The sequence below is a fragment of the Schistocerca serialis genome, chromosome 8, assembly GCF_023864345.2.
Source record: "Schistocerca serialis cubense isolate TAMUIC-IGC-003099 chromosome 8, iqSchSeri2.2, whole genome shotgun sequence".
Lineage (NCBI taxonomy): Eukaryota > Metazoa > Arthropoda > Insecta > Orthoptera > Acrididae > Schistocerca > Schistocerca serialis.
In genome coordinates, this window is record NC_064645.1 from 399,142,794 (window position 1) to 399,214,882 (window position 72,089).

A 72,089-nucleotide genomic window follows, 5' to 3' on the forward strand; every position below is an offset into this window, starting at 1 on the left:
AATGGTAAGACAGAGATTTAGGAACCAGGTTTTAAATTGTAAGACATTTCCAGGGGCAGATGTGGAATCTGACCACAATCTATTGGTTATGACCTGTAGATTAAAACTGAAGAAACTGCAAAAAGGTGGGAATTTAAGGAGATGGGACCTGGATAAACTAAAAGAACCAGAGGTTGTACAGAGATTCAGGGAGAGCATAAGGGAGCAATTGACAGGAATGGGGGAAATAAATAAAGTAGAAGAAGAATGGGTAGCTTTGAGGTATGAAGTAGTGAAGGCAGCAGAGGATCAAGTAGGTAAAAAGATGAGGGCTAGTAGAAATCCTTGGGTAGCAGAAGAAATATTGAATTTAATTGATGAAAGGAGAAAATATAAAAATGCAGTAAGTGAAACAGGCAAAAAGGAATACAAACGTCTCAAAAATGATATCGACAGGAAGTGCAAAATGGCTAAGCAGGGATGGATAGAGGACAAATGTAAGGATGTAGAGGCCTATCTCACTAGGGGTAAGATAGATACCGCCTACAGGAAAATTAAAGAGACCTTTGGAGATAAGAGAACGACTTGTACGAATATCAAGAGCTCAGATGGAAACCCAGTTCTAAGCAAAGAAGGGAAAGCAGAAAGGTGGAAGGAGTATATAGAGGGTCTATACAAGGGCGATGTGCTTGAGGACAATATTATGGAAATGGAAGGGGATGTAGATGAAGATGAAATGGGAGATACGATAGTGCGTGAAGAGTTTGACAGAGCACTGAAAGACCTAAGTCGAAACAAGGCCCCCGGAGTAGACAGTATTCCATTGGAACTACTGACGGCCGTGGGAGAGCCAGTCCTGACAAAACTCTACCATCTGGTGAGCAAGATGTATGAAACAGGCGAAATACCCTCAGACTTCAAGAAGAATATAATAATTCCAATCCCAAAGAAAGCAGGTGTTGACAGATGTGAAAATTACCGAACTATCAGCTTAATAAGTCACAGCTGCAAAATACTAACACGAATTCTTTACGGACGAATGGAAAAACTAGTAGAAGCCACCCTCGGGGAAGATCAGTTTGGATTCCGTAGAAACACTGGAACACGTGAGGCAATACTGACCTTACGACTTATCTTAGAAGAAAGATTAAGGAAAGGCAAACCTACGTTTCTAGCATTTGTAGACTTAGAGAAAGCTTTTGACAATGTTGACTGGAATACTCTCTTTCAAATTCTAAAGGTGGCAGGGGTAAAATACAGGGAGCGAAAGGCTATTTACAATTTGTACAGAAACCAGATGGCAATTATAAGAGTCGAGGGACATGAAAGGGAAGCAGTGGTTGGGAAGGGAGTAAGACAGGGTTGTAGCCTGTCCCCGATGTTGTTCAATCTGTATATTGAGCAAGCAGTAAAGGAAACAAAAGAAAAATTCGGAGTGGGTATTAAAATTCATGGAGAAGAAATAAAAACTTTGAGGTTCGCCGATGACATTGTAATTCTGTCAGAGACAGCAAAGGACTTGGAAGAGCAGTTGAATGGAATGGACAGTGTCTTGAAAGGAGGATATAAGATGAACATCAACAAAAGCAAAACAAGGATAATGGAATGTAGTCTAATTAAGTCGGGTGATGCTGAGGGAATTAGATTAGGAAATGAGGCACTTAAAGTAGTAAAGGAGTTTTGCTATTTGGGGAGCAAAATAACTGATGATGGTCGAAGTAGAGAGGATATAAAATGTAGGCTGGCAATGGCGAGGAAAGCGTTTCTGAAGAAGAGAAATTTGTTAACATCGAGTATAGATTTAAGTGTCAGGAAGTTATTTCTGAAAGTATTCGTATGGAGTGTAGCCATGTATGGAAGTGAAACATGGACGATGAATAGTTTGGACAAGAAGAGAATAGAAGCTTTCGAAATGTGGTGCTACAGAAGAATGCTAAAGATTAGATGGGTAGATCACATAACTAATGAGGAAGTATTGAATAGGATTGGGGAGAAGAGAAGTTTGTGGCACAACTTGACCAGAAGTAGGGATCGGTTGGTAGGACATGTTCTGAGGCATCAAGGGATCACCAATTTAGTATTGGAGGGCAGCGTGGAGGGTAAAAATCGTAGGGGGAGACCAAGAGATGAATACACTAAGCAGATTCAGAAGGATGTAGGTTGCAGTGGGTACTGGGAGATGAAGAGGCTTGCACAGGATAGAGTAGCATGGAGAGCTGCATCAAACCAGTCTCAGGACTGAAGACCACAACAACAACAGTTTATTATGAGAAAAAAGGCATAACATACTCCATGACCACCTCGCTCGGCTGATCGGTCTCCACTGACCATCAGCTGCATGACTAAATTTACTGCTTATCGTTGTAACTGTCTAGTGCATTATAGCCCAAACTCCTGAGCCCATCTCCCTACAAGCATTTTTATGTTTGATTTCTTACGCTGTAAATCAAGCAAAGCTGTGCTCAACTTGAATGATGGTTTCAACACTGCAGTGCTTTGCTAGGGTTGGTGGTGTGGCCGTGACTTCCTACAATCTCTGAACAGATACAGCCTGTTAGATGGGGATGTACATTTCAACACTGGCTCCGAATTATGGTGCGACTTGATTTGGTGTTATTGTCATTGTTATAGGTAAAAGAAGCGATGAGAACAAAGAAAATCGTAGGACGAACCGGAGAACGAACCCTGTGTCTTAGTTTTGCAGTCTAGAGCTTAAGCCACAGAGCCACAAATGCCATTTCAGGAGATACCATTAATGAGTTATTTACAAAACTGAAACTGCACTGAACCAAGGGAACAAATACTAGTACGCAAAAGAACTTGCCCCCCTTCTAACAGCCGTGTACCGCAAGTCTCTAGAGGAACGGAAGGTTCCAAATGATTGGAAAAGAGCACAGGTAGTCCCAGTCTTCAAGAAGGGTCGTCGAGCAGATGTGCAAAACTATAGACCTATATCTCTGACGTCGATCTGTTGTAGAATTTTAGAACATGTTTTTGCTCGAGTATCATGTCGCTTTTGGAAACCCAGAATCTACTATGTAGGAATCAACATGGATTCCTGAAACAGCGATCGTGTGGGACCCAACACGCTTTATTTGTTCATGAGACCTAGAAAATACTAGATACAGGCTCCCAGGTAGATGCTATTTTTCTTGACTTCCGGAAGGCGTTCGATACAGTTCCGCACTGTCGCCTGATAAACAAAGTAAGAGCCTACGGAATATCAGACCAGCTGTGTGGCTGGATTGAAGAGTTTTTAGCAAACAGAACACAGCATGTTGTTATCAATGGAGAGACGTCTACAGACGTTAAAGTAAACTCTGGCGTGCCACAGGGGAGTGTTATGGGACCATTGCTTTTCACAATATATATAAATGACCTAGTAGATAGTGTCGGAAGTCCCATGCGGCTTTTCGCGGATGATGCTGTAGTATACAGAGAAGTTGCAGCATTAGAAAATTGTAGCGAAATGCAGGAAGATCTGCAGCGGATAGGCACTTGGTGCAGGGAGTGGCAACTGACCCTTAACATAGACAAATGTAATGTATTGCGAATACATAGAAATAAGGATCCTTTATTGTATGATTATATGATAGCGGAACAAACACTGGTAGCAGTTACTTCTGTAAAATATCTGGCAGTATGCGTGCGGAACGATTTGAAGTGGAATGATCATATAAAATTAATTGTTGGTAAGGCGGGTACCAGGTTGAGATTCATTGAGAGAGTCCTTGGAAAATGTAGTACATCAACAAAGGAGGTGGCTTACAAAACACTCGTTCGACCTATACTTGAGTATTGCTCATCAGTGTGGGATCCGTACCAGATCGGGTTGACGGAGGAGATAGAGAAGATCCAAAGAAGAGCGGCGTGTTTCGTCAAAGGGTTATTTGGTAACCGTGATAGCGTTACGGAGATGTTTAACGAACTCAAGTGGCAGACTCTGCAAGAGAGGCGCCCTGCATCGCGGTGTAGCTTGCTCGCCAGGTTTCGAGAGGGTGCGTTTCTGGATGAGGTATCGAATATATTGCTTCCCCCTACTTATACCTCCCGAGGTGATCACGAATGTAAAATTAGAGAGATTAGAGCGCGCACGGAGGCTTTCAGGCAGTCGTTCTTCCCGCGAACCATACGCGACTGTAACAGGAAAGGGATGTAATGACAGTGGCACAAAAGTGCCGTCCGCCACACACCGTTGGGTGGCTTGCGGAGTATAAATGTAGATGTAGATGTAGATGTAGTTCTGTAGAAATAAAAAATGAAGATACAGTGCCATTATATGTTATTGGTTATTTAATTTACAGATATTTTATTACAGAATAAATTTGTTTGAATGACCTACTTATTGGAATAATTATCCAGATGGAAATCTGTTCGAGCAATGCCCATATCATTTCACCAAACTCCTTGTGCTTTCTTTTTTATTAGTTAATTATAAATAAAGTTGACTATTAGAATCTGCCCCGACACTCTCAATGTAAGTCTTTTTAATTTGTTCTGTGCAAAGTATGTATAAATGTCGGTACGATTTGGCAGCCGACTCAAAGCGAGCACTAATTCATCAGCTATTATTTCACAGTAATATACAGTTCCACAATTGAAGGAATGACCTTCCATAACATTCATTATGCGGTAATAAATTTAATTTTCCTTATCCTCTGGTAACACTTGATGGATCTGAGGTATACAGCACAGACCTTCTCCAAAGGAAACATGAAAAATTCTAATTCTAAATGCCTCTGAACTCTACGTTGTGTCGAAGCTGTGTAGGTAGAGTTTATGTTTCCTTACGCTCGTGGCAAGGCCCTGCCACTGTTAGCCGTCACTCCGTGAGTGAACGCCGCGTGATGACGATTGTGTGAACTGCCAGCCGCGTGCTTCTGCGTGCACGTGCTTATCGAGTGATGTAGACGAGCGTTACTCACACAGATGTTGTAGGATGATGGTGATGAGAGAAGGTGACACCCGGTGCCGCGCTGGCTCATAGCCTGCTCCTCGCGAAATGCACCAAGAGGGCCGGCAAGCTTAACGTCCCCATCTGATGGATAGGTCGCCGTCAACAGTGTCACATTCCCTGACTTCATGAGAAGGTGACAACCTGACCTTGACTACGAAAGCATGTCACTTGTTGTGAATTAAACTGTCCAGGCCTTTTTTAAAATTTCGTTGTTTATTGCGACGTTTCGGCTACTGCCAACTTCAGACATCTGTAATTATGATGAAAGTAACATGCAGAGACACAGGTGTTTCCTATAACCAGTTAGTTACTTATACGTTTCATAGATCATTTGAATGATTTTTTTATCGAAATGTAGAATGAGTCAGTTTACAGGATATGTTTACATGATTATTATTAACATTAGTGAACACATTATCATTATACTCTTACTCACGCAACTACACCTAAAAACCATGATTTTTAGTTATAAAAGTACATATCGTCTTTAAAACATAAACCTTGAAAGATAAATTATAAAACACGATATAGACGAGAATAATTCCATACTCGTCAAATTAATGATTCACATGGTGTGAATTAGACCATGTGCAGCTCTCCAAACTAACAACAAGTATTTGTCTAATCCGATACGCAGTGATATCTGCTTAACTTGCATCTTCGTAAAAATTTTTACCCACACTGCTAATTGGCGCTCTGATTAAGCGTAGCTTTTTGGCGAAGGTAACTTACAAATATTTTTAACCTATTACGGTATTATATTGATCTTAGCTTGTTGTTGTATGAGAAATGCTTGTCTCTCTCTATGTTCCTTTCACCTTAAGTATAGATATACGTTGATGGGAGTAGCCAAAACGTCGTGATAACTAAAGAAACTTTTAATAGACTATCTAAACTATGCTCTGTACCTCTACTGATGTTTAGCACTCATTTGCATAATTATAAAATAATTCAGGCACGAAACGCCTCGTGTTCTTTAGTCATTTTCTTACGTCTTTCATCATGGAAGCACGCAATATATCTTGCTATCACTAATATTGGAATAATAATAATGTTATTTAAACTGAACTGTGTTTAATTTCTTAGAAAAGGTGCCAACTTTCAGTAACGTTGGGAAGCGACTGGTTTGGTAACCGGTCGATTACTCACCATCCGCGCGCCACTATGTGCACACTTAAGTTTTTTATAAGTCGAACCTTACAATCTAATTTTGACAACATGAAGTCGGATTAATGCAACATTCCGTTGCATTGTACATCATATTATGATAGTCCAATATCGCCAAGCTTTTCCGCTCTCCAATGAAGACACTGCATCTGACTCCTAGGAGAAATCATAATAGCAGGTTATGGAGGCGTTTTGGTCAAATAGAAGGTTTGATAATTATGAATATTGATATTCTAATGACACAATGGCCTCATGGCAATCAACGTGTTAAACACTGTTCGAGAACCTATACGCCGATATCGACAGTCAGTACAGAGCGACTGTTTCGGTGTGGAGATACGGCCAAAAAGCTCTTCGTTATTCTGTGCGATGTCTGAAAGGGGAACCTCGACTTACTGGTTTGGCTGAATCCCCGCAAGTTAATTAGTTAGAGCCCCCTTCTAAGGAATCTATAATAAAACCGGAATTTTATCTGCGTAGCATCCTACTGAGTAAAGAATTAGAGAGAAGCTCAGATTCAAAAGCCTAAAAATAATGCGTGTATACGTTTATTTTACTGTACACTGCTTTGATTCAGTACAACTCACATTTAAAAAAAATTTCAATCTCCAGAATGAGATTTTCAGCTATGCAGCGGAGTGTGCGCTGATATGAATCTCCGTGGCAGATTAAAACTGTGTGCCGGACCGACACTCGAACTCGGGACATTTGCCTTTCGCGGGCAAGTTTGGAAGGTAGGAGACGAGGTACTGGCAGAAGTAAATATGTGAGGACGGGGCGTTAGTCGTGCTTGGGTAGCTCAGTTGGTACCGGCACGGTAGCTCAGCGTGTTCGGTCAGAGGGTTAGCTGCCCTCTGTAATAAAAAAAACTGAGTTAATCGATCAACAACGGACTTAAAACGGATGTCTTACGACGTCCGCCTCGAGCAGATGCAACGAATGAAACCGAACAAAATAACATTACAAAAAAAAAGAAGTTAGTAGAGAAGGTGCCCTCGAAAGGCAAAGGTCCCGAGTTCGAGTCTCGGTCCGGCACACAGTTTTAATCTTCCAGGAAGTTTCAAAATTCTATCTCCTTTGGTTATCAGGCTATAAAGGTGAAATGCAGCACCGTATCACCGTCTTAACTAAATATTACGGTGTAGTACATAAAATTAATCAAAACAGGTTGACTTGACGTCTTGGAACATTTCTTTAACCTTCCTTTGACAACCATAAAGAATGGTACGAATCACTTCAAACTTGGGGGATGTGTAGAACAGTAAACTCATAGTAAGTGAATTGAATTCTAGAGACACGACATGTACTTAAGCCCAGCAGAGTCCTCCTTTGTGTACCACAAAAGATCATTGTTAAACGAGACTCGGTCGCAGCAGAGCCGTCAGACCCAGTGGAAACGTGCAAGCCAGTGACTCATTGGCGTCAAGGGCGCAATACCAGCTTCTGAGAGAGTGCGAATGGCCTCCGGGAAACGGATTTGTCGTACATTGACGCTACGCCTCGTACAGCGCACGCTACTATGGCAGTGTTCATCTACATCTACATTTATACTCCGCAAGCCACCCAACGGTGTGTGGCGGAGAGCACTTTAGGTGCCACTGTCATTACCTACTTTTCCTGTTCCAGTCGCGTATGGTTCGCGGGAAGAACAACTGCCGGAAAGCCTCCGTGCGCGCTCGAATCTCTCTAATTTTACATTCGTGATCTCCTCGGGAGATATAAGTAGGGGGAAGCAATATATTCGATACCTCATCCAGAAACGCACCCTCTCGATACCTGGACAGCAAGCTACACCGCGATGCAGAGCGCCTCTGTTGCAGAGTCTGGCACTTGAGTTTGCTAAACATCTCCGTAACGCTATCACGCTTATCAAATACCCCTGTGACGAAATGCGCCGATCGTCTTTGGATCTTCTCTATCTCCTCCGTCAACCCGACCGGGTACGGATCCCACACTGATGAGCAACACACAAGTACAGGTCGAACTAATGTTTTGTAAGCCACCTCCTTTGTTGATGGACTACATTTTCAAGGGCTCTCCCAATGAATCTCAACCTGGCACACGCCTTACCAACAATTAATTTTATATGATCATTCCACTTCAAATCGTTCCGTACGCATACTCCCAGATATTTTACAGAAGTAACTGCTACCAGTGTTTGTTCCGCTATCATATAATCATACAATAAAGGATCCTTCTTTCTATGTATTCGCTATACATTACACTTGTCTATGTTAAGGGTCAGTTGCCACTCCCTGCACCTAGTGCCTATCCGCTGCAGATCTTCCTGCATTTCGCTACAATTTTCTAATGCTGCAACTTCTCTGTATACTACAGCATCATCCGCAAAAATCCGCATGGAACTTCCGGCACTATCTACTAGGTCATTTATATATATTGTGAAAATCAATGGTCCCATAACACTCCCCTGTGGCACGCCAGAGGTTACTTTAACGTCTGTACACGTCTCTCCATTGAGAACAACATGCTCTGTTCTGTTTGCTAAAAACTCTGTATCGAACGCCTCCCGGAAGTCGAGGAAAATGGCATCTACCTGGGAGACTGTAACTAATATTTTGTGGGTCTCATGAACAAATAAAGCGAGTTGGGTCTCACACCATCGCTGTTTCCGGAATCCATGTTGATTCCTACAGAGTAGATTCTGGGTTTCCAGAAATGACATGATAAGCGAGCAAAAAACATGTTCTAAGATTCAACTACAGATCGACGTCAGAGATATAGGCCTACAGTTTTGCACATGTGCTCGACGACCCTTCTTGAAGACTGGGACTACCTGTGCTCTTTTCCAATCATGTTGAACCTTCTGTTCCTCTAGAGACTTGCGGTACACGGCTGTTAGTGGGGGCGGGGGGGGGGGGGGGGGGGTGTAGTGTGTGCGTAAACGAGAGCCGTAATCTAATCAAAGCGCTTGGTGACCAACACCTTGCCCACGTGGCCGTAACCGATAGAGCAGCCTCGTACATGGCGTTGGAGCTCTGGAACGGGTGTACAGATGACTGCATCGACGACTTGGCTCCATGTGCTGACGACTGAACTGGTGAATCGCTTGCTATTGCGAGGGCTTCCAGTGACCAGAAACCGTCCAAACACCTATGGTCAAGTTCGCTTTCGTGCTGAGTGGCAAAATTTAGTGTTTTCAGACGATTTCCACTTACACCTATCTGACGACAAAGATAGCAGCGTAGCTGTTAGGCGCTACCGTGGTGACATCTTATCGGGCAGACTGCACTGTTCAACGACATAACTGGCAAATCCTATGTCGTCGGTGGCGCCACTGGATACACAAAGCGATTTCACCTTCTACAGGCTGAGGGCAATCTGAACAGCTACCGTTGCATTAAGCATGTCTTCTAGCCTGAGGCAATATCTTTGCTGCAGGCGGCTCCACATGCCATACTGCACGCAGCTACACGTAGCGAGAAATGAGGTAGCCTTTGAAAGAATGACGACTGCCATTGCTCCTCTGGACTGCTCGATCGCCTGACATATCACTCATGGATCATATCTTGGATATGATTGGTCGGCAGTTTGTTCGTTCTGGTCCTCCAGCAACCACTGCCGGTGTTTCATGCACGGACAGTGTATTCCCCAGCGGAATATCCAAGCCGTCTTTGATTCCATTCCAGAACATGTGGAGCCTCTTATTGCAGTACGTGGCGGTTTCGCACTGCACTGCATTCTCAGCGTCAAGTGCATGTAAGGTACTGTAATTCGAATTATTTGTATCGGTCATATACATAATCTTTAGAATAAATTTCCTTGTAATCGTATGCCTGCGTAATAGAGTTGCCAGTTTGAAAAAAAGTAGGGTGCTCGTGCTTTGAAGAATTTTCTTGACTGAAAACGCTTGTTGATAAATATCTAGACTTTCGTGATGACGGTGAGGGAAAGAAAGGGACACAGTGGCAGTGTAAAATGGTTGACAGTGAGAGGACTGTGTTAGGAAAAGTGTGGAGACAGTGCCAGAGGCAGATAAATAAAGAGAAAGAGAAAGTGATAATGAGAAACAGAGTCTATGACAATGACAACGAGGAAGAGAGAAATAATGACAGTGAGAGAGAGGTAGCAGATTTATGAAAGATATATACAAGGGGTAAAATTTTGTAAGAAAATTTTATATTGAATCAGAAATCGTCAAATACAGTATCGGCTGTGTAGAGCGTCGCTACACAACAGCAATCGCTGGTTCACGGTGTTATGGGTACTGTGTTAGACTAACTTTGGCTAGAAAGATGTATAGACTGACTTCAGATAGAGAGACGTATGGAGGACTCTCAAGTGTAAAGATGTGTTCTATGTGATGTGTGCTATACTTACTCGCTACGGGCAGTAATTATTGTTTTTCTGAAAGAAACCACACTGGAAATTATTAATACAAAATTGTTTTGTTACGAATGCAATGCGCGTACCCGCAATTGCTGATTCATCATCCACATCTACATCTACGTGATAACTCTGCTGTTCACAACAAAATGCATGGCAGAGGGTTCAGTGAACTACCTTCAAGCTGTTTCTCTCTCGTTCCACTCTCGAACGACGCGCTGGAAAACGAGCACTTAAACTTTTCTGTGCGAGTCCTGATTTATTTTATCGTGATGATCATTTCTTCCTATGTAGGTGGGTGCCACCAGAATCTTCTCGCAGTCGGAGGAGCAAACTAGTGATTGAAATTTCATGAGAAGATCCCGTCGCAATGAAAAACGCCTTTGTTTTAATGATTGACACTCCAATTCACGTATAATGTCTGTGGCACTGCCTCCCCTATTTCGCGATAATACAAAACGAGCTGCCGTTCCCTGAACTTTTTCTCTGTCATCCGTCAGTCCCACTGATGCGGATCCCACACCACACAGCAATACTCCAGAATAGGACAGACAAGCTTAATGTAAGCAGTCTCTTTAGTACGCCTGTTGCACCTTCTAAGTGCTCTGCCAATGAATCGCAGTCTTGGGTTTGCTCTACCCATATTATTATCTATGTGATCGTTCCAGTTTACGTAATTTGTAATTGTAATCCCTAAGTATTTAGTTGGATTTACAGCCCTCAGATTTGCGTGACTTATCGTGTAATCAAAATTTAGCTGATTTCTTTTAGTACTCATTGAATAACTTCGCACTTTTCTTTATTCAGGGTCAATTGCCACTTTTCGCACCATACAGATGTCTCACCTAAATGATTTTGCAATGCTTTTTGGTCATCTGACGACTTTAGAAGACGCTAAATGACAGCATCATCTGCAAACACGGCCCTTAAATAGTTTCCTGAGTCGTTAATATAGATCAAGAACAATAGAGGCAATGTGTAGCATCAAATCGAATGATTTTTCAAAGTTAATTGTTAATGTATAATCAATTTATTCTGTGTTAATTGTGAGCATTACTGATTTTCAAAGCCTCAAAAGTTTTATAGTTAGTGCCATGTTGTTACTTACCCCAAGTCAATACCAGTTCCCAGATCCATGTCGTTTTTGATTAACTACTTTGGTCAAGAAGCTATTTTCTCTGTCATATTCGATTCAATTAAAATGTATACAAAGAAACAGCCTTGTACAGTAGCTGCACGCTAATTTCAAATCAATAGTGTACCATCAGATGCAGTTTTTGTGTTATGTAAATTCATGCTGTTTTAATTTGTTTTGAAGTTATTGACAGTTTACATTCACGCAGTCAGAAAATTTCAGTACAGGGCAAAGCGCTTAAGCAACGATATAAAATACACGTTCACATGCCATTCTCATTCTAACAAATGTGCACTGTTAAATGTACATGTTTCGAAGTATTAGGTCAATGCAGACAACGGTGCTTGGTGGCTCTCCTATGGTGATATGTTGATTTTATTTGTTGCGTGCCACTCTCCAGGTGGGTGGGGTCACCCCACTCCATCCCACATGGCATTACAGGGTTTATCTACTGTGGACAACAGGAGTGTCCGAGCTCGGAGGCTGGAAGGAAACCCGCTGCGTTCCTTTCAGCATTTACCGTAAGTGATTTACCGAAACTACAGGAACCTCAGTCTCGATGAGTGGACATGGATTTGAACTGCCGATGTCTCGACTGAGAATCCAGTAGAAATATGATTCAAACTGGGACGGGATGATTTAGTTATCCATTGATGAAGTGGGCCTTTGTCAAAAATCATACACCCATCTTTGATGGGGTGTAGAAATCGAATTTATTTTGTAGTGATACTTCTTCCTCACTTTAAAACTCAGTACAAAACACTAACTCGAAAGTTTGATTGTAGTATAATTCCTTTTAAATAAAGTATCAATAATTAAACTTTTATTTTTATTTTCAGTTGTTGAGAGTAGATTTCAGGCCTGTTTTTCCAATATGTATTCTGTGATGATGTCACTACAACAAGCAAAATAAAGCAATTCGCTTGATCCACAAGTATGGAACACACATCTTCACACAGTTGTTGCTTCCCCATCGATGGAAACTGCATGATGTTGTATGCAATGACTACTTCTACTCTACGACCACGAAGTAAAACTCATCAAATGACATGTGAAACCGATATGGGGCTCCGTATCGCCCGAAGATGTGGTGATCAGATAGCTCTTTAGTTGTGATACTCACATTTTGTTATACTGTATTTCATCTATTGTGTTTGTTTTCTCTTTGACGAAGAGACTGTGTGTTACGGTGTAACAGCGTCGTCACGTCGACCTGAACGATACAGTAGAGAAGGCTATGAGACGACGTCAGCCAATAGAACTCTGACTAGGACGACACCATGATAGGAGCGGTACCTATACGAAGACAGTATAAGCGCCTTCCAGCTAGTTTCGGCCGCACTAGAAGACCGGCAGTAGAAGAACGGCATTAGAAGACGAGCTGTGATACACACTCTATAGGGTGAATCACTAACTATTGCTACCTAGGATAACACCGGAAGTATGATGGTAGCTGAAACGTTTGTGGCATAAATGCTGCATGTGACACCTGGTGCCATAATATGACATTGGTTTTTTGTTGTTAGGTGGGGTCGCGTCAGAGATATGAAAGTCAACTTTGTATTTTTAAATGGGATGCTATAGTTTGGCACTTATTTTCTGATAGCGACTATCGAGACGAGTCCAATGATGTGTAACAGTAAGGTCTTTGAACGTCAACAAAGGTCAAAAACGTGGCATGAACGTCCATTTACAGAAGGTGTTCGAAGCAATGACCAGTGGTATCAATGTAGTGCTGCAATCTTCTTATCATGCATTGAGTGGTATTCCTTATCACATCGGCATTTATCGAAGCACGTGCTCTGACAATTCTCTCTCTTATATCGTGCAAATAGTAAACATGCGCCGAATACGGCGTATCAATTTAACATGTCATTGGCATGTAATCATCATTCGACCGTTTTGCATAACAACACTAATAGGAACGGCAAGGCTAGTTTCGTCGAATCAAGCGAATGTGACTGATATAATCCTTCGAAGAACAAGTCAATATGCTTTTCATTTATGGAGAATGACAACGAAATTCTGTGAGAGCTTAAAGATATCCTCAACGTACTCACCCTACATGTCGTACATTTAAATATGTGTATGATAAACTGAGAACAATTGGATCTTTAACGCATTGGAAACGTAGCCGGCAAAGGAAAGTTTCTAACGAGGAAACGGAAATTGGTACTCTTGCCACTGTGCTTCTAGGACCTTCTGTTACTTCTCTTCAAAAGGCAAGGGAATGTGGCATGAGCCAGAGTAGTATTGTTCGTGTTCAGCATCGCCATAAATATCATCCTTACCATATCAGCCAACACCAGGAATTAACTGGTACGGATTGTATGCATCGCATTGAATTTTGCCGATGGGCTCATCTTCAGATTCAGAGGGATGACACATTTATTAATTTGATTTTATTTACTGACAAGGCTACATTCACGAACCATGGAAATGTTAATTTGCATAACATGCATTATTGGGCAACTGAAAATCTATGTTGGCTGTGGCAAGTAGCACACCAAATACCGTGGTCTCTGTATGTATGGTGTGGGATTCTGGTGGACAGAATTATAGGCCCCTATTTCATCTAAGGATATCTTAATAGTAGGAAGTACACCACATTCCTGCAAGAAAGATTAGGTCAGTTATTGGAAGAAATACCTTTAGGAACAATGAACAGGATGTGGTATCAACACGATGGGTGTCCACTACATTTTTCACTGATGGCTAGAAATGAGTTGCAAAGACAATTCATAAATCGTTGGACTGGACGCAGAGGTTATGTGTCGTGACCGGCTCGTTCGCCATACTTGCCGTCTCTGCATTTTTCTTATGGGGATTCGTAAAAGACATTTTTCACATAGACGTTCCTACTACACGTGAAAATATGCGACAGAGAACTGTCAGAGCCTTTGCTTCGATAAATACCGATGTGATAAGGAATACCGCTCAATCCATGGTAAGAAGATTGCAGCACAGCATTGATACCAATGGTTATCACTTCGAACACCTTTTGTAAATGAACGTTCATGCCACCTTTGTGACCTTCGTTGACCTTCAAAGACCTTACTGTTACACATCGTTGGATTCGTCTGGATAGTTGCTATTAGAAAATAGGTACCAAACTATAGCATCCCATTAAAAAAAAAAAGTTGACCTTCACCTCTCTGACGCGCCCCTACCTAGGCATGGAAGTGCATCTGCCGTGACAGTCTGGCTGCCGAAATCCTGGAGGTAACTGACAGCCTCTAATAAAGGCAGACAGGACGCATTCCTGAAATGTGTTTGCAGTGTCGGCGGAATGCGGTCTCGCAGACTAATTTAGCGAGTCTAAGAGCCAAAGCAGGTAGTATCGCGCTGCCGTTCCGAACCCGTCGCTCACTGCGGTGTGGTGATTACCACAGCGTCCCCTTCAAACACCCACCTTACGCCTACTCCGTTCCTAATTTACATATATAATCAGTAGTGAGAAATACATAATTTAGGAGGTGAGCAGACGTGCGAGTACACCTCTTTGCCACGTATAAGATGCCGATGTCACTTAATATTTGTAAAATTGTATTTCCAGACAGTTAATATTCACTGTAAAAGTTTTTTCCAGACTTCGCCACCCGTTCTCCAAGGGGTGGGCAATCTAGTATTTCCATACGTCCTGGAGTCCATCAGAAAAGTATGTTGGTCAAATTCCATCCACACAACTGAATATTTATCTCAAATAACTAAATTTAATTTTCTGTACACTCATAATTAAGTAGTCTAGCACAGTTTGCACCATTACCAACCTAGTACACTTCATGTCTCTCCATGTATTACCTACCATCCATATCAATATTCCTCGGTGAGGAAATATCAGTTTTTCTTTAATGTTTGTTTTAAAATTTCTGTCTTACTGTCTTTTGTGAAAACTGCCAGCATATGCAGCTGTAAACATACCTTTTCAGGCTCATTAAAATATAGGATGGAAACCCAATGAAGTTTCCCACTCTTCTGTACGTTTCATTGGTTTCCCAATCAGTCGTAGACTTCAGCAATACTTAATTGGTATTAATCCTTTCGACGTCTCCATTATAGATTATATTTCCGTTACTGCGGTAAATTTTCGGTTCTCCAGTCAAACTTGCGCCATGTTCTTCCATTTATTGTTGAGTTACATCTGCACGTCCATATCTAAAAGTCAGACTAACTTTCGGAAAACCTAAAAGTGCAGCTGTCAAATTTAAGACAGCAAAATATTTCCGTTCTTAAAAGCAAAGGACAGATGGGTATGTGAAGAGAGTCCATTGGGCGCCTGTGGGAGGAGGAGGATGAACAGTTTGATATGTACATCTCCATACATATTCTGCAAATCACTTTGAAGTGCATGGTGGAGAGCAGTTTCCATTACACAAGTTATTAGGGCTTACTCCCGTCCAATGACGTATGGAGTACGGTAAGAATAACTGTATAAACGCCTCTGTCCTTGCTACAATTAGTCTAACCCTGCACTAGCGATCATAATTAGAGAATAAATGGGTATTTGTAGGACCTAGGGAATTCAGTATTTGAGGCAGAGTTGGACAGAGACGTGGATGGCTGAACGGATAAGTAAAATAGCTAAGAATTTATAACATTATCGACTGCGAGAATCAAATGATTATTCAATTTAGTATGCAACGTCTGTGAGATTGGAAACACACCATCATACTTGTGGAAGAATTAATTTCCAGAACGCCGAAGGTAGAAAGAACATACCTATAAGGAAAATACATATCAGGACCTCCGACTTAACGTCTGAGGTCATCAGTCCCCTAGAACTACTTAAACTAACTAACGCTAAGGACAACACACACACCCATTCCCGAGGAAGGACTCGAACCTCCGACTGGGAGAGCCACTTGAAACTTGGCAAGGTGCCTAGACAGCGCGGCTACCCAGCGAGGTTACTGTAGGTGATCTTGATGTATTTTAGAAAGCTATTTACGTTAAATCGTAAATTATTAGCTTACAACTAATAATAAATACTATAGAGTTTCGTATTTTCTTTTAAATTAGTGATTATAAAAATCTGTTGTTTCATATAATGGTTATTGCACGTTGACGTCGAATACAGGCGGTGATCACATTAATGCGACTGGCCCGTGCATGTATGTGAGAACCTGACAACTCATAGATCCTAAATATGGACGATAATAGAGTGCAGAAGGAGGGAAGAAGATTTAAAGATTAAATGGATGACGATCAATTTGGCAATAAGAAAGGTAGGCCTTCTACCAGAAGGTAGCGCCGACAATACTCTGTCCTATTGATATTCAATGTGTAATGAATAATGATATTCGGGTAACATACGTTACTCTAGAAAGAGCATCCGAAAACTTAATGTGGTGCAAAATGTTGCAAATCGCCGTAAAGAATAGGTATACATTGCAAGAAGAGAAGAATGATCTGTAACACGCGCAGAAACGAATGTAATAAAAAGCGACGAATAAAAGAGAAGTGCTCAAATAAAAAATTAATAAATAAAGAAAAGAGGTTGTAGGAGAGCGCAGGGCATGGAAACAGTCTTTTTCCTAGGCTGTTGCTTCTACAAATGGAAGAATTATAAAATAAACAGAGAAAGCAGCAGGCACGGCACTAAAATTATGGGGAACCAACTATTAAATTTGTAGCTGACACTGTAAATAGTTAATTTTTTCTGACATAAATGATACAGTCTTGTGGCTACGTCTCAATCATATTGCAGCTTTACATACTCAATTTTTGACAGCCTTCATTTACGTGTTGCAATGTAATCCTTTGTGGCACTGCATTCTGTGCTCAGAATCATTTTGACCTTATTTCTGCCAGGCGTTGCTTATGAAATGTGTGTAGTTGCCGCTGCACGAGCGGTTCTCACACTGTATTTTCGAAATGTGTATCTCACACGGAAGCCGGCCGAGTATCATTGATGAATGTTCCAATACACTGCCCTCAAACTGTATTCTGCTAGGAATGATTTGTTGAGAATCTGGGACAGCTCCGTGTGATTTAAGTGAACAACATCCTTCTAAGATTCTGTTCGCGGCGATAAACTTATTCCAGTTTTAATGCCGCCTCTTTCAAAACACTTCTTTGCGAGCACTACGTTCTATTGCAGCATACATAAAATGTATGTCCGCGAGTTCCTGTAGTGAGAAACGGTCCATTTTCCACAGGTGTTAACTTCATCCATGACACGTCACAAGCTTTTGATTAGTATTTTCAAGGTAGTGTTATCGTTGTCGATGCCGGAGGCTGTTCTACGTAACGAAACATACGTAGATTACGTACAAATGTTCGCCCCATATATATAGCTCATTCAAAACATGATATCTTCATTTCAAACTACTGGATATTGGCATTAAAATGATTTTCAGGTTTTCGTTTTAAAAAGTGGTTCAAATGGCTCTAAGCACTATGGGACTTAACATGTGAGGTCACCAGTTCCTTAGGCTTAGAACTTCTTAAACCTATGAAACTTCCTGGCAGATTAAAACTGTGTGCCCGACCGAGACTCGAACTCGGGACCGCTGCACAGTGAAAATCTCATTCTTAAACCTAACTAACCTAAGGACATCACACACATCCATGCCCGAGGCAGGATTCGAACCTGCAACCGTAGCGATCGCGCGGTTCCAGAGTGAAGCGCCTAGAACCGCTCGGCCACACAGGCCCGCAAATAAACATTGAACTATACTAACGTTCACTTCCATAGGGGGAGTAGTAAAAGGTAAAATACGTTGGACTAATGGTATAAAGTGTTCTTTAAAACAGGTGTCAAATATTTGTAATACGCTGCATTGTCTCACAAGACCTACTGTCTGGGCAGGAACATACGTGGAGATTCCAACAGGACACTTTGCTGACACGGCATGGCATCATCCACTTGGAAAGAATGTCTTCACTTACTGTTGGCCAAGGCACGCTCCACTATATTTTGTAGCACGAAACGGCCTTTTCTGTGATTGGCTAAATGGCTCGAGACAGAAACTGCTTTGTGTCGGCAGGAAGTCAGGGGTTAGGCAGGGCGGGTGGCATCAGTCTGGCAGAGGCGGCCATGGAAGGTGGTCGGATCGGTGGTGGCTCTCGTCACTTGCTGAGAATTATCTATTGTTTATTCAGAGTCTGGTAGCGGGCCCGACAGTGAGCAGTCATATCTGTGGTAGCTTCCTTCAGCTTTTAAAATAGTATTAACTGCTTATTAAAAAGAATATTGGGGTGCATTGGAACATATGGGCGACGGAGAAAGCAGACTGTTGCGACAGTGGCCAGTCAAGCGCGGCAGTAATCCGTCAATACGAAAAACATATGTGTGATTTTGTACTTAATAGCTTAGGACATTTTCATATTCTACAACGGCTGTTTGGAAAATTAGGTCCCATCGGTCATGAAATGGAAACAACTGTGAAAATCAAAAATATCTAATTTGAAACTGCTAGCTTTACCTTTCAGCTACCTTCCTAAATACTCGCCGCTCCGACTGAAATATTTGTTGTAGTATTGTACCAACTTCCCAATACCCTCGTCATAGGACGCAGCTGCCTGGGATTTTTGCTAATTCTCTACTGTGGTCTACAGCTAGTTGTCTGTGCCAAAATGTCTTCATGGCCAGCGGTCCATGTGAGCAGAGATGAAAGATAGAGCCTGTTACCGGCTGTACTGTGGGCGATCAAACACTTTACATCGAAAACGCTGAAGGAACATCTTTGCCCCTACGAAGTGCGGCCGAGAATTGTCACGAAGAAGGAAACGCACGATGTGGACTGCATGACATAAGGTGAAATGCCTCCCAAGGTCGTCATGCCTGGCAGGGGGCATATTTGATCTTGGTGTCTGTTGGTGCTGACTGTGCACTCAGAACTGAAAAGAGCCTTGTCACGCGATCCGGGGGCATACTAGAGTCGCTGCCAAACACATTTTCACAGTGGTCTCCATTTCGTGCTTCGTCGAACCGTAGTTTCCGAATATCACTCGTATTACACTGAAGTGCCAAAGAAACTGGTGGAGGCATGCGTATTCAAATACAGATATAAGTAAACTGGCAGAATAATGTGCTGCGGTGAGCAACGCCTGTATAAGACAACAAGTGCCTACCATTGTTGTTAGATCGGTTACTGCTGCAACCATGACAGGTTATCAAGATTTAAGTTAGTTTGAACGGTGGAGTTAGTCGGCGCACGTGCAATGGAACACAGCATCGCCAAGGTAGCAATGAAAGGGGGTTGCCCCGTACGACTATTTCACCTGTGTACCGTGAATATCGGGAATTCGGCACATCATCATATCTCCGACATCGCTGCAGCCGGAAAAAGATCCTGCAAGAACGGAACAAACGACGATTGAAGAGAATCGTTTAAAGTAACATGTGCAACACTTCCCCAAATTGCTGCAGATTTCAATGCAGGGCCATCAATAATTGTAAGCGTGCGAATCATTCAATGAAAGATCATCGATGTGGGCTTTCGGAGTCGAAGGCCCACTCGTGCACCCTTCGTGACTGCACGACACAAAGCATTACGCCTCGTCTGGACTCGGCAACACCGGCATTGGACTGTTGATGACTGGAAACATGTACCTGGTCGCACTAGTCTCATTCAAATTCTATCGAGCGAATGGATGTGTACGCTTTTGGAGACAACCTCATGAATCCATGGACCCTGCATGTCAGCAAGGGACTATTAAAGCTCGTGGAGACTCTGTAATGGCGATGGGTGTGTGAAGTTGGAGCGATATGGGCCCCATGATACGTCTAGATATGACTCTTACGAGTGGCACATACGTAAGCATCCTGTCTGATCACCTGAATCCATTCATATCCATTGTGCATTCATATCCATTTGGGCAATTCTAGCAGGACAATGCGACATCCGACACATCCAGAATTGCTACAAAAAAAAATGGCTCTGAGCACTAAAGGACTTAACATCTGTGGTCATCAGTCCCCTAGAACTTAGAACTACTTAAACCTAACTAACCTAAGGACATCACACACATCCATTCCCGAGGCAGGAATCGAACCTGCGACCGTAGCACAGAATTGCTACAAATTGGCTCCAAGAACACTCTTCTGAGTTTAAACGCTTCCCCTGGCAACGACGTCCCCAAGACATGAACGTTATTGAGCATATCTGGGATGCCTTGCAACGTGCTATTCAGAAGAGATATCCACCCCCCTCGTACTCTTACGGATTTATGGACAGCCCTGCAGGATTCATGGTGTAAATTCCCTCCAGCTCTACTTCAGACATTAGTCGAGTTCATGCCACGTCTTTTTCCGGCACTTGTGCGTGCTTGAGGGTGCCCTGCACGATATTAGGCAGGTTTCTTTGGCTCTTCAGTGTATATGATTTTGTAGCGCTTTTGTAGGAAAAACTGGTAGAAATCGACCTCGGGGAACTTCAGTGTGGATTCCGTAGAAATGTTGGAACACATGAGGCAATACTGACCTAACACCTTATCTTAGAAGAAAGATTAAGGAAAGGCAAACCTACGTTTCTGGCATTTGTAGACTTGGAGAAAGCTTTTGATAATGTTGACTGGAACACTCTCTTTAAAATTCTGAAGGTGGCAGGGGTAAAATACACGGAGCGAAAGGCTATTTACCATTTGTACAGAAACCAGACGGCAGTTATAAGAGTCGAGGGACATGAAAGGAAAGCAGTGGTTGGGAAGGGAGTGAGACAAGGTCGTAGCCTATCCCCGATGTTATTCAATCTGTATATTGAGCAAGCAGTAAAGGAAACAAAAGAAAAATTCAGAGTAGGTATTAAAATCCTTGGAGAAGAAATAAAAACTTTGAGGTTCGCCGATGACATTGTAATTCTGTCAGAGGCAGCAAAGGACTTGGAAGAGCAGTTAAACGGAATGGACAGTATCTTGAAAGGAGGATATAAGAGGAACATCAACAAAAGCAAAACGAGGATAATGGAATGTATTCGAATTGAATCGGGTGATGCTGAGCGAATTAGATTAGGAAATGAGACATTTAAAACAGTAAATGAATTTTGCTATTTGGGGAGCAAAAAAAAAACTGATAATGATCGACGTAGAGAGGATAGTAAATACAGACCGGCAATGGCAAGGAAAGGGTTTCTGAAGAAGAGAAATTTGTTAACATCGAGTATAGATTTAAATGTCAGGAAGTCGTTTCTAAAAGTATTTGTATGGAGTGTAGCCATGTAAGGAAGTGAAACATGGTCAGTAAATAGTTTGGACAAGAAGAGAATAGAAGCTTTCGAAACGTGGTGCTGCAGAAGAATGCTGAAGATTAGATGGGTAGATCACGTAACTAACGAGGAGGTATTGAATAGAATAGGGGAGAAGAGGAGTTTGTGGCACAACTTGACAAGAAGAGGGGACCGGTTGGTAGTGCACGTTCTGAGGCATCAAGCGATAACAAATTTAGCATTGGAGGGCAGCGTGGAGGGTAAAAATCGTAGAGGGAGACCAATAGATGAATACACTAAGCAGATTCAGAAGGATGTAGGTTACAGTAAGTACTGGGAGATGAAGAAGCTTGAATAGGATAGAGTAGCATGGGGAGCTGCATCAAACCAGTCTCAGGACTGAAGACCACTACAACAACAACAGCGCCATTGACAGATGGGCATACACCACTGCTGATGTTGGTCTTGGTACAGTTTCACTGGCGTAACTTGTCGGTTCCCTATGTCAACATGGTTCAGTATATCACAGTACCCTCTACAATTACGCCGGCAGCTAGCCCTCTGTGTGTGCGGAATCTTCATCACTGGTGCCTGGTTAGGCAGGCTGAAAGTGAGCGTACGTTGAGCCTGCCCCACGACACGCCTTCCACCCCTCCCCCTCTCACACTCTCCCCCTCTCCCCTCCACCCACAGGCCACCACCCCCAGCACCCTACACCGGGAGCTGGCTGGATGGCAGACCGGCGCCTGAAAGCGCCCTGCAAATGGCGTGAATTATGCAAAGTGGCCATTCAAAGCCTATTCCGCCCCTTCCCTTCCCTCCTGAGAGGGCCACCCCAACAATTGTGTTGGCTGGCGAGCGAAAATGTTTTGCAGCCAGCAGCAAAGGACAATAGCCGGCGCCACCGCTATGAATATATTGCCGCCGGCCGCGTTTCTTTTGCTAACCGTTCCTCAGATTTATATATATAAATTTCTTTCTTTCTCTCTGCGCTTACTTTCAAGTTTAGAATTCCTTTCTAAGAGTAATAACCTAATTTCGCAAATTACGTTATCTTTGGTAGAATGTCTTTCTCTGTGTCAGTATTAACGCGGGAAGAATAAACGTACTGCTGTGCTTCGTGCTTCGTAGAAGCTAATGAAGGGCTCTCTGACAGACGTCAAGCGCTTAGAAATGTTTGCGCCTTTCAAGTAAATGATTAGTATAATAATCTGTTTCGTCTAGAGTCAAATTAGTTTCACCGGTTCTTAAATAATTCATAATGCATATATCGTGAGATATTAGACATAGTGAATCTGATGTAGATGTATGTCAGTAAACCATTTCATGGCAAATTTGAAAACTTTCTCAGTAGATGAACTTTTTTCTTTGCATAATGTCATTCAGTTCTAGAAAAGTCTTCTGGGGTAATGCTGCTAAGATAAAAAAAGGAATATATTCTGCTGGAGTGTGCAGGAAATATATTGTTTAAAACTGGTAACCAAACAAAGTGCACGAACTTCTCCAGGGCTCTTAGAGTTCTCGCGTTTAACCCTTTGTGCGTCACATTTAGAAAAAATTGGGGAAAATTATTTTGCGATGTATATTTACTGTATATGCTGCACATAAGACATTTCCATTGCAAAAGTTCTTTTGAACCTATTGGTTAGTAAATAAAATAATGATCATCATTAGAAATTACATAATATTACTCAAAAAATGCATACACAACTGTATTATAAACTTACCGTATTTCTTTCCCTTGCCCTTGACGAACTACGTAAAGTTGGTTCCATAACAAAGTATTACAGCATTCACAGAATAAAACTAAACACAACAGTTATTGTTAACTCACAAATGCAGCAGCACAACTCACGACACTTCTCTGTTCTGCACTTCAAACAAACTGCGAGTCATGAAAGCAAACGTCACTGTGATCTGTTGGCCAAATTTGAAACTACGTGAAGCGATGCCAAACGGTATCATTCAAGCATTGGGAAGCTCTAAAAAGCCAGGAATACTTAATGATGCCATTTGGAATCGCAGACGCAGAACGAGTATGTAACCGATACATATACTCCCAAGGTATTTACAGTTTACAACAAGAGTGCATTGAAGATGGACTGTGAAGTTCACAACCATGACACTGAAAATAAAAATAATTTGGCCATAGATTACATATACCTATTGTGGGGTGCGTACTGTAAGATCTTCGGTACACACACTATCAGATTATTTGACTTGTCGCTCTAACGAAATAGGCGAGTGTCAGCAATATGTTTCGTGGGCTTATCGTGGCTTGTTTATCTTCTGCCGTTAGGTCAGATGATAGAAATGCCACTTGCACGCTTAGAGTAGCAGATTGACAGTGACCAACTTTAAACAGAACTGATTAATTTTCACACACATTTATTAAAGTAATAACAAGCATAAAAATTACTTAACTTGGTTCTGGATGCTATTTACAATTGACAATCGGAAGTTCCTTTGGTAGTGGTACGTTAATCTTATTCTCACATATATCTCTGATACTTGACAGAAGTGTTTATACATTTATCTTCATGGCTATGTACAGGAATATGGTAATCTTATTAGGCGCAGACTGAAACTTAACTATAGACTGGCACAGACAAATGTAGAACTCATACAGACTGGTACAGACTAATGCAGACTGGTACCGACTAATGCAGACTGACTAATCGGAGATCTGTACACTCATTATAATACATCGAGTGTTCTTGTATCACTATGCAAGTGTGATCCGTGAGGAGAAAAGGTTCTACATTAGCAGCAATCTCATTGGCTGCGTTACATATTAATACACGGATCGGCGGAAGCAGAATTTGGTCCGTCTCTATGGCAGCGCCATCTCGTAGTGCGGAGACGGACGAGCGCTGCGCTTGCGTTGTTGCGCTCTACGGGGCGCGCTCTAGTGGGAAAGTTGTGTACGTGCTGACTATGCGGAACTATGTACACAACACCTATCTAGTGTTCTGAACTGAGTTCTACGATCTGCTAGAGAATTCCTATATTTTCTCATGACATTTTCATCACAGATTATTTAATGTACTGTATACTGAAAGTGATTTTCTTGGATTAATTTTAGAACTGTACATCATTTTCAGAGTACAAAGGGAGCACAAGAGGTAATGCTACACGTTTTTGTCTTGGTGACTTGCAGTTCAAAAAACGCAAAACTTGTTTCAGCCCTTATAGTTTCATGAAGTTTCAGTCGATGGTTAGGCTACACATAGCCTTCAAAATAGCGTCTGTAACAGAGCTGCGTTCCAAGCACAATTTCTTTTGGCGGAAAACGAGAGCATCACAGATATTCATAGGCCCTTGCAGAATTGTGAAGAGACCTGGCAGTGAAGAAAAGAACACTGAGTTGTTACGCAAGGAGTCTGTCATCATCTGAACAAGTTGGCCCAAACATGTACGATCTCCTCCCGCGTATTGGAAGGCCACAAAAATGGTTCTGAGCACTATGGGACTTAACTTCTGAGGTCATCTGTCCCCTAGAACTTAGAACTACTTAAACCTAACTAACCTGAGGACATCACACACAACCATGCCTGAGGCAGGATTCGAACCAGCGAACGTAGCGGTCGTGTTGTTCTAGACTGTAGCGCCTAGAACCTCTCGGCCATCCCAGCCGGCGGGAGGCCGCACACGACTTTGATTATGCGATGTTGGGGCATGCGGAATCTCTCATTCGACATGCTCGATGAGTCCCAACCAAACATCTCGCTGCTCAACTGGAGATCTCTGTTGGTAGCGTTGGTGGTACTCAAAGGTGTGAGCCCGCTGGGTTCCTCACCTTCAATATATCAGGCCCAATTAAAGATGCACTCTGCGGAAGGAGTACGTGTATCATGGGGAGGTTACTGATACCGCAAGACGCTGGCTCTGTCGTCGACCACTAGAGTGGTACAATTCTCCCGTACAGGGCCTACCAGTAAGGTATCGTAAGACCGTCACATTAAATGGATATTGTGTTGAAATATAGAGAGTTGTAGCCGAAGGAGTAGGGAATAATATGGTGTATTGGAATCCCAAATAAAAGCAACCTGCTTTCAGAAAATAAAGTGTTCTATTCCTTATTGAACGTTCCTCGCATTTCAAAACAACAGTAACATTTTCCCTTTTTTTTACGATATCTCCTTCGTTCGTCAAATTGCCATTTATTTATCTTATGACGAATATAAAATTTAGGAAATCTTTGATGAAGATCCTTGTGTGTGACCATGTACGGAAGTGAAATAAGGACAGTATGCATTGCAGAAAAGAAGAGAACAGAATCTTTTCAAATATAGTGCTAGATAGGAATGCTGAAGATTAAGTGGCGAGATTGAATGACTAATGTGGAAGTTGTGAATCTGACGGACAAGAAAGAAACTTATGGCACAACCTGCCTAGAAGGCGAGATCGATGGGTATGACACGTTCTGAGGCATCAGGGAATCGTCGTTTGGTAATGGTAGCAAGTGTGGTGTGCAAAAATAGTAGGGTGAGAGGAAGGCTCGAGTAAACTAGGAGGTTGAAATGGATGCAAAAATTATACAGTGATGAACAGATTTGTACAGGTTTGACTAGCATGCAGAGTTGCATCAAAGCAGCCTTAAGGGGGAAAAATTGTATCTAGCGTTCACCACGCTCTCTGTTGTTACCACTCCGTATAAACGATTTAAGAGGCAGTCTGAGCTGCTATTTTAGATTGTTTGCCGGTGATGGTGTCATTCACTGTCAAGTAAAGCCATCAGCAGGTCAAATACAATTGCAGAACGATTTAGGCAAAATATCTGTATGGTGCGAAAAGTGTCGACTGACCCTAGATAAAGAGAAGTGGTAGGTCATCCACAATAGTACTAAAAGGAATCTATTAAATTTTGGTTACACGATACATCACAGTGACGTAAAGGGTGCCTGGCCAGTTAAATACCTGGGGATAACAATTACATACGACTTAATTAGGAACGATCACATAGATAAAGTTGTGGGGAAGGCGAACCTTTATGCTGGTAGATCACTTAGAACATGCAACAGGTCTTCTAAAGAGACTGCCTACTCCACGCTTGTCCGTCTGCTGGAGTATTGCTTCGCGGTATGGGATCCATACCAGATACTGAGCCGTGCTGCTGCTCGCGTTGGTGCCGTTGCTAGGTTGGCATCATTTAGTTGGTATAGTTACGGTTGTCTTCTTCTTCTTGTGTTCATTGGCGCCACTTCGTTTGCAAGCGTTGTCTGTCCGTTGGTGGCAGCAGCGGCAGTTATCGATATCTAGTAACGGTGGTACTATCTTTGTGGCGACGTTGTGATGTTTCCGGGTCGTGTGAGTCAGCAGTTCGGTTGGAGACGGACGAGCAGCCAGGTCAGCTCAGCGTGCAAACATGCCGGGACCACTGGCTGCACTCATGCACTGCCGGATGGAAGGGCTGTAGTCGCGAGGGGTACAACCCCGTTGTCAACCGGGCCCAGGAAGTTTACGTTGACTGGGCCTTAATACAAGTAGTGAAACCTCAAACATTGTGAGATCTCGTCATTTCCTTGTGTGTTGCTGTTCGCAGTGTCGCCGAGACGAAGAGCAGCGAGTGAAGCGTTTGGGAAAGGCGAACCTAATTAGCCTTCCTCCACTTTTTATTATTAATTGTTGCATTCTGTATGTTCTTATTTGTGGAGTTCAACCAGTGGTATTTTTACTGCCTAGTAGCCGCTAATGCCCCAGTTACCTGCCCTGGAGCTTAGTGTATGTTACGGCAGTGTACTTTGCCTCGCCTTGCCGCTGCTGCCCGGTGAGGCGTGTAGTTCGACAGCTTCCTTGATTTGTGGGCCATGTGGTGCTTTTTTTCCCACTCTGGTGGTAGTCGTTCCTTTCCGCTTCCTGATGTTCTAGACACCGGAGTCTGAAGAGGGAGTGCTGACCGCCGGTTACGGCTTGGGTATATTATTCCATCGCCGGCCGGTGTGGCCGAGCGGTCGCTGGTTCGAATCCTGCGTCGGGCATGGCTGTGTGTGATGTCCTTAGGTTAGTTAGATTTAAGTAGTTCTAAGTTCTAGGGAACTGATGACCTCATCTGTTAAGTCCCATAGTGCTCAGAGCCATTTGAACCATTTTTTATTCCATCGTTGCATTGGTCATCGCACGTTAGGTAGATTCAAATGGTTCATATGGCTTTGAGCACTATGCCACTAAACTTCTGAGGTCATGAGTCGCCTAGAACTTAGAACAAATTAAACCTAACTAACCTAAGGACATCACACACATCCATGCCCGAGGCAGGATTCGAACCTGCGACCGTAGCGGTCGCTCGGCTCCAGACTGTAGCACCTAGGTAGATTCGGCAAAACATTATTGGCCATGCGTTTAAACTGCCATTAGTATGAGTTACCATTTCGTGAAGTGGTTGTAACTCTTGGCTCCCTGTCTCATTGCTTCCGAAGTTTTGAGGGACGTTCCCCGGTCGATCCTTGGAGCAACGTCTGCGCCCCCCCCCCCCTTCCCCCTTGGTTTGGTCAGATTTGATGATTATTTTTGAAAATACATGTTAATGACTCTAATTTCAAGTTTGAAGAAGTTAACTGGTTCTTAGAAGATTGCTATTCAGGCTTCCAGCCCTGAAACGGTTTTTAAATTATTACTACTGGGGCCCTCAGCCGAGAAATAGTTGAATTTGTTGTCATTAAGGCCTTCAGTCGTGAGTATTACTAGTCTTAAAATTTTAATTAGACAATTGTATTCTAGGAGTAGGGTTGACCCGTGGTCTAGGGCGCAGTCTGCCTTCGGCAGTGACACAGTGCGGACCGTGTTGCCTGTCGGCCGCGCTGTGGTGCGCGCGCCTGTTTGTTTACGCCGGAGCAGCTTCGCGTGTGCGATGTTTTGAGTCTAGAACGAGATGGCACACTCGTACAGAAAAACGACTTTGAAGTTCAGTTTTGCGAACGACTATACACGACCAAAGGCACACGAGATTGAACGTTTCTTCAGAGAAGAGGTAAAAATCGATCCACAGGAAATCGTGGGAATCAATTTATCGCTCGTTTCAAGCGTCGTCTATGTCAAGCTTGTTGTCGAGGCTGCTTGCGAAAGACTTCTACAACGATCACCGAACGGGTATCGTTTCTGTCATGCCGACGGGAATGTTGGTGCGGTTACAGTCGATCACGCGGGAATGGGGATCCGCACTATACGAGTCTTCGAACTTCCGTTTGAGGTCCCGTCTGAACTTGTTACCGACGCCTTTCGACCATACGGTACAGTTCTATCCCATGTGGCCGAAAAATGGACGAGTTTTACCACGTACCCCGTTTTAAATGGGGTGAAACAAATACGGATAGAACTACGCAAGCACGCCCCCTCTTATTTGTACATAGGAGGTTGTCGAGCGATTATAATCTATGATGGGCAACCTCGCACTTGCTCGGGATGCGGGAAAGAAGGTCACGTCCGCTCGGAATGCCTCCAGCGACGTTTAGTGCAAACTCCACGGGATGACGTTCAGGCGCCACAACCGACGACTGTCTTACCGTTGACCTTTGTGGAAGCCCTGAGAGGCGACGTGAGGGAGACTTCCGATGGGCACCAGCAGCTGCCCCCTATAGAGAACATGGACACCAACGGGCTGGAACTCCGACCACCGGTTCCACCACAGCAGACACAGGACACCACAGAAGAGATGCAGCTGACGGCCACTCCAGGCTCATCCGTGGTGGCTGCCAGTGCTTCCACCGAGAGCGTGATAGGCCAGGCCCAAGACGGAGGATACGCAACCCCAACAGCCGACGCGGAAGCAAGGCAACGGAAACAGCGTTCGCCGAAGAGAAGAAAGAAGCGTCGACTGACTTCTGCTGACGATAGCCATAGTCCCGAGAGGACAGTGGACGACAACGACAGTATCGACCTGAGACCAGTGGATTCAACAGATACCGAGATGACGATGCAGGAACTACACAGCGACGATAACTTGAACTCTCCTTCTGGTGACCGGAAGGCGGAAGTGGAGATGACAACTGTCCCACATCAGAGCGATGACAACGTTACCTCCCATCCTTCGACCAGTTCCGGAAATATGCTGGGGGACTGGGCGCAAGAAATGGACCAACAGGAACAGGATGAAAATACGAACGCGACGATTGAGGACAGTCCTGGCCAGAGGCCGGGAGGGGTCGGGAAATGTTGACCAACTTAGTGTGTTGAGGAGCGCCGGGGGTGCAGATGGTCGCTTAATGACACCGCCCTACAACTGATGAACACAAGCCAGGCGTATCGCATTGCCACGATAAACATTAATGGCATACGGACACCGCTTAAAATTCAAATGCTGAAAGATATGTTACGCGCTGCGGACGTGGATATTGTACTCCTACAAGAAGTGCGTTTCACATCACCGCCAGAGTTCTACGGTTACGAGGCACATTATTCAGTGCATGATGAAAGTGGATGCGGTGTGGCGATTCTCACCAGGGAAGGAATAGGAGTGGAGGACGTCAGGTCTCTCCCTTCGGCACGCGGCATAGCGATCACTGTCGACGGCGTTCGTTTCATCAATTTATACGCACCATCTGGCTCCACAAAATGAACAGAAAGGGCGACTTTTTACACCGAAGAGATAGCACCGTTGTTCGCTGGACGCTTTGATAACTATATAGTGGGCGGCGACTTTAATTGTGTCGTCGACAAAAAGGACCAAGTACCTCATTATGTGCCATGCATGGCACTGCGTGCGTTGATTACCGAAATGGCGCTTCTGGATACCTGGGAACTGCAGCATGGTGACAGACCGGGTTATACGTTTGTCACGGGACACTCGGCGAGTAGACTTGATAGAGTGTACGTGAAACGAGCTCTACGGACGACGATACTGGATGCCGAAATCTGGCCAGCGGCTTTTACGGATCATATGGCGTACGTCTGTACGATTTCACTAACGCGTCAGAAGATATGGCGGAGTAAAGGTCACTGGAAAATGAATTGTGCACTTTTACGTGACACTGAATGTCACCGGTCGATAGAGACGGCCTGGGAGACCTGCGTTCGCCGCCAACGAGCATACACCTCGGTTCTCCAGTGGTGGGTTAAATGCGCAAAACCAACGTTACGGCGAACGTTGATACGATACGGGCAGGACAAATCGCAGTGGAACCGCACAACGGCTGATTTTTATTTTACAGCCCTGAGGGAGCTGATGACCCAACAACCATCGCCGGAAAGGCACACGGCCATGCGCAGGATAAAAGCCAAGTTATTACAGCTGACGAGACTAAGAATGGAAGGTATAATGGTCCGGGCGAGATTGGCGGACACAGTTGCTGCCGAAACCCCCTCCATGCACCACGTGGTACGTGAACGCCAACGACGACGCCGGACATTGATCAGGGAACTAATCTCTGAAACTGGCCAGCAAGTTGTGCACCAGCGTGATATTGCGCATGTGTTTACCGACTATTTCCGCCAGTTATATGGACCTGTACATGTGAACCACGAGACACTACATGATGTCATCTCGGAAATGCCAGATAGAGGACCACCACTGGATGCAGAGACTTTCATCACAGCGATAACAGAGGACGAGCTGACAGACGCAATTGCCAGGGGGGCTCCGAACAAGTCCCCAGGACAGGACGGCTTCCCAATTGAATTTTACCGCGCCTTTGCATACCTCATGGGACGGACCTGGATTCAGATGTACAACGAACTCCTGTTACCGCAGACCGAGATACCTGCCGAATTCACGGAGGGTATCATCATCCCAATACCCAAACCACGCGGTGGCAGAAATCCAGGAGATTATAGACCACTCACTCTCTTGAACTGCGACTATAAGATTTTCGCGCGCATCCTTGGGGCTCGCCTGCGGTCTTCACTTTCTGATAGACTCCTCATAGATCAAACTTGCCTCGGCGGTAAGAGCAACGTACATACGGCGCTCAGTGACTACCGAGATATCATCGCGTTAGCAGCGGCATGCCGAGTGCGTGGGGCACTCGTCGCTATTGACTTCGATCATGCATTCGACAGAGTGGATCATACCTTTTTGCATGCGGTGATGGGCAGATTGGGAATCCCACAGGCCTTCATCCGAGTGATCATGCGACTGTTACACGGCGTACGGTCAAAGGTCTCGGTGAATGGGCGGGGCACTGACTACATTGTTATTTCAAGGTCAGTTCGTCAAGGTTGCCCCCTTTCGATATTTTTGTATGCAATGGCTTTGGAACCCTGTCTATATGGTCTCCGAAGACGGTTGGAGGGAGTGCCGTTGCCACAACTGACCTTTCATTGCCGCGCTTATGCTGACGATATGATGCTGGTGGCACGGACAGGCGAAGAAGTACGTACGGCGTTGGCATGGATACAGCGATATGGGATGGCGGCAGGAAGCGTGCTTAATCTACAAAAAACACGCTGCATGAATGTCGGTCGAGGATTACAACCGGGGGAGGAAGGCCCGCTCATCTTGGTTAAGACCATAAAATGCCTAGGTATTACGTTCCACACGGATGTGCAGCGGACAGCAGCGGATAACTACCGACGCATATTGAAGCTGATGCGGACAATGGTGCTGTTACAGAAATTAAGAGCGTTGGATATGATTCAGAGGGTGACCTATGTTAACGTATACCTAGCACCGAGACTCACTCACGTAGCGCATGTCCTGCCATTAACGCGCACAATGGCATCACGGATACAAGCAACTTTCGGAACCTACGTGAGTGTGGGACACCTGTTTAAGATCCGATACACAACGCTTACGCTACCACCTGGAGAGGGTGGACTTGGTCTAGTGAACGTATATGAAAAGGCACGGGCGTTATTCGTCAGTACGATTTTCCGACAGTGGCGCGGTCAATTTCGCAATATCTCGGGTGCGTTGGCCGACGTACTAGCGCCCACTTCAATGCTGCCCCCAGTCGATGTGGGCCATATTTCACCGAAGCTGTCACATTTCAAGTCTTTTTTTTTTTGGAGCTTAGCTATGTCAGAGATTTCTTCCCAACAACACGACTACCGACGACGCGAGACGTATACCAACTCTTACTGCGCCGGTTCCCCAGGAATACCCTGGAAAAGAAGTACCCAGACAAGAACTGGCGACAGATATGGCGCGTTATACGGAACGTTTACCTCCCAACGTCGGTACGCTCAACATGGTATGTGGTGATAAATAGGAAGTTCGCAACGAATCAACGGCGGCACGCGATTCATTTGGCAGACACTCCACTATGTTTAGGCTGCGCAACAGTGGACACTGATGAACATCGTTTAACATGTAGTGGGACGGCTCCAGTGTGGCACTTGGCACAACAGATATTGGCGTTCCTGTTACGCTCCGCCCCTCACACAATTTCATCAGACACGCTTTTTTTCCCCCAAGAATATTATTTCCCGGTCCAAAAAACCAATGCAGTGACATGGGTGCGGGGAATGGTGGTGGGCTACGTGTATAACGAATCGGAAAAGGACAAAATTGATTTTTGGCATTTTCTCCTGGATGGACACACGAAGCTGCAACAGCATAAGAAATATAGACAAGACTTCGCTAATTACTTGCAACTTACATTTACCGACCCGCCGGCCAGATGGGGTGTGACGGGTGAGAGATGAGATAGACGAAGAAGCCGAGATAGACATCGATCACACTTACGGACCCTTAGTTCATTTCGAGAAGACGACCCAGTCTTACACAAACGTCTGGAGAACGAGTCGATAGATGGCTCTCTTGCTCTATTGAACGTCGGGTCGTGAGCAGGTGTCGCCGCCGACACGAATTTCATTTCATTGCTACAGGAGCATGTTTCTTTTGTATTTGTACTATCCGCAATGTCTTCATGTCTTTCATTTCGGAATTTTCAGTTTTATTCATTTCATTAATTAATTAATTTTCTAATTAGCCACTATTTGTAAACATATGGACTTTGTAGGCACTATTTATGCGATAGTACAACAACATGTATGTCAGTAAAGGTGGTAAGCCTGACATTGGATACAAAAAAAAAAAAAGGGGTAGCGTCTTTGATTCATAATCAAAACGTCTCCAGTCTCGGGTTCGATCCCCGCCACTGGCTGAATTTTAATAAATAATCAGCATTGGCTTGTCAAAGAGGGCGGAGGAGCGGATAGAGGTTCAGGGCACTCTCTGTCTTAGGGGTGGGAAATTGCCCCTAAAGGCGGAAGAATCAGCAACGATAAACGACATGAGGATGCAGAAGGCAATGGAAACCACTGCATTAAAGACGCGTATCGTGTATCCACAGGACATGTGGCCTGTAATTGAAGAAGCGTCATGATGATCTCCCCATTGGCAAAAGATTCCGGAATAGTCCCCCATTCGGATCTCCGGGAGGGGACTGCCAAGGGGGAAGTTACCATGAGAAAAACACTGAATAATCAACGAAAGGATAACGTTCTACGTGTCGGGGCGTGGAATGTCAGAAGCTTGAACGTGGTAGGGAAACTATAAAATCTGAAAAGGGAAATGCAAAGGCTCAATCTAGATATAGTAGGGGTCAGTGAAGTGAAGTGGAACGAAGACAAGGATTTCTGGTCAGATGAGTATCGGGTAATATCAGCAGCAGCAGAAAATGGTACAACAGGCGTAGGATTCGTTATGAATAGGAAGGTAGGGCAGAGGGTGTGTTACTGTGAACAGTTCAGTGACCGGGTTGTTCTAATCAGAATCGACAGCAGACCAACACCGACAACGATAGTTCACGTATACATGCCGACGTCGCAAGCTGAAGATGAACAGATAGAGAAAGTGTATGAGGATATTGAAAGGGTAATGCAGTATGTAAAGGGGGACGAAAATCTAATAGTCATGGGCGACTGGAATGCAGTTGTAGGGGAAGGAGTAGAAGAAAAGGTTACAGAAGAATATGGGCTTGGGACAAGGAATGACAGAGGAGAAAGACTAATTGAGTTCTGTAACAAGTTTCAGCTAGTAATAGCGAATACCCTGTTCAAGAATCACAAGAGGAGGAGGTATACTTGGAAAAGGCCGGGAGATACGGGAAGATTTCAATTAGATACATCATGGTCAGACAGAGATTCCGAAATCAGATACTGGATTGTAAGGTGTACCCAGGAGCAGATATAGACTCAGATCACAATATAGTAGTGATGAAGAGTAGGCTGAAGTCAAGACATTAGTCAGGAAGAATCAATATGCAAAGAAGTGGAATACGGAAGTACTAAGGAATGACGAGATACGTTTGAAGTTCTCTAACGCTATAGATACAGCAATAAGGAATAGCGCAGTAGGCAGTACAGTTGAAGAGGAATGGACATCTCTAAAAAGGGCCATCACAGAAGTTTTGAAGGAAAACATAGGTACAAAGAAGGTATCTGCGAAGAAACCATGGGTAACAGAAGAAATACTTCAGTTGATTGATGAAAGGAGGAAGTACAAACATGTTCCGGGAAAATCAGGAATACAGAAATACAAGTCGCTGAGGAATGAAATAAATAGGAAGTGCAGGGAAGCTAAGACGAAATGGCTGCAGGAAAAATGTGAAGACATCGAAAAACATATGATTGTCGGAAGGACAGACTCAGCATACAGGAAAGTCAAAACAACTTTTGGTGACATTAAAAGCAACGGTGGTAACATTAAGAGTGCAACGGGATTTCCACTGTTAAATGCAGAGGAGAGAGCAGGTAGGTGGAAAGAATACATTGAAAGCCTCTATGAGGGTGAAGATTTGTCTGATGTGATAGAAGAAGAAACAGGAGTCGATTTAGAAGAGATAGGGGATCCTGTATTAGAATCGGAATTTAATAGAGCTTTGGAAGAGTTACGGTCAGATAAGGCTGAAGGGATAGGTAACGTTCCATCAGAATTTCTAAAATCATTTGGGATAGTGGCAACAAAACGTCTATTCACGTTGGTGTGTAGAATATATGAGTCTGGCGATATACCATCTGACTTTCGGAAAAGCATCATCCACACAATTCCGAAGACGGCAAGAGCTGACAAGTGCGAGAATTATCGCACAATCAGCTTAACAGCTCATGCATCGATGCTGCTTACAAGAATAATATACAGAAGAATGGAAAAGAAAATTGAGAATGCGCTAGGTGACGATCACTTTGGCTTTAGGAAAAGTAAAGGGACAAGAGAGGCTATTCTGACGTGACGGCTAATAATGGAAGCAAGACTAAAGAAAAATCAAGACACTTTCAGAGGATTTGTCGACATGGAAAAAGCGTTCGACAATATAAAATGGTGCAAGCTGTTCGAGATTCTGAAAAAAGTAGGGGTAGGCTATAGGGAGAGACGGGTCATATACAATATGTACAACAACCAAGAGGGAATAATAAGAGTGGACGATCAAGAACGAAGTGCTCGTATTAAGAAGGGTGTAAGACAAGGCTGTAGCCTTTCGCCCCTACTCTTCAAACTGTACATCGAGGAAGCAATGATGGAAATAAAAGAAAGGTTCAGGAGTGGAATTAAAATACAAGGTGAAAGGATATCAATGATACGATTCGCTGATGACATTGCTATCCTGAGTGAAAGTGAAGAAGAATTAAATGATCTGCTGAACGGAATGAACAGTCTAATGAGTACACAGTATCGTTTGAGAGTAAATCGGAGAAAGACGAAGGTAATGAGAAGTAGTAGAAATGAGAACAGCGAGAAACTTAACATCAGGATTGATGGTCACGAAGTCAATGAAGTTAAGGAATTCTGCTACCTAGGCAGTAAAATAACCAATGACGGACGGAGCAAGGAGGACATCAAAAGCAGACTCGCTATGGCAAAAAAGCCATTTCTGGCCAAGAGAAGTCTACTAATATCAAATACCGGACTTAATTTGAGGAAGAAATTTCTGAGAATGTACGTCTGGAGTACAGCACTGTATGGTAGTGAAACATGCATTGTGGGAACACCGGAACAGAAGAGAATCGAAGCATTTGAGATGTGGTGCTATAGACGAATGTTGAAAATTGGGTGGACTGAAAGGTAAGGAATGAGGAGGTTCTACACAGAATCGAAGAGGAAAGGAATATGTGGAAAACACTGATAAGGAGAAGGGACAGGATGATAGGACATCTGCTAAGACATGAGAGAATGACTTCCATGGTACTAGAGGGAGCTGTAGAGGGCAAAAACTGTAGAGGAAGACAGAGATTGAAATACGTCAAACAAATAATTGAGGACGTAGGTCGCAAGTGCTATTCTGAGATGAAGAGGTTAGCACAGGAAAGGAATTCGTGGCTGGCCGCATCAAACCAGTCAGTAGACTGATGACAAAAAAAAGAAAAAATTTCTAGCAGTGGTTAATGACTGTTCTTTCAAAAATATTTTAATAACTGTAATTGCTGGATGAAGTAGTTTAACTGGTTCTTAAGACTGAAACAGTTTTAAATTATCACTATCGCGGCCTTCAGCCAAGAAATAGTTTAAATTTGTTGTCATTAAGGCTTTCAGCTGTGGAACACTTATTAATTTATTGTCACTTTTTTGTTGTTGTTGTTTCTTAATAAAGTGTACGTGATTGAAAAATAAACTAACCAACAGTAATTGTTTACGCCCCATCCACAATCGCAACCCAATCCTGCCTTCCTTGGTATCAGGTCTCAGACAGGATTGATGGAGGACACCGAAAATGTTCAAAGAAGGGCAGCTCGTTTTGTATTACTGCGAAATAGGGTACAGAGTGTTACGGGTATGATACGCGATTTGGGATGGCAGTTACTTCAAAAACGGTGTTTATTGTTGTGGCGAGACCTTATCACGATATTACAATCTGCAGCTTTCTCTCCAGAAAGTGAAAATATTTTCGCGATGTCTACCTTCATAAGAATAAATGGTAATGACATTGAAGCAAGGGAGATCAAAGCTCGCAAGGAAGTACGTAAGCGTTCGTTTTTCTCGCGTACTGTTTGAGAGTCGCACGTCACAGAAATAGTGTTAAAGTGTTTCGATGAAACCTCTGTCAGGCCCTTAAGTACAATTATGTAGATGCAGATGGAAATACTTAAAAATATCTCAATGATTTTTCACAAATGAATGATCGTTTTCATTTCTACTTAACCTCAACAGCTCAATCCGATAATGTTGAACCGAAGTGGGAAACAGTTTCACACTTTCAAGGAAGAGGGAAAGGAAAGACTGAAGATTACGGTTATATCTCCTTCCACGAAGAAATCATTAGAGACAGAATATAAGCTCACATTGAACAACATGTAGAACGAATTCGCCGGCCGCGGTGGTCTAGCGGTTCTAGGCGCTCAGTCCGGAACCGCGCGGCTGCTACGGTCGCAGGTTCGAATCCTGCTTCGGGCATGGATGTGTGTAATGTCCTTAGGTTAGTTAGGTTTAAGTTGTTCTAAGTTCTAGGGGACTGATGACCACAGATGTTAAGTCCCATAGTGCTCAGAGCCATTTGAACCATTTTTAGAACGAATTCGGTGGTAACCTTGCCAGTGTAACCATTCTGTCACTTACTTTATGCATCAGAGGGAAACCATGTGAAACGTATACCTGTATTGGCAGATATCGATCGCCGTCCTCCCGAATGTATGTCCAGCTCAGTAACGTTAAGCCACCTCTATCAGTTGCGAGGAACCACAACGAGCACTAGCCTGACAATAACGTAGCAGAAATTCCATGAAGTCAGGATGGCAGAGGTGGAGGGGCTGTCGGAAGTGATGTTGGGAAGGTGCGTTGTGAGTAGTTTTCAGATACATTAGTTGGTAGAACAGTAGTCTCCGGAAGGCAAGGGTCCCAGGTTCGAGAGACGGTCCGGCACACGACAACTATCATCCTGAATTTTAAATTAAAAATTTAACTCTTTTAAATTCAGTTACGAAGAGATCTCTCGAAAGTAGTAGAAAGATAACAACGTTTCAAAATAATTCTGTGGGGAACAATGTTTCCGTACCAACAGCAAAACAAGTTTTAGAAACCTTGTGATCCCTATCAGTAATAACAGTTCTTCTTTAAATTTGTTTATGGGTCCGGCATTTTAAATATTTAATTAATATTCTGACAACTTGCAGGCAAAAATTATGGTATGGGAAGGCCGACAATTCTGATGATTTGTGGGTGCAACACGCCTATGAATCAGAGTCGGCCAGGCGTGAAAGATGTACTCGGATGAATCATACAATGGATTCAGCACATAGATTGCAAAGGATTTGTTCCGTCAAATAAAAATCATACTACTCTATGTATTCATTATTACCAGCATCTTAAATTGCGCGTTTCTAATCTGTACCCGTTCTTAAGAATTAAGTTAGACGACTGGTTCTTGATTTACTAAAATTTTTTCGCTCTTTGTGTTGCGTTTCCATAGCGACCTGTCAATAGTTGAAATTCTTATGTTTTGGTGTCTTATTGATGTCGCCAAACTTTTAGTTTGAGCAGCCAGTTACTAATCATTCACAATTCCTATATTAATCGCTACCTCTCCCATGTTGTTAATAATGTCATTATCACGTCAGTTCGTGTAATGCAACACATTCCCCATAATATTACTTCCAAGTAAAATCGCATGTTCATCTAAAAATTCAAAAACCTTTAAAATTAAAAGTAAATCAAAGAAAAAAATATTAATATTTACAGGAAACCGTGTGCATTGTGCATGGGGACTTAGTTAAAATGCAATTATTTTAGTAGCTGTGTGTCTGGATACGAAGTCTCGTAACCGGTTGGCCCTGACTAGTATTAGTACGCAATCTGACTGCCTAAAATAACAATAAGGAATGAAAGGAAATTTCCGTCAGCACAATTGATTAATTAAGTCCCCTACAATTATAAAAGCTACGAAACAACAAAGCACAAGTGTAACGGTTCTGTGTGTGGAAGTGTGATTCAACGTACATGTATCTGGCACGGTTCTTCACTGAACCTGTGACCAAGAGGCATTGTCATTAAGAAAATGTGAAATAATTTTTTTTTACCTCCATATATATTGACGAAAAATACACTGTCATCATTGCAACATCTTCCATCTATACTTTACACCAACCGAACAGCATCTACTCTCTCAACCAACAGAACAACAACTGCCCACGACATACTCTGAACTAGTACTGCTCTCGACATCCTCTCAACAATTACTGCCCACGGCAGCCTCTGAACTACTACTGCTCTCGACATGCTCTCAGTAAGCACTGCCCACGGCAACGACTGAACTATTACTGCCAGTGGAGGCGGCGGAATAATAATCTTTGGCGCAATCTCTGGCGCTGTGACTCAGTGAAGCCACCTTTCATATGCCCCTCCTCCACAGGCTAGAATCTGATGGTATTTTTGCCAGAATTGGTGGTGAAAATACCACCAAATTCGTCCAAAAAATACAGACAAAAATAAAAGATGATATTAGTAAGTAAACATCACATAACTAAATGAATTTTGGCTTTGGACTGACCCTTCGGTAACCTAATACATAAAATACAGTAAGGAATACAAATGCTTGCATACATGTGACTTTACATTATAGTTTACACAAGTATCATTTGTCAGAGTGGTTAAATAATTCAATCAATGGCACCAGCAATGACGAATAGGTGCAGGTAAGAGTCTCATAACATTTCATAAACAATAAATACACAAAAAATCAGTTTATAAAAATATTACATAAAATCTTTTCAATAGTTCAATAAACAAGTAGCACTCCTCAGGATAGTTGACAGTTCCAACAGTAGCACCCAGCAATGGTCAACAGGTGCAAGTAGCAGTCCCATACCTTTTCATCAGCAGTATTTAAACAGCTCTAACAGTGGCACCCAGCAATGGCGAGCAGGCACAGACAACAACAACTGACATTATCCCAGTAGCAGCAGTTCCATCAGTGGCACCCAGCAATGTTGACTGGTGCAGACAGCAATAAGTAACATTATCTCAGTAGAAGCAGTTCCAACAGTGGCACCCAGCAATGTTGAACAGGTGCAGACACCAACAATTGACATCTCATCAACTAGATGAACAGTTGCAACAGTGGCACCCAGCAATGTTGAACAAGTGCAGGTAACAGTCCATAATATTCACTATCAATAATTAAACAGTTCATCAGAGTTCATCAGCAGAAATTAAGCTTTTCCAAGTGGCACCCATCAATGTTGAACAAGTGCAGGTAACAGTCCATAATATTCACTATCAATAATTAAACAGTTCATCAGAGTTCATCAGCAGAAATTAAACATTTCCAAGTGGCACCCATCAATGATAACAGGTGCAAGCACGAACAACAGTTTGAATGCACACACAATTGCTTTTACAAAATTATTATCAATGCTCTTACACTAAACATACAAATTACAATAAACACACAAATGATATCAGATAATTGTCATATTAACTATTACAAATACACAAATATCAGTAAACCTGTAATATTTATGGGTGTCAGTGCAAGCCACAACAAACAAGTAAAATAATATTTAGGAGGTAGGTCGGTACCAATTATTTGGGATTAGGAAAGGAAAACACACAAAACACAAGCACTCATCTTTGTAATTGAATAGTTTTAACTATGTAAATGCAATTCTGTCAAAATTTGATGTTCAACATGTGTATCAATTAGTAGTGGCAACAGTGTATAGCGGTCAATAATAGTTAGTCAACGTCATAGTCATGTCAAGACTAATGTTTGCTAAGCCAAATCAAAATGTACTGTTTCTGAACAACTGTCAGTGTGCCAAGATATGCAAATACTTCCTCTCTCCAAAAAAAAGTATATACTGCTTATTGATTTAACAAAGTGTGTGTGTAGACAATCTTCCTTCCACTTGAGTGTTTGCCATCTTCATCCTCCTTGTTCCATATAAACCAACAAGAAAAATATGCTCCCCACTTACTTTACCTCTTATCCACCAAAACTCCAATAATCATCAGCATCACATAATCTTAATACTTCAATAATACCTCTTACGTCGATACATATAAACCTTATCATCAATATCATTTACATTACTTCTTGTCCACCAAAACTCCAATAATCATCAACTTCACACAATCTCAATACCTCAATAATACCTCTTCAATTGGTCGATACATATAAAGCTTATCACCAATATCATCTCAATTCCATAACAACTCTTTCCTCTAGTCAATCTCCTCGAACAAGTACAGATAAAATCCTAGTGCAAACTTCAATTCACCATCCCATACAATCCGAAGACACAATGTCCACACACAACCTCTGTGTAATCCTCCTGACCCAAATCTTGTAGTCATTCTGAATTATAAAATATATTTTGGTTACCTTGTCCATTATTAAATAAAAGAAATGCATACATGACTTCTAACAGCCTGTAGTTTGAATAACTTTCACTAAGTAAGTACGAGTACGAAGTATGAATGATTACATAAGACTTTGAATGAATAAATCGTAATATTTCACAGTGTGTACACAACATCAAGAATCATGGCAAAACAGAAGCAAACATGTGGAGTATATTTTTGTGTCAAGTGTCACTTGCTATTTCAATTGCTCACGAAGAATGCAGTGCATTAACTGTCTATGGTCTAAACCTAGTGTTGGTATTTCATGTCGTTAGCTTCCTTTCTATTAGCATCAATTTATACAGTTTCCATAAAACCTCCAGCACATGTGACTTCAATGAAGTTTCTGGTAACAATGTCGTTCGTAGAATTATAGCAGTTCATTTTCTTATCATAAAATATAAAGCACTGAGCGTGAGCAAAACATGCAATAGCGAGTAAATATGCCAGTAGAGAACAGCATGTCACAAGTGGATGTAGCACAATCGCTACAACGAGGCTCTGCCAAGCTAACAATCTATAATTAATACCATAGTGTGACCTAAACTCCATGTTCATACACCGTATATCAGCATTTCTATATACCAAATTAAAGAGTAGTTATGACAACAAAGCAGAAATGTGCAAATATGCAATCCATACGCAAAGCAGCAAGTATATATGCTACATAATAAACAGGTCATTAGCATCATATCAGTATAAGCAAATAAATGTTCATATTTAATCTTAATAAGTAAACATGAAGGGGCAAGCAGATAAATCACAAAGCATCACTTGCATACATAACCATATCAGCGCAACTAATCAAGTGACAATTATAATTTAAATAAATAAGCACAGCAGGCACATAATAAAAAAAATGAGATCAGTGAAAAAGCAGAGCAGTCAAGCGATGCATTACATACATAAGTAACAACCCTGTTCATTAATCAATCATTGTGAAAATCAGTTAACACAAAGTATAAATTACGTAATCGCTAGCAGCAAATTACGTGTAAAGTACATACCTAAGTAAAAATATGTTACCTGAAAAATAAACTCAATTAATAGTTACCTTTTTAGTTTATTGCTTTCTTCTTCGAAATTACATTCTTTCTGAAATTTTCACGATAGCATGTCCTCTTAACGTCGGACACACACAGAATTTACCTGAAGTTCTTAAATATTTTATACAACTGTGTCCTGAAAAAAACTGAACGTTAATAACATAATTTATCAAGTCACTATAGCTTTATACTGAATTTAATCGGAGAAATTAGACTGTGTATTTGTTTACGGCTGTCAGTACATTCGCACTGAGCGCTCGATCAGCTGTAGGTAGGCGTGACGTAGGCACAACAATACTACTGTCTGCTATTTTTACTATCAAAAGAATTCCAAGGGACTGTCCGAAGCAGCGGTCGCCACGTGCATGAGGGCTTATTTATTATGCAATAATTTTAGTAGCTGTGGGTCCGTTTACGAAGTCTCGTAACCGGTTGGCCCTGACTAGTATTAGTACGCAATCTGACTGCATAAAATAACAATAAAGAATGAAAGGAAATTTCCGTTAACACAATTGATTAATTAAGTCCCCTACAACTATAAAAGCTACGAAACAACAAAGCACAAGTGTAACTGTTCTGTGTGTGGAAGTGTGATTCAACGTACATCTATCTGGCACGGTTCTTCCTCAATACGACAAGATATTTTAAACACCATTTACAATGAACTAATTGAAAAACCGGAAATACTATAATTGCACATCGAAACCAGAATTACTAGTCTAATACATGAACACGAGCCAGATGCTTTGTTGACTGAACCTGTGACCAAGAGACATTGTCATTAATAAAATGTTAAATATTTTTTTTTGTTACCTCCATATATATTGACGAAAAATACACTGTGATCATTGCAACATCTTCCATCTATACATTACACCAACCGAACAGCATCTACTCTCTCGCCCAGCAGAACATCAACTGCCCACGACATCCTCTGAACTAGTACTGCTCTCGACATCCTCTCAACGAACACTGCCCACGGCAACCACTGAACTAGTACTGCCAGTGAAGGAGGCGGAATAATACTCTTTGGCGCAATCTCTGGCGCTGTGACTCAGTGTAGCCACCTTTCAATTTCTAGTGGAGTGAGCATGATTTCTACTGTACGTAATCTCGGAACAAACAAGAACAATAAGAAGGTATTGAAATGGTTGAAGTGCTGCACCACATTTCAAGAAATATTTCACACTAACTGGAGCAATAACCGGTATTTATCAAGAAAGTTGACCAAGTTCCCATATTATCATTTGACTATTACGCTCAGACTACTAGATATGGTTTTCATCCCAGAAACCAACACGTACGTGCCAGATTTAAAGTTTTCAAGCATTCTAAGCTTTCCATCAAGGAAGCCCACCTAATCGTTCCTGACTGTGAGAAGCGTGCTACTTAATGGGGGATTCTACACATCAGATGTGAATTACCGACTCATTGCACAAAAGACTACCAAGTCGACATAAATTTTGTGAAAACACGTAAATAACACGTTAATAATCATTAACACTAAAATACCCATTTATGTTTATTGAAAGACGAAAAAGTTAATGAAATGGGGAAGTACTGTACTACTGAATCACGTTAAGTAGTGTGTAACACACGTAAATGCGAAGTGAATGGAAGCGTTGTCGAAAAGGAAGCGTTCAAACATGGATGTAATATTACTATAAAGCACGTTTAGTGCCTCTCATCCTATATTTACATCTGAAACAACTGCTAAGCGACAAATTACAAAATATAAAACCCCCAATGTGTGGACAGTGGTGGGAAATGTTCATTCAGCGTTGTGTAATTTGCAGTACGTACTGAGGCTGGTACAGGATACGAATTCGTGGCGGGCCGCATCAAACCAGCCAGAAGACTGCTGACTCAAAAAAAACAAAAACGGAAGATATGCACACATTAAATGAAATGTTTCACACTAAGAGCAGACCACTTAGTAGACCTTGGTACAATGTAATAGTTTTTATATTTTTTTCTTAAATGTTAATTTATGTCAGGAAGAACTTTGATTCATACATATTGTGAATTCACAGACCGTACTGTGCGTCCCGATCGAAATCTCTGAACATAAAAGGCGAAATTTTCAATGACTGGCTTATTGACTCATCATAGATCAGCCCAAACCGCTAAGGACGGAAACTTGAAATTGGTCTTACACAGCTGGCTCCGTTAAAGCAAAGATTTTTCGAAATTTCAACTATAAGGGAATGAAACATGGGATGAAAGTTTTTTTTAAAAAAAATGTCGTTATTAATTCAATTTTGAAGCTAGAGCAACCAGAACTAGTATTTGGTTTCTCATCAGAAATAAAGAAATATTTGTTTCAGGATTTTGGGAAATTTAACTCTATGGGAATGAAACAGAGAGTGAAAGGTTTTTTTAAAAAATATATTATTATTAAAGAACTACTACAGTATTTATAAAGCTACATGTATGTAGAAACCGAACCCTTAAGTGGGTGAAATAGGAGATTTCACTTTTCATGAAATTATTGTTTCAATCAGCAGGTGCCAGGCGTGAAAGATGTACTCGGATGAATCATAGCATTGATTTAGCACAGAGACCGCAAAGGATTTGTTCCGTCAAATAAAGATCGTACTACATTGTGCATTCATTGTTATTGTTGTCGTTGTGGTCTTCAGTCCACAGACTGGTTTGATGCAGCTCTCCATGCTACTGTATCCTGTGCAAACTTCTTCATCTCCCACTACCTACTGCAACTTATGTCCTTCTGAATCTGCTTAGTGTATTCATCTTTTAGTTTCCCTCTACGATTTTTATCCTCCACGCTGCCCCCCAGTACTAAATTGGTGATCCCTTGACACCTCAGAACGTGTCCTCCCAATCGATCCATTCTTATATTCAAGTTGTGCCACAAATTCCTCTTCCCCGCAATTCTATTCAATAACTCCTCATTAGTTATTTGATCTACCCATCTAATCTTCAGCATTCTTCTGTAGCATCACATTTAGAAAGTCGAAATTTCTCTTCTTGTCTAAACTACTTATCGTTCACGTTCACGTTTTACGTCCATACATGGCTACACTCCATACAAATACTTTCAGAAACGACTTCCTGACACTTAAATCTATACTCAATGTTAACGAATTTTTCTTCTTCAGAAATGTTTTCCTTGCCATTGCTAGTCTACATTTTATATCCTCTCTACTTCGACCATCATCAGTTTCTTTTTCTCCCCAAATAGAAAACTCATTTACTGTTTTATGTGTCTCATTTCCTAATAAAATTCACTTAGCTTCTACGATTTAATTCGACTACATACCATTACCCTTGTTTTGCTTTTGTTGATGTTCATCTTATATCCTTCTTTCAAGACACTGTCCATTCCGTTCAACTGCTGTCCTTTGCTGTCTCTGACACAATTACAATGTCATCGGCTAACCTCAAACTTTTTATTTCTTCTCCATGGATTTGAATACCTACTCAGAATTTTTCTTTTGTTTCCCTTACTGCTTGCTCAGTATACAGATTGAATAACATCTGGGATAGGCTGCAACCCTGTCTCACTCCCTTCCCAACCACGTAGGTTTGCCTTTCCTTAATCTATCTTCTAAGATAAGTCGTAGTGTCAGTATTAACTCACGTGTTCCAACATTTCAGCGGAATCCAAATTGATCTTCCCTGAGGTCGGCTTCTACGAGTTTTTCCATTTGTCGGTAAAGAAGTCGTGTTAGTATTTTGCAGCCGTGACTTATTAAATTAATAGTTCGATAATTTTCACATCTGTCAACACCTGCTTTCTTTGGGATTGGAATTATTATATTCTTCTTTAAGTCTGAGGGTATTCTTGCTTACCACATGGTAGAGATTTGTCACGGCTGTCTCTCCCAAAGCTATCAGTCATTCTAATGAAACGTCCACTCCTGCGGCCTTGTTTGGACTTAGGTCTTTCAGTGCTCTGTCAGCCTGTTCACGCAGTATCATATCTCCTATTTCATCTTCATCTACATTCTCTTCCATTTCCATAATATTGTCCTCAATTACGCCGGCCTTGTACAGACCCTCTATATACTCCTTCACCTTTCTGCTTTCCCTTCTTTGCATAGAACAGGGTTTCTATCTGAGCCCTTGATATTCATACAATTGGTTCTCTTTTCTCCAAAGGTCTCTTTAATTTTCCTTTAGGCAGTATTTATCTTCCCCTAGTGATATATGCATCTACATCGTTACATTTGTCCTCTAGCCATCCTTACTTAGCCGTTTTGCACTTCCTGTCGATCTCATTTTTGAGACGTTTGTATTCCTCTTTGCCTGCTTCATTTACTGCATTTTTATATTTTCCTCTTTCATCAATATATTTTTGTTACCAAGGGTTTCTACTAGCCCTCGTCTTTTTACCTACTTGCTCCTCTGCTGCCTTCACTATCTCATCTCTTAAAGCTACCCATTCTTCTTCTACTGTATTTCTTTCACACATTCTTGTCAATCGTTCCCTAATGCTCTCCCTGAAACTCTCTACCACCTCTGGTTCTGTCAGTTTTCCAGGTCCTATCTCCTTAAATTCCCACCTTTTTGCAGTTTTTTGTTTTATTTCTCACTTCATAACCAATAGATTGGGGTCAGAGTCCTCATTTGCCCCTGGAAATGTCTTACAGTGTAAAACGTGGTCCCTAAATCTCTGTCTGAATATTGTATAAACTATCTGAAACTTCCAGTATCTCCAGGCTTCTTCCATGTACACAAACTTCTTTCATGATTCTTGAGCCAGGTGTTAGTTATGATTAAGTTATGGTCTGTGCAAAATTCTACCAGGTGGCTTCCTCTTTCATTCCTTACCCCCATTCCGTATTCACCTACTACGTTTCCTTCTCTTCCGTGGCCTACTATCGAATTCGAGTCACCCATGACTATTAAATTTTCGTACCCCTTCACTATCTGAATAATTTCTTTTATCACATCATACAGTTCATCACTCTCTTCGTCATCTGCGGAGCTAGTTGGCATATAAACTTGTACTACTGTGGTAGGCGTGGGCTTCGTGTCTACCTTGGCCACAATAGTGCGTCCACTATGCATTCATTATTATTAGCATCTTAAATTGCGCGTTTCAAATCTGTACCCGTTCTTAAGAGTTAAATTTGTCAACTGTTTCCTGATTTACTAAAATTTTTATGCTGATTATGTGACGATATTACTTATCTGTGCTATGTTTGACTCGTCTACCCAGACATATTTTATAGGGAACTCCAGACATAGGGCTTCATCCTTTTTACTTATATCCTATGTTACCCAAACCTTTGTTCTCATTCTACTTCTGTTTGTTGTTGTGTTTCCCTAGCGACCAGTAAATAGTTAATATCTTTAGCACTTTCCCGCGAAAGGCAAAGAGCCCGAGTTCGAGTTTCAGTCCGGCACACAGTTTTCACCAGCCAGGAACTTTCATATCAGAGTACACTCCGCTGCAGAGTGAAAATCTCATTCTGGAAACATTCCTCAGGCTGTGGATAAGCCGTGTCTCCGCAATATCCTTTCCTCCAGGAGTGCTAGTTCGGCAAGGTCCGCAGGAGAATTTAGAAGGTAGGAGACGAGGTACTGGCAGAAGTGAAGCTGTGAGGACGGTGTGAGGGTCGTGCTTGGGTAGCTCAATTGGCAGTTCCGCTTCGAGCACCGAGCGGGATGGTTCCTGTTTATTTCACTTGCCGCAGCGTCACTTGTGTGAAGTTTTCTTCGTTATCGTTTTTCTGCCTGCCGAGTGAGTTGCTCCGGCTTACTGCCTGGTTGTGTTCGTCTACTTCCATCGGCGTCGGCCGCTCCGCTATGGCTACCATGGTTTCCACGTGTATTCCACGAAAAGGTACTGTGAGCTTCACTTTCGATAAAACAACGCGACATGTGCAGCTCGGGTCTCTAGAAATCCACGACTGGCTTCTTGATACCATTCATGTGAACTCTGATCAGGTGCAAACCGCTTATTTTGACGCAGACGAGTACGTGTTTTGCGTGAATTTTATGCATCCCCTTGTAACGCCGGAAATGCATATCCTCCTATTTCCATCTATTGTACTATTATTTTTTTTCCTTGTTTTGTTACCTCAAGATATGACATTTCTGTCTCTTTATATATTGTAATTGTTTTACTGTTTGTATATATATATATTTATGCACTTATGTCGACGTATAATTGGTTTGTTTCGTAAATATTATTTGTATTTTTACGCTGGGTCTTGCCTAGGGAAAACTGCTTTCGAACGATTACATTGATGGGTCGTGTGAAGAATCAAAGTGTGTAGGATCTTTGGTAGTGTTAACTCTGCCGCGTGGAGCGCGAGCAGAGAGAGTCTGGCTGGAGTAGCGAGTGGAGCAGGTGTGTTGTGTGTAGCTCCCGCGAGTTGCCGCGCTTTCGGGATTTGGCAGCATGTAATTGCGCTCGACTTGCGATAATAGTTTCTGACATGGTGTCGCGGACGGGAAGCATTAGCTGGCGCACATCAAGAGCCCGTTTCGTCTGGTGACCGTGTTGAGAAGAAGGCGCGCCAACATCCAGCTTCTGCAACAGCGACGGCCGACAATGAGTGACTGTCGCCACCTCCTCGATCGACGGCTTCAAACCTTCAATCAACCAACAAGGAAGACTGGAAGCACGTTAAGTTTTAGAACTGTATGGCAGACCTCAGCTTTTCAAACTTTTAAAATTGTTGCATCACAAAATTACAGCAACTTAGCATGAACCTTTGTTGCTCATTGTCCCAATTGCATTACCAAGCAGGGTCCCTTCCTTTTCCGAAATCAACCCGAGTGTCGTTGAAATTCAGATGCCAGCATTAAAGTACAATCATTCCATTTCACTGCTTTAATTTCAAAGTTCAGTTTAAGTATTCATAGCTGGCTCCAATATTTAGATTACGCAAGCACAAATTAAGAGTGCGAGTTTTGTTACCGTATTTAGCTTACCTGTGGCTGCAGCTCAGCTTGGTACGTACTAAATTTTACTATTGTTAATTGTTCAGAATCATTGAATTCAAGTTCAAAGTAAAATCTCTTATTTTTAAATAGCGTAGATTCAAGTTGCTTTTGAAATGATTGTTGAGGTAGTCCAAGACTAACCGTATTTTACTGAATTTCGATGTGCTTCAGAAAGAAAGCTCACTATTAACTTCAGTCACTAAATTAACTTTCGATTTTTCCGGTTTTGTTAACTCTTTTGCTAAATTAAGTCAGAGTGTAGCGAAATTTATTACTTCTGACAAACTTTCAGTTTTCACACTACACGTGTCAACCTCCAGTTGCCACACTTCTGTTGCTAATTATATGTGTAATAACCTTTCTTTTTCAGTTACTATAGTAATTGTCCTTAGGACTGGCGACCGTAATTTCCCCCAAATCTCAAATATCTAATTACCGCTAGTTAATTGTTAACGTAACGGCCGCACATTTACTTTCTTCATTAACTTTACCCCTTTTCAAAATTAATTTCCATCAATTTCATTTGCTGTTTTCGTTTCATTTAGATGTAACCCTTTCCTCCCTCTTTACCGACAGATTAACTTCGGTGACGATTGCTTTTCCCAAATTTCCATTAGGTACACGCGGTTTAATTTTTCACTGTCATTAAGGTCGATAAGTGAGAGGGAGGTTACACCCTTCACGTTGAAAGATTATTGTCGCGACATGGTTATCAAGTACCGTTCAAGCATCGCGATAATTCTCTTAGTATGGTGTCACTCGAAGAAGCTGAAATTGACTATACCAATGTTCGAGTGTTCAACCTCCCGCCGTAGGTTGATGACAACTTTCTAAAGAACATATTGACTCCTTATGGTAACGTGGAAAACGTCCGTCGTGAACGTTAGTCTCCTCAACACAGATTACTTTTTTATAGTGGAATTCGTTCCGTGGAAATGCGTGTTAAACGCAATATTCCATCATATTTACTAGTGTGTGGCTATCGCGTTCGTGCCATGAATACTAGTCAAGAGGGAACCTGCGTCCTATGTTATGGAAGTGGACACGTTCGATCTAACTGACCGCGCCGGCCGGGGTGGCCGAGTAGTTCTAGGCGCTAGAGTCTGGAACCGCGCTACCACTACGGTCGCAGGTTCGAATCCTGCCTTGGGCATGCATGTGTGTGATGTCCTTAAGTTAGTTAGGTTTAAGTAGTTCTAAGTTCTAGGGGACTGATGAACGCCGAGGTTAAGTCCCATAGTGCTCAGAGCCATTTGAACCATTCAATTGTTCGCGGAGAGTTTTTGTATTAAAACCGTCATTATCGCAGCATCGCAACTTGACAGTTACTGGTCTTGTCCCTTCCACTCCCGACATCGTTCCTGCTTCTGCTTCAGGTCATAATGAGCAAAAATTTAGTTCTGATAATCGTGCAACTTAATTTACTCCTTTATCTCCGCAGCAGGTTCAGAATCCTATTGATCCCAGGACAGAACCCGTAACAATGGCAAACAAGTGACATAGCCCTCAAGATGATGACGGTGAGGATTTGGCTGTGCCTTCTGCCCCAACCTCTTCCGCATCGACTGTGTTCTCTGCTCCTGTCACTGCTACGATCCGTGGTACTGTGGGTGGCGCAGATGTTATCTCCAGCAACCCTCCTGCTCCCGAAGTGGCTCCTCCTGAGCTGCCCCTCTGTGTGGAGAGGAAGCGGAGTCAGCCCCCCCCCCTCCCCTTTAGTCTATGTGTCGTCCGTTACAGTCTGAGGCAACGCTATATCCTCCTGCTCCTTCGTCTTCAGACGCCGACTGTTTCCAGAATTTGCCGCCTCCAACAACTCCTGACGAGAATAAACTTAGCGACCAAGTATCACCTGTTGTATTGGTAGTTCCACAGAATGCTTCCGCCTTAGTAACTGGACCTGCAGTTCGTGGCCGCGCGGGATTACCCGAGTGGTCTTTGGCGCTGCAGTCATGGACTGTGCAGTTGGTCCCGGCGGAGGTTCGAGTCCTCCCTCGGGCATGGGTGTGTGTGTTTGTCCTTAGGATAATTTAGGCTTAGTGGTGTGTAAGCTTAGGGATTCATGACCTTAGCACTTAATTCCCACACTTGACCATTTTTTCAGTTCATGACCCTTGTTCTGAGGGGCAGAAGGCTGTGCCTAAATCCCTCCCACAACTCCGTCTGCAGGGACCGCCATGCCACGTAGCCGACAGAAACAGCGTATAAAACCTGACCGTGCGGTGGCTTATTTGAAATCTAAGAAAAAAGTTTGTGTATTTTGGGGTTCTAGTCCCCCGATTCATCTGTAGACTCCGCAATGGACCTTGACGCTCAGCTGTGTACCTACTTCTGCTCAATACCTTCCGTACATCACTGTATAGCTGTGATCAATAACCCAAGCCCGCGCGTTCTTTTCCGTAAATGTTAATACTGTGGAATCAGAATTGCGATTGGCTTCGCTGCATCAGTTCATTTATGATTCATGTGCGGACAAAGTCTTCTTACAGGCGGAGTTATTTAGTAATTTCTACTTACCTGGTTTTCGTATGATCTTTAATGTAGCACCCGAATATTCTACGGGGACCGCCTTCTCCTTTCGTGAAAGCATTTCTATTGCTAAGGTGGAAATGTAGGATTCTGGCAGGAGCAGAATATGTATTGCGAACACATAGAAAGAAAGATCCTTTATTGTATGATTATATGATAGCGAAAAAAACACTGGTAGGAGTATCATCTGTAAAATATCTGGGAGTATGCGTATGGAACGATTTGAAGTGGAATGATCACATAAAATTAGTTCTTGGTAAGGCGGGTGACAGGTTGATATTCATTGGGAGAGTCATTAGAAAATGTAGTCCATCAACAAAGGAGGTGGCTTGCAAAACACTCGTTCGACCTATACTTGTCTGTTGCTCATCAGTGTGGGATCCGTACCCGGTCGGGTTCACGGAGGAGATAGAGAAGATCCAAAGACGAGCGGCGCGTTTCGTCACAGGGTTATTTGGTAAGCGTGATAGCGTTACGGAGATGTTTAGCAAACTCAAGTGGCAGACTCTGCAAGAGAGGCGCTCTGTATCGCGGTGTAGCTTACTGTCCAGGTATCGAGAGGGTGCGTTTCTGGATGAGGTATCGAATATATTGCTTCCCCCTACTTATACCTCCCGAGATCACGAATGTAAGATTAGAGAGTTCGAGCGCGCACGGAGGCTTTCCGGCAGTCGTTCTTCCCGCGAACCATACGTGACTGGAACAGGAAAGGGAGGCAATGACAGTGGCATGTAAAGTGCCATCTGCCACACACCGTTGGGTGGCTTGCGGCGTATAAATGTAGATGTAGATGTAGGGCATAGGTTGTCAACTTTTTAATCTTACCTTGCTTCCTTTATATGCCCCTTGTGACACTGGTCGCGCAGTCGATCGTTCGCGTTTTTATGAAGAGGATATTGTTTATCTGTTGCGTAAGAGTCCTCCGGGTATTCTGTTGGGTGGTGATTTTAACTGTGTATTGCGTCCTGCAGATCAATCTCCAAATTTCAGTTTCTGTCGTGAATTACATGAATTGGTGCTCTCCTTAAGCTTAAAAGTCGTCTGGCTATGTAAATAACCGACTTTGGCTTAATTTACTCACCTCGACTTCTAGTAGCATATTATATAGGTTACATTTATCAGACTGCATGAGCGACAGTATTCTTAAGTCATCACCGGCCGCGGTGGCCGTGCGGTTCTAGGCGCTTCAGTCTGGAACCACGTGACCGCTACGGTCGCAGGTTCGAATCCTGCCTCGGGCATGGATGTGTGTGATGTCCTTAGGTTAGTTAGGTTTAAGTAGTTCTACGTTCTAGGGGACTGATGACCACAGATGTTAAGTCCCATAGTGCTCAGAGCCATTTGAACCATTTTTTTTTCTTTTTTGAAGTCATCCCAGCTTCCTTTACGGATCAATGTGCTGTGACCACAGCTCTCAATCTTGAACGGCAACCTGTCAAATTGTTTCGCCCTTCGTGGATATTAAACTTCGTTCACCTAGCTGACCCCTCTCTCGATGACGTGATGCGAGTCGCGTGGGAGCATATTCTACGGTCCACTGGGAAAGACTCTTCCACCCTTAAATGGTGGACGCAGCTAGCAAAACCGAGGCTCAGGCAAACTTTGATACTTTTCTGTGCTGCCAAGACGCGAGACTTTCGGAGAACTTACGAATATTACTGTTCCATCCTGCGTGAACTTTATTCTGCTTCGGATCACGCCCCTCTGCGAATTGCGGATGTTAGTCGTGTAAATGCAAACATTGTTGACCTTGAAGAGAATAAAAATGGAACATTTGAAAATTCGATCGAAGCCGCTTTCATTGGTATCAGAAGAACTGACTTCCTTATAACATTTGCTTCAGCATCAGACCCGTCGCCGACTCGCTTGTATTCATTCTCTTACGACAAATGATGGACGTATCCTAATGGCGCAAGCTTATATAATACGTATCTTACACCAGTGCCCGAAGAATTTTACAAACTTACTGTGGAATAGCCTTCTCAAAAGTCCCCGGGTCTAGAGGGCCTTCCCAAGGAATTTTACTTGCGCTTTTGGCAGTCGTTTGGTGCTATCTTTACGTCCCTTTTGACTGAAGTGTTACAGGGTAGAGTAGTGCCGATCTCATTCAAAGCGGGAAAATTTGTATTAATCCCGAAACGCACTGGACCGGCTGCCCCTGATAACTTTCGCCAACTTACCTCCCAACTTACTTTGTTAAACTTTGATTATAAGACTTTGGCGAGGGCAGTTAATAGTAGGATATCAACTCTGATGGAGACGATTGTTGAAAAACATCAAATCTGCGTACCTGGTCGTACCATTCTTACCCCCATAGTCGAGTGTCGTGACGTGGTTTCGGGTGCTGCTGTAACGTCCGTCCCTTGAGCCCTTGCTTTTCTGGACTTCGATAAGGCATTTGATCGTGTTAATCACGACTTTCTGCTTCGAATTCTGGAGGCTGTTGGTTTCACTGTTGACACACGGCGAGTGCTCTCAAATCTGTTTACGGGTATTTCGGCTTCGGTGGTTGTTAATGGCAACTGACGCCCCCAATAAATATCCTTAGGGGAGTGCCTCAAGGAAGCCCGCTGTCAATGACTTTGTTTGTGCTGTCTCTGGAGCCCCCACTTCTTATGCTAGCTTCCCAGCTGACAGGTCGGATGCTTTCCGGCAGGACTATAGCTGTTCGTGCATACGCGGATGACGTGATGGTTCTTCTTCGCAGTTCTACTGAGATACCTCGACTGAAGGTTGTAATCGACGATCTCTGTCGGAGTTCAGGTGCAAAACTTAAGGTAAATTCAAGCTTATTCCCTTGCGAGGTTTTGATGACGCGGTTGTTCCATGGGCTACTGCGGTGGATCGGCATACGTCTCTCGGTATCGTCATTGACCGTTGTCCACTCAAAATGGCGGAGCTCAACTGGAAGTATGTTACGGAAAAATTTCAAGGAGCGATACTAGAACATGAAAGGCGTTCTCATACTCTGTTCCAGAAAGTATGAATACTGGAATATGGCTTATGCAACGCTTATTGCGTGGCTCAAGTTTATCCGCTTCCCTGGATGATGACGAAGAAATTACAACAATATTCTTGTCGTTTCTTATGGAAAAGAACTATATTTCGGTTACGGTATGAGGCGATGACGAGCTGGCCGCGGTGGTCTCGCGGTTCTAGGCGCGCAGTCCGGAACCGCGCGACTGCTACGGTCGCAGGTTCGAATCCTGCCTCGGGCATAGATGTGTGTGATGTCCTTAGGTTAGTTAGGTTTAAGTAGTTCTAAGTTCTAGGGGACTGATGACCGCAGCTGTTAAGTCCCATAGTGCTCAGAGCCATTTGAACCATTTTTTTGAAGCGATGACGAAGCATCGCTCCTTTGGGGGGCTGGACCTGACGGATATACGAAGGAAGTCGCAAATGCTATATGTGCGTCGTACTATTTTGATGATGACTCAAGAAATTCACACATTCACGTCTCATTTATTTCTCTGTGTCCCTTCTGCTAGTCTTGAACCCCCTATTGATACTGGTCGCATAAATTACAAGTTCAAACACATTTGTAACTTCTATCTTGCGGTGAACTATTTAGGGGCTGACATCTTATGGAGACCTATCCTTACCATGAAATTCCTAAAGACTCGTTGGGAAGGAGTCCCTTGTCCGAGCCTCGTTGAAAGAGAATCGCCGCAAACAACCTGGACATCAGTTTGGTTAAATATCAGTCTCCCGATTTTCCCGATGCGCGTAGCGTCCTCATGGTATAAGGTAGTAAATAACTTGATTCCAACAAACGAGCAACTCTTCCGTATTGGGCTTAGTGACACGGATTTACACAGTCGAAGCACGTCTCCAGATACGATACGACATCGCTTGACTTGTGAAGGTTATATGGAAAACTGGTCTTGGATCAGGACACAATTGGCCTTCCTTACTCGATATTTTGAGACTGCATACACTACGGACATCATATTGCGCCTAGATTCTTCTTTCTTTCCACGCTCGAAAACCCATACCGTTATGTGGTTGCTGGGACACTTCGTTCATTATGTTGTAGAAGATGAGGGAGAAGATCACATGAACTTCATGCAGTAGATGATCACAGCCTATTGGGCATGCTTGCGAATGCGTCGATATCGAGACTTCTTATCCAAAATGTTGGATCCTGTTTTCCGTCGGCAAGGTGTTGGTTAATTTAATTTTACTCATAAGTGTTTTTCTTTGTTATGTATGTTCCCATCTGATTGCTTCGACTTGTCCTCTCCTGATTTCCCTGTTCATTTTGTTTTGTATTTTGACTCAGAATAGCTCACGTTCTATTGTGAAATGTGTGTAGATGAAGTACAGATACACATGAGGGTATGCAATCCTTGCAATGAGATTGGGATTTATCTTAGTTTGCTGTTTCGAATGTCATCTGGTTTCGCTTTTCCTTCTACTTTTAAACTCTATGGCGAACTATAAAAATATATATAAAAACTAAAAAACACAAAATAATAAAAAATTAAAAATTTACTAAAAAACCGTATAAAAATATTTGTTGATACATATCATGTGAGTAGTTTGTCGGCTGCGTTATCGGTTTTTTTCCCTTTCTCCTTTTTGGCCAGTGAAATGCAAACGTCCCGAGTTCGAGTCTCCATCCGGCACACTTTTAATCTACCAGGAAGTTTTGTATCAGAGTACACTTCGTTGCAGAGTAAAAATCTCATTCTGGATGACAACTGGTATTTGACTTCTCGGCTAGAAATAAAAAAGAAAAGGGGGTTCAGTGTTTCTGGAAATTTAAACTCTAAAGAGTGCCAAAGGGGATGAAAGTTTTGTAGAAAATATTTTCCTATGTTAAAAAAAGTGTGAAGCTAAATTTATGAAACTTGGTAATTCACTTCTCGGTTAGATACAAAGAAACATTTGTTACGGATGAAAATTGCTATGGAAAAATCTCAACAAGAACGCAAAATTCATGATAAACAAGAGCCTTGGACTTCAGCTACCAGAATCGCTTTTTGGTCAGAAGTACATTCAGAAAAGGCAATGCTTAAATGGCCTTCATTTGCGAGAAAAGCTTGGCAGGTGTTGTAATTTGAGAACAACTTAAAAATTCGATTGAATAAAAAAACAAGAAAAAAATCTCTGCAGGCCATGCAGTCTACGTGAGTGAAGGATCTGCTCCTATACCCACGTCATTTCCCTGCATCCACTTTTGGGTGCCCTAAGACTTCTTCATACCTTGAATACAATAGAAAACATCTGCACATTTACAGGGACGCACGCCACTACGAACTGTCCTGAAGTGTGCACTCATGTGTGAATCTGCATTACATCTCCATGTCACAGGAGGTGCTCCAGTGCAAAGATATACAACTATTTGCTTAACCAACGTGAGATTGTACACTCTTTTTGATCATTACAAATTCTTTGAATTGGTTGCTACATTATTCTATAAATACAGTTCTGAATAGATAAACAATAAAGTAATCAGGTTACAAGAATAAAATAATATTAAAAAATTCAGTAAGCAGAATCAGAATAATAAAATATCCAATGATAAGGCAAATGGAAATGCGCTTTTGCTATGTGCAGTACGTTACGCATGCCCCACGTTTCTCGTAGACTTACTGCAAAGGATAGCTACGCAGAAATGTGGTGGAAGAGACATGAGATAGGTTTTTCGTGAGAGATGGAGGCAGAAGGTGTAGGCTCGCCACTATGTGTGGATGTGATACAGAAGGACCGAAGTATCTAAAAGGGGGTCTTCAGCTTGGTCTGTTGAGGAAGAGTGCCGCACCTAGCTCCATCAGGCATTGACACCGTAAGCGACGCATTTCCTCCTATTTTCTGTACTCCATCTTAAATTATGGGATAAATCAGCTCGTAACTCGAAAACAGAGACTGCCAGATTTCTGTGTCGAATGTGCATTTCATTCGTCAATAACTTTTTTTTGGTCGATGCAAGTGTTATAAAATTTAATTAGACTCGATACTGTAAGCGAAAACATAGTCTGACAGCCAAATAATTATTGTGATCTGAAGGAAAGGAGAGTTTTTGTGCCAGCTTTGGCTTGGTGCATTAGAGGCCATGATTTCAATATTTCAAGTATTAGCAGTCGTCACAAGTGCCACCGAGTGTGATAAAGTTTGAAAAAAAAAACTGTTCTGATAAGAAACGCTTTTAAGTAAATGCAATAGTTCGATTTTAAACACCGAAAATCGAAGGGACATCTACAAACATTCTCTGAACAGCAAGGACTTATAGGGTGAGAGCAACTACAGAGAGAAAAGGTGACGAAGGGGAAGCCAAGATGCGTTTGTTGACTGTGGGACCATGCAAGCGTGGCAGACTTGGAGAAAGTAAAAAGGGGCAAATGTGATACCAATGAACAGCCAGACACAAAAGAGATCATGCAGCAAAAATATCTGACAGAAAACTTGTAAATATAGAAATCAAAAGAGGCAGAGACAGTTTCAATTTACAGTTAGCAGAGGGGGGTAAACAGTGGGATACCGAGCATGCCCAGTAAATTCTGAAGGGATTGACGGAAAAGATGATAATTTCAGTCAGTTAATGAATATGGTGATATACAGAAAGGAGAGCTTGAGGGCAATGTGCAAGGACATGCATTCAGAATTCTGCCATGAAATGTTCCTGAAACAACCCCTTAGAAAAATTTTATAAATCAATTACTGTGCTGATAAACGTCTTACGTTATTTGATTTTCAAACGGCTGAGCAGAACTGAACGTACTCAGACATTTCTCTCTTTACTTATTCTGAGCAGCACTAAACTGACACACAGTATTTTTAGCGCAACGCAATCTGACTTTCAATGTTCCCTGCAAAAGAATGACCCTGACTAACAATAACCTATACCTTTCATGAATCACTTACCTCACAAAAATCTTCGTTACACCAACTATTGCAATACAGCGAGCGCCAATACTGCCAGCTAACGAAAAGATTCAAACTACTGAAGGCACTAACTACTGATAAGCATAGTTAGCAAATGAAAGATTTTGATAGAGAACAAACAATGTATTTACCTTAATAGTGTTCAAAAATCATTATACAAATTTACTCTCTCCGATGGACACACGTCCAGATCATCCGCTCTCAAAACTCCGCGATCTAACTCCCCACATCCGCCACTGCTGGCGGCTCACCTTCAACTGCACAACGCTACGCGTTGTTCACACCCAACTGCCCAACACCACACTAGCAAAAATTCCACCAATGCAAACCAGCCACAGACTGCACACAGCACAGTTAGTAATTTTCGTACAGAGTGCTACGTGGCGTTACCAACATAAAAACCTAGTCAGCATACTTACATTCTTAGTTAATAGGGGAAATATCGGCAATAATAAAACATTGCAAGGCATTGAACAATCGAATGAAGAACTGAAAGAATGAATTGACAAAGTTCAGCATATTATGAAATTTTGAAACATGTTCAAGCAGCTGAAATATATTTGAGTACTGAAGAACGTGAGTGAAGGGGTTGCCATAACAGAGACATGTAAACAGTTTGCAGGCAAAGTAACTGAGGAAGCTATCAAAGTCAATGACAGAGTTTATCAACAGGGCATTGGTTGTGTATCTAAAAAAGCTCAGGTGCAAGAAAAATGTGAAAATTTGAAAAAAAAATCTGTTGGCGACACAAAAAAGAAATATTAATCTCAAACAAAAACGAACCAAGGGTCAGCCATATTTACTACAATTCCATGCTGCATACGTCGATTTCCTGCCAGTAAAACGTTACGTCTCACAGGGAAAGAGCATCCGGTGGTATTACAATGCTAAAGATGGAAGCGTCGTAGAGAGGTCGCCTTAGAATGGCATAACAGCTGCTTTCGCACGATGCACGAAGATGAATCATTCATGAGCAAGAATTCATTACCAAATATTGATTACAAAACAGAAGGGTGTAAAGAGGTAAGCGAAAGGTGCTCCAATCCATACTTATAGATCTCGAGAGACGATGGACGCTTTATTGGAACTTCTCATCCCTAAATTAGAATAGTTAGATGGCCAGGGATGTTCAGAAACACATGATTATATTTGGTCATAGCCTTGAGACGTTTGTCGAGTGGGTCAAGTAAACTTTTGGTATCGATCGAAACAAATTAATCACAAAGGTTTCATTATCGGGTACATAACAAGGGTACCAACAAAAATCTTTATGGAATGCAAACCACGGACCAATAAGAGATTGAGATAAGGGTGACAGAAGAGACAGAGGTCGTGGTGGTTTCCATGATCAGACAAAGCTAAATAACCAGAAAAACTACATACCAAATCAAAGACGGGTCGAACAGAAGTGAGATAACACGTAGTCCACCCTGTATCTAAAGTAGAATTAAAATTACTTGATAGTTGACACTTGATGCGTTGGAGCTGATTTCCTCCAGTCAGAGGGCTGAATGTCACTCCCTAACCATTCGCCGTTGCCAGACTACAACAACAATTATTCAGTTCACTTCCAATTACTTGTCCAGCACTCTTTCTTGATGGGTCTGTCACTTTTATTTTGTATTTCATCACACATGATAACAACACCAAAAATAAGAACAACAACAACAACAACAACACACACACACACACACACACACACACACACACACACACCCAACGATGCTAATGAATTACGCCCACGTTTGATACCCAGCAATAACCATTCACTATCGGATATCTCCGCACAAGACCCGATTTAGCACCACATGTACAGTTGTCATAATCACAGAGACCGGCTTACATTAGATAAGCTTCACATGATATTTCGCGATGGTAATTTTTGAAGGCTGCATTTCAGCGTTGCGATTGGGCATGACAGTTGCGGCTCGGTACAACAGTCAGACATGCAAATATACAAATCAAAAAAGTTTTGCATCACCTCGGTTTCAAGATTTCAGGAACCTGTACAGAAAATTGGAATAGAGATCAACATAAACATCATTTCCGCCCTTATCATTGTTCATGAAAACACACATTGCATATTGTACCACCATACAGCGAGACCTACAGAGGCAGTGGTCCAGATTGCAGTACATACCGGTACCTCTAATACCCAATAGCACGTCCTCTTGAATTGATGCGTGCCTCTAATCGTCGTGGCATATTATCCATAAGTTCATCAACGCACTGTTGGTCCAGATTGTCCCACTCCTCGACGGCGATTCGGCGTAGATCCCTCAGAGTGGTTGGTGGGTGATGTCATCTATAAACAGTACTTTTCAATCTATCCCAGACATTTTCGGTACTGTTCATGTCTGGAGAATATGCTGCCCGTTCCATTCGAGCGATGCCGTTATCCTGAAGAAAGTCATTCACAGGATTTGCACGATGGGGGCAGGAATTGTCGTCCATGAAGACGACTGCCTGGTCGATATGCTGCCGATATGATTGCACTATTGGTGGCAGGATGTCATTCACGTATCATACGGCAGTTATGGCGACTTCCATGATCACCAGAGGCGTACGTCGGCCTCACATAATGCCACCCCAAAACCTCAAAACAGCAGGGAACCTCCACCTTGCTGCACTCGCTGGACAGTGTGTCTAAGGCGTTGAGCCTGAGTGGTTTGGCTCCAAACACATCTCCAACGGTTGTCTGGTTGAAGGCATATGTGACACTCATCGGTGAAGAGGACGTGATGCTATTCTGAGCGGTCAATTCGGCATGTTGTTGGTCCCATCTGCAACGCGCTGCATCGTGTCGTGGTTGAAAAGATGGGCCTCACCATGGACGTCGGGCGTGAAGTTGCGCATCTTGGAGCGTATTGCGCACAGTTTGAGTCGTAACACGACGTCCTGTGGCTGCACGAAAAGTATTATTCAACATGGTGGCGTTGCTGTCAGGGTTCCTTAGAGCCATAACCCGTAGGTAGCGGTCATCCACTGCAGTAGTAGCCCTTGGGCGGACTGCTGAGGCATGTCATCGACAGTTACTGTCTCTCTGCACCTCCTCCATGCCCGAACAACATCGCTTTGGTTCGCTCCGAGACGCTTGGACACTTCCCTTGTTGACAGACCTTCCTGGCACAAAGCAACAACGCGGACGCTATCGAACCGCGGTACTGACCGTCTAAGCATGGCTGAACTACAGACAACACGAGCCGTGTACTTGCTTCCTGGTGGAATGACTGGAACTGATCGGCTGTCGAACCTCTTCCGTCTAATAGGCGCTGCTCATGCATGGTTATTTACATCTTTGGGCGGGTTTAGCGACATCTCTGAACAGTCTATAGGACTCTGTCTGTGATACAATATCCACAGTCAACATCTATATTAATGAGTTCTGAGAACCGTGGTGATGCAAAACTTTTTTGGATGTGTTTACTTCGTGCAGTGTTGCGACAAAGCGCAGTGGTTAGCCTACCATCTTGAGGTGTAAAAGGTCAGGTTCCAATGTCGTCAAATGCAGCAAATGTTTTTAGTTGCAAATCTAATCAAAATAGTTTGATTATTATTTTACTTTCCTTAACTGCTTTAAATGTAATTTTTTATTTCTATTTCCTTCCCACGTCATTTTCATCATCGTATTGATTTTTTTATTTGATCTTATTGTCCTTCCTATAATACTTTTTCATTTGGTTTCTACCTGTGTCGCCTATAATCGGCAGATATGTGAAAACAAGAACTGCTCGTCGGTTGGTATCGCGGCAGTTCGTGTAGTCAGCGTGAGGATAGCTTCAGGTAACCTATGATACCGAGAAATTACGGTTTGTTTTTAGCGCTGAAAATGAATTATTTCTGTCTTGAGTTTGCTTTCGTCAGCGGGAACAAAGTGATTTCGATTTCCGTTCTGCTGCAGATTATTGACCGCCGATTTCACATATACATTTCACATCACGAGGTTGTGGTTAGCTTACAATATGAATATAAATTCCGGGCTACAAAACGCGTCGTTTGCCGCAGTTCAGTCATCGGTTACTAAAAATCAGCTTTCGATAGAGCATTCGCATTTCCGACATATCTCGCTGTCGCCTCATCCAACGTAAAGCCCACGTTCCGGTATACCTGTAAGCTAAACCTGCACACGTATACCGGAAAGGCATACCTGTGCAGGCTGGAGCACACACACGCTGCGGTAAACCGGAAGATTTTAACTCAGTCAGTCGAGAAATGGCGAGCAGACAAGAAGACGACGCGATCTGTTAGTCAGTTTGTTAATGGCCACGAAGTGTAAAAGGAAGCAAAAACGAAAAACATGCTGCAAAGAGTTGTTTACAAAGGGAAATGAATACACTCATACGAAATTAGTAAAAGAGTTATGTTCAGAACCTTAAGATTATCGTAATTATTTGCGGATGGCTGAAAACATCTATCAAAAAATATTGTCGCTTGTGACTCCAATCCTTTAATACAAAGGAAAAATACAGTTATGAGAACTTCTATTTCTGCCCATGAAAGACTGACAGCTACTCTGAGGTTTCTTGCAACGGGGCGATCGTGTGAATGTCTCAAATATTCTACTATGATCTCACCCCAAGCTCTTGGAAAAATAATTCGAGAGACATGTGATGCCATCTACAATGTGCTGAAAGGAGTGTAGCTTCAGGTATGTATAATAAATATACACATTATTTTACTTCTTTTATTCTTAGTAACTCTTTTTACAATTCAAAGACAAAATTTCAACTCAAGCATAATAATGAATAATACATGAAATTAGAAAATAATTGAAAATTTGGTATTGTTCGTCAATTAAAACCATAGAAAAATTAAAAATTCCCAAAAATCAAATATAGGTAGCTAAGTAAGTAGCTGCTGAGTGTGGAAGTGGAAGCTCTTGATTGGTTACGAATTCTGCAGGCGCTGTGTTGCGTAAGCTGATCATATGAAGTAGCTGCGGTAGGGCTTGTTAACCCCGTACTTGAGCTGGGACTGGTTAGATATTCGCAGCTGTATGAACTCGTTGACACTTTATGCATTCCCATTTCAACTTCATATAGGAGATCATTTGTTCTTTTTCCAACAATCAGACGCTGGCGTTTTTCCAGTGACCTCATTCTCATTGCAATAGATTTTCCCAGTGGATCATACCTGTCATCTTGGGGCGAAGACGTTTTAAAATGATCTCTCACTGATTGTAGAACGTCATTGGTCAGTTCCACAATTTTGCTCTTTTTTGCCAAATTTGGTCGTGATATCGGGAGTTATTTGTAATTTTGAGAACTCTCGTTTGTCTCTGAGGGTTCTCCACTGCTGGGTGTCTGTGGAGCAACATCATCGATTCCATCCTGAAACAAGCATATTATTAGACCCTAAAAGTTTTATTTTTTATATCAGGAATATAATTTAAAGTAAGACAAAACCATAAGATAAAAGCAACGCAAACCTTCTTTAAAAACTATTAAACAGATAGTTTCACTGTAGTATTTTAAAATTCTGTTTCTTATTTTCATTATAACCAAACTTTTTAAACAAACATTGGTTTTGTGTTATTTTAAATATTATTTTCATTTTGCTTATAACAGTAAATTTATAAAGCCTATTCCAATCAACAACGCTATACATCGACATTGTAAAGAAAATATTATTAATTTGCTGTTGTTTCAGTTTTCTGACTCGGCTGAGAAATGGAAAGTTATTGCTAAAACATTTGAAGACAGATGGAATTTCCCACATTGTCTTGGTGCCATTGACGGTAAACATATAGACATAGTTCCCCCAGCGAATTCCGGATCTTTTACTTCAACTACAAAGGCAGACACAGTATGGTACTTCTTGCAATAGTAGATGCTAACAATCGGTTGCTTCTCGTGAATTTTGGAATTAATGGACGTCTTTCTGATGGAGGCGCTCTTCAGAATACTTAATCTTATGAAATAACTTTAATGAGCACAAATTTCCAGAGCCATGCAATGTTACAGAAAATTTCGAAAATATCCCTCATGTTATTGTAGCTGATGACGCCTTTCCTCTTACACTTAATATTATGTAGCCTTTTCGACAAGCGCAACTAAATTCATCCAGTAAAGAAACTTACAACTACCGCATTTCAAGAGCAAGACCCGTTGTCGAAAATTGTTTTGGAATACTTGCATCCAGATTTCGTATATTCCATACTCAAATCAATTTGGAACCAGAGAACATAATGAAAGTGGTGATGGCAACTTGTCCATTGCATAATTTGTTGATGGAACAACATCCAGGCTTTTACACTCGTCCAAACAGTACCTATCAGGAGGCGTACGATTGAACAACTGCCATTACAGGTTTGGATACCTCGGAAACAAATATGATCGCACTGAAACGTCAGAACCACGGGAACATAACGTCTGCTGCTAAACAGCTTAGAAATGGGTTCACTTCATACTTCATGAATGAAGGCAAAGTTCCATGGCAAGACAATAGGGCTCATCGAAACAACAAATGTACTAAAAGAAGAAGTTTGGCCGCAGTATGTTATTAATTCATAGAGTAAAAACGTTTTCCATCAATATTAATAAAAATGAGGACTCTAAATGTAACCTTTCCATTTGTAAATACAAAATATAGTTTAATTAAATAAACTGTATGAGTATTATAAATAATTTGAGTACTTACTTCATCGATTTCGCATCCATCCTCGTCATCCAAGTTTGATACAGACGCACAAGGAGTATCTTGATCGCCAAGAAAATCGAACAAATCTAAGTACCACAGTTTTGATGTTTAGATGTTGTCTGTTGAAGCTCCAGATTTCATTCACATATAACGTTTCTTCTTTTCTTTACGTACATTACTTCTTAAATTATTTATTTTTTTCACTACACATTTCTTTGTTCTAACTTTGTTCTTTGTTCTAACTGCTTCAATTTAATAACAAGTCGTTCATAGACTGCATCTCTCTTTTCACGGTTGTGGTACTCTTTACTGTTCACCTGCCACAGGCAAGGCTCCAACCGATACATTTCGATAAACTCTTCTATCACTTGGTTCCGTTTCCGATTTGACATGTTGAGCAGAAGAGTTGAGCAGTACCGCGCATGTAGTCACTAGTTAACACTGCTGTGTACGTAAATACGAAGACAATGGGCGCTCTCTACTCAAGGAGCTAGCCCCAGCTAACCATACACCTGTACAGGCGTGCCAGAGTGACTCACACACACGTTCAGGTCTACACGCCTGCGCAGGTAGAAAGAATTGAATTTTGATTCTTCTCCGGTCGCCTGCGTAGGTCGCTATGCCTGTACAGTTTGGCCTGAACCGACTGGCACATACGCTCCGGTTTACCTGACAGGTATAGTGGTACGTGTGTGGCGGGCCTTACTTCGCGTTACATATTAACGGCGTTTGTGGAAAGACCCGTCGTCTTTATGAGTCACCTGTAACCAAACTGTAGCCGGCAGCCCATGTTGCATGATTATAGAGGCAAGTGACATAGCCTGCTGCCACGTAATTTTGATTGGACTACAGTCATGAAAGTATCTTTCACTCATTACCTACTCATTTCTTAAATACAATCTTAATAATTTAAAGATTCTCTGCCAACAGTTGCTCACTGAGACATGGCAGTGTATTCAGGATATGGTAAAAGTTGTACTTTTCCTTCACCAGTGCCGACATATAATTAAGATTTCTCAAAAAATGCTCTATTAACATAAATGAGAGTATTTATCGGTGGGTCTACACTTCATACGAAAATGTCTACGTAAACAATTTTATATTTTCCTTTGTCGTAAATATATTCCAGTTTCTATTAATGTATATCAGATACGTTTCATCTGCCTAGATAGGTTTGTCTATTAGATTTTTAGCAAATCATCTTTGTAGTGGTAGAATAACCTTTCATTGCGTTAATGACACCTCTATTTGATAAAATTCGCTTGAGCACAGATATTGTTTAAGGCTTCCGCTGCGTAACATCAAAATATTACAACACTTCCGATTACTTTCTTCTTGAAGGGCAATCAATATCTGATAAGAAACTGTAAGGATTATTACTCTTCAAAATGCATGTGTTCACTTTCCTGTAAAACACTTCTTTAATCTAAAAAGATAATCTGCAAGTGTCACATATTTTAGTGCAAAGTGAAAGTTCGCTACAAGATACCGATTGCGTGAATGACCACTTAGATCAAATTTTAAGTCAAGCAAACCGACGAATCTATTTTCTTCAGTGTTCATTATTCGTCACTTTCAAGAAAGTTAATGTTTTCAGTTATGTAAAACATTTCAAAATCTAATACAAGCACTTTTCACTATTTACATATCGTGCATCAATTTATAAAATCATCTTGTCCGTTATTGACTCCTGAATAGGTGTCAGTAGTCATCACCGGGTAAAGTAGAAGATCTATCCTTCCAGTATAGTATCAATAAGTTGCTTTTAAAGGTTATCTTGCAAGAAGGCCAAATTCAGTAACTTCACTATGGCTCAGCGGTGCAGTTACTACGTTGATAAGTAGTCGTAGCTGACAGACACTTGGATAACATGTCAACACAGAAGTCGGAGACATAAATTTACGTATTAGAAACGTATACTATTACAGTTTACGTGACGTCGTTCAAGCGGAAAATAAGGACACTGTTGCTTACCAATTCGAAGGATTACAGGAGGAACAAGCTACCCTATGTAGATCACTACTCCGAAACGAGTATGTTACCCAGCATAATGGTAAACAGAGATTCTGTAGAGGCTAGCGGATTCGAAGTCTCGCAAGGGAGCAAGCAAGGTTCTCAAGGATAAGTTATTATGCGTAAAGGAAAACTGGGTAACCAGGCTATTGTGGATTCTAGAGTTACCATGGTATGTGAAATTCGGGCATTGAATTATTTCCACAACAATCTGAAAAGATTCATAGTAGATGAATGGCCAGTGATGTAAACCGATGAGTTAATTAAAGAAGAGAAATTGAATAAAGAATGAATAAGCAGCAGAGAAAAAAAAGTTTGACTTGTGGGAGGTACTTCTAAATGACGAGAAATGGAGTGCAGAAATATTCCATACTGAATATTAGACAAAACGAAAAATGTTAACAAACCTGGAAAGAGTGGAAAAAAGTAGTGAATATTTTATTGCCGGTGATGGCGAATAGGAAAAGATGATTCGTCAGGGGCCCATTCAGAGGAGGAAGATTGTTCCAATCATAATGTAAATATTGTAGTATATGAAGCTGTACAATCCGAGAAGATAAGCGGTTTGGTTAAAGATTCTGATAAAGTCAGAATTCTCTGATGGAATCAGATATGCAGCTGCTACGAGTGCAGGACAGTCCAAATTGGAAATGATAATAGTAGAAATGAAGACGAGAATGATCAAGAAACACCTTTCAATTGGTAAACAGAAGAGACTCCAGAAAGGAAAAGATTAACATGTGAGATTGTAAAGTTTTTGTCAGGTTTTTTTAAACACAAACTACCTGTGAAAATAAGTCGGCATTCGCCTTGAAACAGAAGGTGTACTTCCTCATATGCTATATTAGTCCCATGAATCAAACTAGTAACGGTATCTGACTACAAAACCGCAGTAGAAAAATACCTAGACAGTGAACACTTACTTCGTTGCGCAACGATTTTTAATATAGCATAATATAGCAAAAGGAAACTCAATTTGCGTGAACAAGAATATTCGTAACAAGCTTATAAACATTCTTGAAAAGCGTGTAAAGCAACGTGGCTTATAGCCGTGTGCAGTGCTGTGGGCATGTACACCCAGTCCGTTATCGTAGCTCATGATTACAAGACACAAAAGCTGCTATTTCTGATACTGCTGATGACAAGTAGTACATTTGTCTTCAAATGATCCTGTGCTAACTGCTGAATGTAAGTCTGCATAAATTCATCTGAACAGGAAACTCATATAAACAGGAGACTGGCAAGGAGAAACTAATTTGATAGAATGTCTGAGTGTAAGTCCATGTAGTCTACTCTCAAAAGCAATTAAATCATGATAACACAAGTAATATCAATGCTCTGTAAACACGAGTCACATAGGATTCCAACATGGAAGAGAATGAATGAAGATAAAATCTAATGTAAGTCCCAAAATAACGACAAACGTTCACTGATAAAGAGTGTGACGAAATTAATTGTTCTACCGTTACGATAAATTAATAGTAAAGTCTCTATCGAGGCTGGAAACTTGCTCTACTTAAAAACAATCAAGGGTAATATGACCTCCTTACACCACTCGGTACAGGAGTAGTCGATCGTTATTACATGTACCTAATCATCGGGTGAGACATCAATTTCAAAGTAGGTAAACCAAAAGAATGTAGGAAAGTGTACAACTGATTGTTGCTACGACAATGAAATAAGCTGCCCTAACAACGATCGGATGTGTTATTACAAAGATTAATGCTGATTATTTACCCGAATTTGTTACAAATTATGAAACTGAAAATTAGTGGAAAATTAATGACTAAATTAAACGAACATTGTCGCCAGTAGTAAAGAAATTGTATTTTGCAAGCTATCACTAATTTTGGGTTGTAAGTTACTATTACTTTCAATACTTTCGAATCATTTGAATTCAGAATTGATTGGTTTATTGTCTCACGTGACGCGTTAATGATTAAGAAGCGTAGCCTCCCAATAATTTTCACAGTCGTTAAGTTTTAACTAACCACTTTGTTTGAAACAGTTAAACTTCATTACCAATGGACATAATTGTTAAGTGTAAATGGCGACACAGTTAGCAGCAACTTCAAAGGTAATGCCGAAAATACGAAGGCGAAATCAGTATTTAAAATTGTGAAATACACAGAATTAAATAATATGCGTGAGTCTAAAATAGAAGTAATTGTAAATTGCCAGAACTGACGACATTTTTACTCAGTGAACTCCTTTTCCGTAATAGGAAATTACTATAGTTGTAATACGGAATCGATGCAGTAGGTTTAATTTCAGTCAGCCAGTAAAACTGACCTTTTCAATGGAAGAGAAAAATTCAACTTTCATTTTAGATCACATGTCATATTTTTTTATCGAGTTATTTCTTCGTTATATTTGTTATCGATTGTAACGATGATTGGAAATTGATACTGCCTACGGTAATATTGACATAGGTAAATAATTAACATGGAGATAGAATTAAAGTTTCACACACGCACTGTACTGTTCGCTACATGAGTCTACAATACTGGCAAGTCTTTTACTGTTATAACTGACTGGGATGATGCAATGTTTCTCGGACTGAACCTATGAACAGGCTGAAAGAGTTCCGTGGCAACAGCTACTCGAACAAAGGCTCTTCTTGAAGATGTGGATGATTTTTAATATGCTTTGGCCCACAGTACTCTTCATTTAAATATTTTCTTGAAGACTCTTCTTTGGTGTGCATTGTACTGTAACTCTCAAACTGCTTGTGCATCACATACAAAAAGCATATATTTACAACACACCTACGACGTACACCCTTTTGCGTGCAAATATCTCGCAGTCACGCAGATACCAACCCCTTTCACCACTAGCTTCGACTCCCGACTCGCTCTGTAGTGTCACCCAGAGATGCTGTTACCATGAAGTGTACGTCTCTGATTTTACACAATGCAATGTCTCTGACATTTCCAGCGTGTCTGCTTGCATTTACGAAATTGATTTCAATAGTTTATACAAAAGCTATTTCATAATATTGTAATTGCTATACATTGGCGAAAAATAGGTGAAATATTAGCACTTATGACAAAAGAAAGCAACAAAAAAGCTGTCTAATGTGTTATAGTGTTACAACCGGATCTTCACATGTGAGACACCTGTCAAAATCGTGAAAGTTCCAATAACGCCGCAATGCGAATTAAGAAACAGAAGGACAAAATGGTTATCTCTGTACCCTGTCGAAAATCAGATATACAGAACGCAGCGTTTTGTAATGGATTAAGTAAAATGACGCGATGTGCGAGTATTAATGTGTCATAAGTTAAAACGTACTGATATGAAGTAACTTTAATACAAGTCGCAAATGTGAAAGTCAAATGTGATTTACAGCGTATTTCACCTAACCATCGTAAATGAACGTTTCTTCCAACTGCGAGGTAGTCGCAACCAGCGATAACAATACATGAGCTCTTACGTTTTTTGCATTACTGGGAGAAGGAATAGTCTGATTAAAGCTACTTGATAGTTGACGTCTGTAACTAGCCGCAAAAGTGTTGCTACATCGGCTGCCGGGCACTGCTCACTTATAGGTGACACAGAAACATGGGGGGGTCACTTCACAAATGCTGTTAATGTGTAACGCGGAGTTATGTTGGAAGTGGTCGTCGCGAGGTGTGATGTAAATGTTGATTTTGAGTGATCAGTGACTGAACTGCGGAGAATAACGGGTTTTGCAGCTCTGAATCTAAATTAATGTCCTAAGCTAACCATGAACTTGTGATGTGCAAAATATTCGAGAAAACTGCGATCACCAATCTGCAGCAGAACTGAAATCACGATTGCTTTGTTCATGGCGAATAAAACCAACGTTTAAGAAGAAACTCAAAACAGAAAGAATTCAGGTTCAGCGGTAAAAAGAAAATGCAATTGCTCACTCTCATTGGTTACTTGAAACTTTCCTCACGCTGGCTACACGGGCTGTCACGTTACCAACCGATGAGCAGTCCTAGTTGGCACTTGGTTGCAGATTATAGCCGACAGAGTGGGATTCCAGACGAAAAAAGATTAATAGGGAAAAAAATAAGAGCAAATCAAGAAGTCAATACGATGATAAAAAATGACACTCCAAAGAGCTAGAAATTATGAA